The sequence below is a fragment of the Mus musculus genome, chromosome 10, assembly GCF_000001635.26.
Source record: "Mus musculus strain C57BL/6J chromosome 10, GRCm38.p6 C57BL/6J".
NCBI lineage: Eukaryota > Metazoa > Chordata > Mammalia > Rodentia > Muridae > Mus > Mus musculus.
The window spans coordinates 88649667-88721755 of record NC_000076.6 but is presented as its reverse complement, the minus strand read 5'-3'; the positions used below and the strand labels follow the sequence as shown (position 1 = coordinate 88721755).

The 72089-nt window shown below is 43.7% G+C and overlaps 1 protein-coding gene and 3 pseudogenes across 1 annotated transcript; 2 read left to right on the top strand and 2 right to left on the bottom strand.

Moving 5' to 3' along the window:
- Window positions 1–16649: 16649 nt before the first annotated feature.
- On the bottom strand, window positions 16650–30742 carry Gm46192 (annotated as a pseudogene).
- A 7990-nt stretch (window positions 30743–38732) lies between these two features.
- On the top strand, window positions 38733–46487 carry Spic (Spi-C transcription factor (Spi-1/PU.1 related)). Its single transcript, NM_011461.3, has 6 exons — window positions 38733–38781; window positions 41182–41277; window positions 41801–41897; window positions 43120–43232; window positions 44148–44256; window positions 45686–46487. The coding sequence occupies exons 2-6, from the start codon at window positions 41275–41277 to the stop codon at window positions 46090–46092; spliced, it is 729 nt and encodes a 242-aa protein (NP_035591.3). The 5' UTR covers window positions 38733–38781; window positions 41182–41274; the 3' UTR covers window positions 46093–46487.
- Window positions 46488–48362: 1875 nt separating this feature from the next.
- Gm29807 lies at window positions 48363–48734 on the bottom strand (annotated as a pseudogene).
- An 8782-nt stretch (window positions 48735–57516) lies between these two features.
- Gm48106 lies at window positions 57517–71446 on the top strand (annotated as a pseudogene).
- Window positions 71447–72089: the final 643 nt, after the last annotated feature.

The following is a 72089-nucleotide window of genomic DNA, read 5'->3' as shown; positions in this document are numbered from 1 at the left end:
TAAAAGAACCCAGAGATGAGAGCCAAGAAGAACCATGCATATATTTTTGCAATTGTGAAGATTCCAGGGGACGCTGGTGTTGGTCCCAAAATACCCTTCGATAACTGTGAGTTTCTCTGCTCCTTGACCTATTTACTATGTTTTATGCAGCTGGTAATGTAATGATCTGTGCAATGCTCCATGCTCTATGCTTCCTCCATGCTTCCCCCTTATATGGATCCCACCCATCTCTTCAAACTCTTTCCTATGCTACTCTGGTACCCAAGTCTTCATCTTCCTCTACTGTATTACAGTATTCATTAATGGTATTTGGAACTTGCATGCATTGTCTGCAAACAGTAACTATATTTGGTTATTGGGTTTATACAAATATCCAGTTATACACTGTTCTTTAAAAAAAAAACCTGTGAGTCCTAATTAGCATTAACTATGAACTTGACACAACCTACAATCACCTAGAAAGAGTCAACTGAGACAGAAACTGAGCTGCACAAGTAACCCCACACAAAACTAGAAAAAGAATTGTTCAACTGATCCATGTCATTTGGATAAGGAAGATGTCTTAGTTAGGGTCTCCATTGCTGTGAAGAGATACCATGACCAAGGCAACGCTTACAAAGGACTACATTTAATTGGGGCTGGCTTACAGGAGTGGAGGTGCACACCTTCAATCCCAGCACTCTAGAGACAGAGGCAAGTGGATGTTGAGAATATGAGGCCATCCATGGCTTCACAGAAAAATTCTGTCTAAGAAAGGGATGTGGAGGGTCCATATGTCCATACTGTCTTTATAAGGTAGATCTGTGGGCATGTCTGTGAAGGATTATGGATTATCCTGACATAATTGACAAGGGCCCAGCCCACTGTGGGCAGCACATTCCTACGGTTGACCTAGGCATACAAAAGGCAATTAGCATGAGTTCATGAGTGAGCCAGAGAAGGAACCAGGAAGCAGGATTCCTCCACAGTTCCTGCCTCCATGTTCTTGCTTTGAAAATCTGCCCTGACACCCTTTAGTGACAGATTTTGAACTGGAAGTGTAAGCCAAATAAACCCTTTTCACCCTAAGTTGCTATTTGAGTGCATTATTACAGCAACAGAAAGAAAACTAGAGTCCTGTGGTGCCATGGATGAAAACCAGTGTCTCACACCTGCCAGGCAAGAACTTTACCAAGGGAGCAATAACTCTAGCTCTGTAGCTTCTCCCTTCCTTCCTTCCTTCCTTCCTTCCTCTTTCTTCCTTTCTTTCTTGTTCTTTACTTATTTATTCCTCCCTCCCATTTGTCCCCTCCATCCCTCTTTCTTTTCCCTTCCTTCCTTCCTTCCTTCCTTCCTTCCTTCCTTCCTTCCTTCCTTTCTTTCTTTCTTTCTTTCTTTCTTTCTTTTGTCTCTCTCTTTCTTTCTTTCTTTCTTTCTTTCTTTCTTTCCTTCCTTCTTTCTCTTCCTTCCTTCCTTCCTTTCTTCTCTCTTCCTTCCTTTCTTTCTTTCTTTCTCTTCCTTCCTTCCTTCCTTTCTTCCTTTCTCTATTCCTCCCTCCCTTCCTCCTTTTTGTTCTGTTTTCCTGTTTTCTTTCTTTCTCTTCCTTCATTTCTTATGAAACCTAGTACAGTGCCTCACATATAATAAATACCCAAAAGAGTCATGCTTGAACATTTGAATGAATAAATGATTCATCATGGCATTATGTGTCAGAAAGAAATCAGATGTTTTAAAATACAGCATTGTTTTCTAGATTGTGGAGAAAACAGTCAATGTGGAATTCCCCTAATCTTGAGAGAAGCAGTCTAATGTAAACAGCAGTCTGCTCTGCTCTTCAGCTAACAGTATTAGGGCTATTGAAAGTAAGTTTATCTTGAGATTCAACTTTCTCCCTTCAGAGTCAAACACAAGGATATTTGCTATCACTGCTTCTGCCCCACAGTTCAAACACACAGAGCATATTTCTCATGTGATTTTTGGCATCACTTAAATAAAAACTAGCTCCATAGAGCATTGCTTGGTGGGATGATTTCAGCAGCCTCTTTAAACATTTGCTTTATTCCAATTACATGCCAAAAAATAGTGTGAACTCCCTGCCCGGAAAACAGCCAATGTTACTATCAATATAGAGAAGTTATTTCAAATTTTAAAGTTAAAAGAAGGAAGTGTTTTGAATGTTGCCTAAGTCAGTATTGTGGGAAAAAGTTAGAAAACTTTCAGAACATGCCACCCTACTTTGCATTTCTGTTGAATACTTGGTTGCTGTTGCTTTAACCAAACTTGAAGTATTTATCTCATAAATCAAATATTGATTTATTATGTTTGGCAGAGGAAAGAACTCTGTTGTACATGACCAAATTATTGATCCGGCAGAAGTTTAGTTGCGAGTTATTGAAGTTTACTGTAAAAACTGTAAAGTACTAATCCCACAGATCTGAAAGCATTTTTTAAAGATACATATTTAGTGTGTGTGTGTGTGTGTGTGTGTGTGTGTGTGTGTGTGTGTGTGTCTGTGCGCACACACGCGCCTGAGTGTGTTTATGGTACTCTCTGAAGAGAGAAAAGGTTAAATGCCCTGGAGCTGGAGTTATAGGCAGTTGTTAGATGAGGCATGGCTGCTGGGAACTGTAGTGGAGTCTCTGGAAGAACAGTGCTGTTAGCCCCCGAGCCATCTCTCCTGCCTCTCTGAAAACATCAAATCTTTATATCATCACCATGGTTTTTGAGATAGGGTTTTTTTTTTTGTGTGTGTGTGTGTGTGTAACATCCTTGGCTCTACTCTCTTTGAATTCTCTTTATAGGCCAGGCTGGCCTCAAACTCACAGAGATCTGCCTGCCTCTGCTTTCTATGTGTTGGGACTAAAAGCCAGCAGCACTGTTAGCATTTCTTCTAGGCTCCACCCCACAGTTACCTAGCAACAGCCAGATGTGTTTGACTCACTATAAAAGAGGCTGCTTGCCCCCTCCTCTTTTGCTCTTCTTCTTCTTCCTCTCTTCCCTCTCTGTCCTCTCTCTCCTTATTCCCCTCCCCCGTCTCCATGTGCTCATGGCCAGAGTCTCTCTCTGTCTCTATTCCCTCAACTTCCCTCCCATGCCCTAAATAAACTCTATTCTATACTATGGCTGGAGCCTCAGGAGGAAGGGATGGCTCAGCATGGGCCTACAGAGGCCCCCCTTCCCACTGCACCCCCCACCCCCACCCTGCACCATAGGGAGCATCTATCAAACACATCCCTGGCTTCTTTTTCTTTTTATAAAACACAACAAACATCACCACTCCTGGCCTCTAAAAACATTTTCAATCATGGTGAATCGTGTATAACACCACTACTTCAGCTAAATGAAATACCTAATAAAGGCAATGTCAGATTTGGGTAGAACATACATCACACACGAATCTTAGTCGTCTGTTTATTAACCATTTGAAACTGTTTTTAGACTCAGACTCCTATCCTCTAATCAAAATATTCAGCAAATAAATACAGTAGAAATAAAGAAAAAACTCCCAGAAAGTAAAGTGAAATGTTTTTGTTTTCTCTCTCTCTCTCTCTCTCTCTCTCTCTCTCTCTCTCTCTCTCTCTCTCTCTCCTGTGTGTGTGTGTGTGTGTGTGTGTGTGTGTGTGTGTGTGTGTGTGTGTGTGTATACGAACATGCACCTGCTGTTGTGATCATAAAATGAGAAAGAGCTGTAAGAATATGTTCTGATCCAGTGTGGGGGAAGGGGGTGCCTCAGTGGTCCCATGCCGAGGCATCCCCTCCCCCGGAGGGACCAGACACACACCCATATAGTATAGAATAGAGTTTATTTAGGGCATGGGGAGGGGAGTTAAGAAAGTAGTAGAGGCAGAGAAAGGCAGAGAGAAGGAGGGAGTAGATAAGTGGAGGCTGGCTATGACCACGTGGAAAGAGGGGGTAAGGGAATGGGGAAAGAGGTAGCACAAGTGTGTATGAGAGAGGAGGAGGGGCCAAGCATCCCCTTTTATAGTGGGCCAGGCCTACCTGACTGTTGCCAGGTAACTGTGGGGTGGAGCATACCTGACTGTTGCTAGGTAACTATGGGGCGGAGCATACCTGGCTGTTGCCAGGTAACTGTGGGGCGGAGCATACCTGACTGTTGCTGGGTAACTATGGGGTGGAGCATACCTGGCTGTTGCCAGGTAACTGTGGGGCGGAGCATACATGGCTGTTGCCAGGTAACTGTGGGGTGGAGCATACCTGGCTGCTGCCAGGAACTGTGGGGTGGAGCTTAGACAGAACGCGAACACCTGCTACCGCTCATGTATCACCTTCAGAGGACAACTTTGCAGAAGTCAGCTCTTTCATTGAACCTGGTTTGGAACTGAAATCTCTTGTTTCTGCCTTTGAGCTGCGTACTCCAGGCTGGCCAGCCAGCTTCTGGCCAGTCCTCCCTCTTTTCCGTCTCCCATCTTGACCCAGGAAGGTTTGGAGTACAGACATGCACCCGGCTTTTATCCACTGAGCCATCTCCTTTACCCTGACTATCTTTCGTTTCTGAGTTATGATGAACATTTCACAGGAATTTTGAGTTTGTCAAACTCTCCTTCAGCCGCTAGTCCAATGGTTCTCAACCTGTGGGTCACGACCCCTTTGGGGTTTAAATGACCTTTGTGCAGGATCTTACATCAGATTATCTTGCATTTAGGATATTTACACTACAATTCACAAGAGTAGCAAAATTACAGTTATGAGGTAGCAGTGAAATAATTTTATGGCTGGGGGTCACAGCAACATGAGGAACTGTATTAAAGGGTCGCAGCATCAGGAAGGTTGAGAACCATTGCTCTAACCTGAGCTCCGCAAAATGAAGCAACACGGGCTAATGACATGGCCAAGACCAGGAGGACAGAAGCAGCCCTGGGATTCTTACAGAGATATAGTAGCCCGATGAACCCAAGGCCTGTCTCTGTCTCTGTCTCTATTTTATAGGTGGGGACATTGTGGAACCAAGGCCACCTAATGCATACAGCACGGGGTCAGATTTCCTATTGTTCCTCAGGCTGGTTCCATCTATTCTTCTGAGATCCAGGAAAAGCCAGACATGTAAGAGCATCAGGAGGGCTGGAGAGATGGCTCAGCAGTTAAGAGCACTGACTGCTGTTTCAGAGGTCCTGAGTTAGTTCAATTCCCAACAACCACATGGTGACTCGCAACCATCTGTAATGGGATCTGATGCTCTCTTCTGGTGTGTCTGAAGATAGCTAAAATATATTTTCATGTAGATATATAAAAAGGGAAAGAAAGAGAGAGAGAGAGAGAGAGAGAGAGAGAGAGAGAGAGAGAAAGATAGGTAGGTAGGTAGGTAGGTAGGTGATGGGCACTTTCGCTGTACATAGTTTCTGGAAAAGAGATTGGCTATAGATATGCTGGTAAACACTCATCCACCACAGCCCTCCGGAGGCTAAGGCAGGAGGCTCATGGGCTAAAGTTCAGCCTGGACTATGACATGATTTCAAAGCCATCTTGGGCTACTTAGTGAGGCCCCATATCAAAAACAAAAACCCACCCCTGCTTGCTGCCTGCTGTGATTTGAACAGCCCTGCTTCTACATCCCTCCATCATGATGAATTCCCATCCTAATGAACTTCCCACCTCATGCTAAGACCAGAAAGATGAAACAATAGTGCCATGGACCAAAACCTCCGGAACTAATAACCCAAGGCAGATCTCTGCAGGGTCCTTTGCAAACGCTGCTGTTCTCTGGCGTATGTCTTTGAACAGGAAGTTGAAATCCAACCCTGGCAACCATGCCTACAATTAAATGGGACTTGATACCATCATAACCCAGGTTTTAGGAAAACAAAGGGGCAGCCCCTGTACACTCCAGCTGACAAGGAAAAGATCGCATCTCACCCGACTGTGGCTGTAACTCTGAAATGAGTTGATTGGGGTTTAGAAAGTCCAATATGCAAAGAAGTTTACACACACAGTGGAAGTAGGAAAGTTGTCCTGTAATCACCTCTCACAACAGCTGCATTGTGGTCACTGCCTGGCATGTGCCCCAAATGTAGGACATTTTTAAACAGTAAGGATACCTCTCAACAAACCCAGAGCCCCGAGGTCTCTGCGAGTAACAGAGTTAGCAGCGAAAGGTAGTTCCATGAATGATGGCTTTCTGAAACTAAAAACACCCCGGACCAAGCAGACGGAGGTACTTTTCTTATCGTAGCTTTAAATTAGATCAAATTTTTAAAAAATAAAAATATGGCAGGGCAGTGGTGGCACATGCCTTTAATCCCAGCACTTGGGAGGCAGAGGCAAGAGGATTTCTGAGTTCGAGTTCAGCCTGGTCTACAGAGTGAGTTCCAGGATAGTCAGGGCCACACAGAGAAACCCTGTCTCGAAAAAAAAACTAATAATAATAATAATAATAATATCTACTATATTCAAGATACTGGGATTGACGAATAATACAACAAAGTTATTTTTCAAACATATATATTAGATGGATTTAAGGTTCACATAAGAAACTCTAATCTAGCTGGACATGGTGGTGCACACCTTAATTCCAGCACTCAGAGAGACAGGTGGCTAGATTTCTAAGAGGCCAGCCTGGTCTATTGTAGTAAATTCTAGAACAGAACAGACAGAGTTACATAGAAAGACAGCAGAGTCTCAAATAAATAAAAAAATGGAGAAAGGAGGGGCTGGAGAGGGAGAGGGAGAGGGAGAGGGAGAGGGAGAGGGAGGGGGAGAGAGAGAGAGAGAGAGAGATTCTGTTCTCTAATTAAAGTTAATACCTCCAGACCTGCAGATGGAAAAGAAAATGTCTCTTGTTCCTTAAACCAGAGTGATAATTGCATAACCATGAAACTCAATTGCATTGATTTGCTTTCTCCAAACAGAGCATTTCTCTAAGGCCCTGCTCTACTGTACTGGTTTCTAATGGATGTTGGTTTCTATGCCCCTCTCCAGCCCCTGCTCCACGGTTACTCTGGTTTGCCTCACAGAGGATGTGGAGCTCTAAAAGCCCGGTTGATCTCATGATTGTACGCAAGGATCCCCCTTTGACGATTTTTTTTTTTAAAGACAGAGTCTCAGTATATGGCTCTAGCTGTCGTCCTGGCTGTCTTGCCGAGCTCACTATGGAGACTAGACTGGCCTCGAATTCACAGAGGTCGACCTGCCTCTGCCTCCTTAGTGCTGGGATTAAAGGCGGGCACCACTGTGAGCTTGGCTTCATGTTGCTCTCATCATTTTAGTTTTCCAAGACGACTTCTGGAAGTGCAGTTTCCCTGGAAACCAGCATGGCAGGTCTAGGGAGTCAGAGTTTCGTAGGATTCTTATTCTGATTCTTTATAGGAGGGCAGATGAAATACACAACTTAAATACACACAGAAAATGAATGTTTGAAATGCGTAGTTCTGAGATTCCTTTTTTATTGATCTCCAATTCATATCTACTATATCTTGTGCTAGACAGATAAAACAATTTCCTTCATAAAACTAGAATGATTTCATTATTGCTTTTATAGTCAGGTCTCTGGTTTTGGGGGATTTTTGTTTGTTTGTTGGTTGGTTGGTTGGTTTTTGTTGTTGTTTGTTTGTTTTGCTTGCTTGCTTGCTTGCAGGCTTGCTTGGGTAGTTTGCTTTAGGTTCATGTATGTAAGTTGTACGGGTGCTTGTGTGAGGGATTGGGTGGGTGAACATGCATGTGATGTGTTCATATGTATGGAGGTCAGAGGCCAACCTCAAAAGTCATTCCTCAGGAGCCATCTGCCTTGGTTTTTTAAGACCACTGGGACCTGGAGGTCACCTATTAGGCTAAACTAGCTATCCCATTAGCTCCAGGCGCTCTGTGACTCTTCAAAGCACTGAGATCACATGCTTGTGCCACCAGGGTGTGATGTTTAGGTACGAGCTTGCACAGAAAGTACTTTATTGGCTGACTCTTTCCCCCATCCTCTACCTTTCTCTTTGGTTATTTGTTTGTTGGTTGGTTGGTCTATGTAGCCCTGGCTGTTATGGAACGCACTATATAGACTAGGCTGCCCTTGAACTCATAAGAGATTCAACGGTCTCTGCTTCCCAAGGACTAGGATTAAAGAGGTGTGCCACAATGACTGGCGGTCTGGAGATATATATATATATATATATATATATATATATATATTTTTTTTAATCAGGGTCTCACGTGGCCCAGGCTGGCCTTGAACTCCTGATCTTGTTGTCTCCAATTCCAACATAGCATGCACCATCATACCTGGGCCAATTTGCTCTTTTGGATAAATTGTTGCTCTCTATGAATTGAAATTTTATATTGTTTTATTTTAATTTGGTTGAGAGTCTCATGTATCCCAAATTAGCCTTGAACTGGCAATGTAGCTAAGGATGGCATTACACTTGTGACTCTCCTGCTTTGCTCTCCTGGTTCTGGGACTTCAGGTGTGTAGCACCAAATCCATTTTAAATAGTATTCGGGACTGAACCCATGACTTCATGCATGCTATTCAGGCAGGTATTCTATTAAGTAAACTACGTGTGCATGCTTGGGTATGTATGTGGACCACATGGTGGGCCATATACAGAAAGCAGAAGGCGGCATCGGACCCCCGGAACTGGAATTATAGATGATTTTAAACCATCATGAAGGTGCTGATAATCGAACCCAGCCAGGTCTTCTGCCAGAGCAACAAATGCTCTTAAGTGCTGAGCCATCTCTCTAGCACATACGTGGAGGTCACTGGGCTTGGCGAATCATCTAACTGCCTCTCTAATATATAGTGGGTTTTGTTTTCTTTTAGGAGGCAGGGTCTCTCTCTCTCTCTCTCTCTCTCTCTCTCTCTCTCTCTCTGTCTCGTGTCTTAGCTGTTCTGGAACTCACTATGTAAACCAGGCTGGCCTGAAACACACAGCGAGTCACCTGTCTCTACCTCCTAAATGCTGGGGTTAAAGGTGTACTGGCATGGTGGTTTTACCCATGCTAAAGAAACACAAAGTCAAGTTTGAGTGCTTCAGGCAAGAGAAGAAAGGTTGCTTTTTTTTTTTTTTCTTTTTTTGCATAGTCTAGAAGTCTTTGCTACTAGTTTCATAACATCTGATGCCCCAGATAGGATAGGTGTCAAAGAGGAAAGGGGGAGCTAATTGAGCACAAGTTCACATTCATGTGACTTTCCCACGTCGATGCCAGAAAAAAAAAAAAAAAAGCCAACGCATAAGTACAAAATAGCTTTTGGAAAAAAAAAAAAAAAACCCATGACTAAGCAAAACTGGCAATGCCAGGCTAGTTCTTCTTTTTGTAAAGGACTTGAAACTTGCTAACTTACTAGGAGTGCGTTTCTCATGCCTGGGGACCATTTTCACATCCCTCCTTCGCCAGCTTGGTATTTCCTTCCCTATTACTTAAAAGTTTTCTAGATATTCTGAAAGGGGAAACGTTGATGAAGATAGATGCAGGTGACTTAAACATTTCTCAAAGGGTAAGGACAGGAATTTCTTCGTTGGATTTGCTTTGCAGAGAGCAAGGAACTTTGATTATTTACTTAATTTTGTTAATCATGGGGGGTGAAAGTGTTAAATCTGTATTAAAAGTAAATATGAGCTTAATGTTTGTTCAAGTGAATGAATTATCTTTAAGGTTCCTTCATTTTTATTTTATGTGTGTGTGTGTTGCTTGCATGTATATAATGTATATATGCATGTGCTCTCTACCACCCCTGAAGCCAGAAGAAGACATTCGAGCACCTGCAATTGGATTTACAGGTGGTTGTGAAACACCATGTGGGTGCTGGGAACCGAACCTGGGTCCTCACCCAGACCTACCTCTACAGAAGACCAGATGAAACAACTAGCCTCATGGGACTGAACAACTATGAGATTCCATCAATATAGAGAGACATTCCATAAGTTCTGTGACTCTAGAGAATCCTGACTAATCAATCTATCTATCTATCTATCTATCTATCTATCTATCTATCTATCTATCTATCTATCTCATTGGACAGTCTCACTATGGTCTAAAACTTGCTATATAGCCAGATAGTGAATGCCTGTCAGGTGCTGAGATTACAGCCTATACCACCATGACAAAAAAAGATTCAAACACTGTGTTTTAAAAATGTGATGTGGTCCCCAGGGTCTGGACTGTAGCTCAGTAGGAGACCACGTGCCTAGGGTAGGTAAGGTGTCCACTCCTGACACCGCCAAATAAAACACTCCTGGAGAAAGACAATTGTTTGTTTGTTTGTTTGTTTGTTTGTTTTAATCTGGATCTCTCTTGTCCAGGCTAGCCTTGAAAGTAGACATCAACCTGCCCCTGCTCCAGGCCCTGTCCCAGACCCTATCCCTGCCCCTGCCCCTGCCCCTGCCCCTGCCCCAGGCCCTGCCCCAGGCCCTGCCCCAGGCCCTGCCCCTGCCCCTGCCCCTGCCCCTGCCCCTGCCCCTGCCCCTGCCCCTGCCCCTGCCCCTGCCTTCTGAGTATGTAATTAAAGGTGTGCACCACCACAAAGAAAGACAGTTTTGAGTCTTGTGTGTTGTTCGTTTGTTACTCAAAGTTGAAGAGTTTGTGTGCCATGCCAAAATTAAGAGCTAGACAACTTGCTTTTGTGGGAGGTGATAGCAGATTAGGACACCTTGTCTCATTGCTCCACTCTATGGAACAGCTATGGTGTTGTTCTGAAGCCTCATGTGGTAGCATCAGTGCTGGCCCGAGCATCTTCTCCTTGCCTGGAGGCTGACAGATCATCCACATGGGCTTTGCTCGGGTGTTGGCAGAAGATGAATCCAGAGGTGCTACTCAGCACTGTCACTGCATTGCTACCTTTTCTTCAGTCTCCCCCCTATGGCAGCTGCTTGCAATGAGATAAATCTCCCTGAACCAATACAAAGTGTTTGCTTAAATATATTGTAAAGAATAAGAATCAAAACAGTATAGACATTGGGCTCTCATTTATAGTAAAGGAAATACCTACCTGTGAGCATGTTCATAAAATATACCTGAATGGATTCATTTGATTATTAGCAGGAATTAACTCTGAGATGGTGACCTAGCAAAGAAGTCAAAGAAGGACAAGCCCTCATTCTGAGGGTGTTGTTGTTGGAGTGGTTAAGTCACACATTCAAAATAAATAAATAAATAAATAAATAAATAAATTTTATCTCAATTTTTTCTTTATTGTTACATTGTGTGTGTTAGAGTGCATTGTGTCTGTGTATGTGCAGGTGCTGTGTTGTGCATGTGTGCATGCATGTTAATGTGTGTGTATGTGCATCTATGTGGGTGTACCACCTGCCCATATGAGGTCAGAGGACAACTTTTTTTTTTTTTTTTTTTTTGGTTTTTCGAGACAGGGTTTCTTTGTGTCGCCCTGGCTGTCCTGGACTCACTGTGTAGACCAGGCTGGCCTTGAACTCAGAAATCTGCCTGCCTTTGCCTCCCAAGTACTGGGATTACCGGCATGAGCCACCACTCCCCAGTGGTAGAGGACAACTTTTGGGAGGTGGGTTTCTCCTTCTATTTATGGTTTCCAACAATCTTTCTAGGCGATCAGGTTGCTAGGTACTCATTGACTTTAAATTTAGAAGAAAAGAGATAGTCACCCCATCTCTGTTATGTGCTAAGGTTTCTCACTAATCTATCCTATCTATTTATCTATCAAAGGTTTCAGTTCTGCAACATTAGCCACTTAGATGAGTCTACAGTCAAACCACCCTCAACACGCCTGATCTCCACTGGTCTCAGAAGCTAAATCGGGGTCAGGCCTGCTTGATGTTTAGATGCAACAGCACTTGGGAAGACCTGGTGCTGTAGTGAAAACCATAAAATAAAGAACCGACTTGCGGGGCATGGTGGCACATGCCTTTAACCCCAGCACTTGGGAGGCAGAGGCAGGTGGATTTCTGAGTTCGAGGCCAGCCTGGTCTACAGAGTGAATTCCAGGACAGCCAGGACTACACAGAGAAACCCTGTCTCGAAAAACCAAAAAAAAAAAAAAAAAAAAAAAAAACCAATTAACCCCCCCCCAAAAAAACCAAAAAACCAAATCCCCCCCCCCCAAAAAAAAGAAAAAGAAAAAGAACCAACTTAAATGAATATTGTTAGGCTTAAAAAGTAAGCCTGGCCAGGTGTGGTGGTGAATGCCTTTAATCTCAACACTGAAGAGGCAGAGCAATTGAGGATCTCTGTGGATTTGAGGCCAGCCTGGTCTAGAGAGTGAGTTCTAGGACAGCAGGGCTACACAGAGAGACCTCAATCTTAAGAGAAAAAAAAAAATGAATACAAAGAAACAAAAAGAGTAAGTGATGGTTGCCTATAAGAGTCAGAATGAGGCAGATCAGAAACGACAACTTTTGTTGTTGTTGTTGTTGTTGTTTTTTGTCTTTAGTTTTGGTTTTTGAGACAGGTTTTTGCCACCACGCCCAGCTGCTTTACAACTTTAATTGGCTGCTGGGTGTGCTCTGGATTGAGTGGTGGTGACCTTTGGTAACGAAATGGACTTTTTCTGTACGGGGGCAAGATGGCTTAGCAGTTATGTTTCCTCCGTGTTTCATGGTGTGGTCTCTGCCACCTAGCAGCCAGAATTTTGTGCCATGCCTCCCTCTGAACAACAGCTCAAGTCTGAAGTCTCTAACCAAGTTTCTCAATCTTCAGATTTTCCAACCTCTTTTTTTTTTTTTTTAATCATATCCTTCTAGTGAACATAAGACATTTACACTCTATTATCAGGGGAAAGCAGTGCTAAATGATGCCAAGTGGTGGGTTTCTAAAGAAAGATAAATAACATAGGGTTCCAGGAAAAGACTCTCAGCCCCAAGTCTGAGCTTTCAAATTCTACCCCCCAGAGAGCCAAACAAAGGGTCGCCATCTGTCTCCTTAGTCAGTGCAGTTTGCTTACTCATGGCTCGTGATGTTCCTCTGAGAACAATGAGTCAGCAAACTTGCAGAGCTTTAGCAAGAGTGCAGGAGGAGGCTGCCTGAGAACATCAGATTTAAGTGAGCAATATGGAAAGGAGTCACGTGACGTTATTCACTAGCCATTTGCTCAAGTAGGGGGTTTCCCACTCTAAAAAGTACGTGCACAGATAAAGAGAAAAAGAGAACTAAAATAATTAAGATATTTGAGCTAGAAGATACCTTGGTATCTTCAAATACACACCTTTTTTTTTTTTGAGGAAAATGTACATCTGCCTGTTATTTTCTGATGAAGCCCCGTCTACACCACCAAGCCATTGCTTTCCTGACTTCAGGAGCCTTGCCTGGTCTTGCTTGCTACTTACTAGAATAGCATCGAGCACGCAGCCAGTGAATAGTGAACATAGTATGCTATCAACAGAGAGTAAGTAAACACAGAGTCAACACCATATGAATAACTAACAACTGTGTTCCCCACATGTTAGACAGACAGGCTTTAATCAACCAAGGACATGTTAAATTCTACTGCAAGTATAGAGCTCTGAGAGGAAAGGCTTCCCAGTGGAGACTTCCCTAAAGGAAAGGTTACAGCTCTCTGCAGGGGAAGGTTTCCCCAGTGGGAATGTTAGAGGTCTGAGGGAGAAGGTTTCCCCAGTGGTGGGAGTGTTAGAGGTCTGAGGGAGAAGGTTTCCTGGCAGTTCAGAGCCAAAGAATACCACAAAGTTACACCACAGAACAAGAGACTTGTGGCTGTTCATGTTCGAGTGAGAAGCAGCAGAGAACTGAGCAGGAAACAGGTTTATATAGGGTTTCTTTTTCTTTTTAAGATTTATTTATTATCATACATAAGTACGATGTAGCTGTCTTCAGATGCACAAGAAGAGGGCATTAGATCTCATTACGAGTGGTTGTGAGCCACCACGTGGTTGCTGGGATTTGAACTCAGAACCTTCAGAAGAGCAGTCAGTGTCCTTACCCGCTGAGCCATCTTGCCAGCCCTATATAGGGTTTCTTAGGGGCGGAGCTTTCCAGGATTGAAATTTCCAGGGTGGAAATTGGTAGGATTTCAAGTCCTAAGCTTGGGGCAAGCCCAAGCATTGAGGTTGTTCTGAGCCAGGGATTGGTGGGAGTTTGATCTGAGCTCAGAGATTGAATTGGTGTTTGTTTGTTTGTTTGTTTGTTTGTTTGTTTTATAGCTCAGGCATTGGTGGGTTTTTTTAGCTCTGGGATTGGTGGGTTTGGGGTGGGTTTTCAAACCTGGAAGTGAGCTCAGAGCTTTTACCCTACATCTACTACGTACAGTGCATATACATTTCTAAATTTCCGTGACTGCATTAGTCACTTCTAGTGTTGCTGTGGCAAAATAACAGCTGATAGAAAACACCTCAGGAGGTGAAGGATTTCTGGTGGCTCACACTGTAGGAGTAGGAGTCCCTGGCTGCCTGAGCTCAGGAATATGGGCAGAAGCAAGTCAGTGGAGACTATGGGAGAGGTGGTTCCTCACCTCATGAAGGAGGAAGGAGTGGAGAACAGGCTTATAATATTCAATGGCGTACTCTAGTGATCTAGTCTTCCAACTAAAGATCCGTCTCCGTAAGTTTCTACAACTCCCTCAAATAATGTGATCATCTGGTGGTGGTCCAAGTCTCCCACACAAGAGCCTGCAGGGGACATTTCACCTTCAAACCATAATGTTCTGCCTCTGCCCTGCCCCGCAAAAGCTCCTAGGCATCTTGTAATGCAAAATGCACGCAGTCTGTCCCCAAAATTCCAGTGGTTCCAATACTATTTACAGTAGAGGTCCAGAGTCTCTAACTCAAGCTAATCCCTTTGCTGAGAGCCCATCTAAAATTAAAAGAAAAGAAAATGGGAAAGTTACATACTTCCATAATTAAAGGCCCAGAGTAAACATTCGCATGTTAGAAGGGGGAAATGGGGCATAGAAAGAAGGGGTAGGCCCAAGGCAGGAATGAAATCCAGCAGATCATGAGTTAACCGCTGTAGCTCCATGGTCAACAACTGGGCAAGCTGTAGTATGATGTGAGTCCCAACAGGCTTGGGCAACTCTGTCCCTAAGACCGTTCCGTTCGTAGTCTACTTGGTCTTCCTCTCACTTGGGTTGGCTCCAGTCATCGCTCAGATTTTGCTCAACCAATGTTCCATGTTCCTAGCATCTCCATTACCCTGGAGCCTCCATTACAGTCTGAGTGTCGCCTTCATAGATTCATGCATCACTCCCTTGGGAACTTCAGAGATTCTGCCTCTGCTGCACATGGTTTGGTACCTTCTGATATACAGAGTTGGACAGGAATGTAGGAAAGAAGACAGATGTATAGTGAAGGGTGAGGTGCCCAGTTCTAACCTGCTTTCGGTCACTCACTCGCGTTGTGGTTTCCTGTCTTCCAGGCATGATAGATCTACCGCCATCTTGACATTAGAGTAACTGATTATCCACATGTCGTGTAAGGAATTTCCTGAGAGATCCACTCCAGCCTGCAGGGAAGCTCCTGAAGTGGGAAGGTAAACAACTCAAAATAGCTTCCAGGAAGTCCCTGAAATCAATCACATCCACTAGGCTGGTGGTCCCTGACAGAGGAACCAGAGCTAACAGTAAAGAAGACTCAGACCAGTCCAGCTGCATTGATGAAACCAGCAGAAACCAGCCAAGCTGCCTGGAAGCAAGATCCTCCATTGGGAGCCATGAAGAAGGCCTTCCCCCTACAGAGCCACAGCCTAATCTCCAGTAGAAGGTCTTTCTGTGCTTCTGCCCACAACTGACAGCCTCTAAGCTTGCCACCACCAAGATGGAACAAGCTGAGGTGCTCCCCTTGTGTCCCCCCCCCCCCGACCCCTGACTAGTCATTGTCCCCATCCACGGGGGGGCCCAACTCCATTCTCTGCTGTTCTTCCATGACTCCCGGTGACAGCTGGATATCCAAGAGTCTGAGAACCAGCCTCATCGCAGGCCCGGGGGATCCGGGGGATCCGGGAACCAGCTCTGGCTTTCCCATGTCTCAGCCTGCGCTTTCCCATCCCCAAGTGGTGACCGACTCAGTGGCTCTTCCCCACAGCCCAGCACCCGCCCCCTGCCAGTAGCTGCAGCGGAGGTGGCTGCCTGCAGCAGGGGTGGTGGAGGAGGCAGAGGTGGCTTTGGCAGAGACTGAGGCGGCCGGAGGCAGCAAAGAGTAGGCAGCATGGGATAAGTGCAGTCAAATTCTACACATTCCACCTCCCCAAGTAAGTGTGCCCTGTGGCGGAGCAGGCCAACAACCCTACACCCACTGGCATGCCCCCATGGAATGAGTGAGAACACACTAGGCAATGCATGAAGCAGACCATGAGACACCTAGGCTCTCATTTCCAAAGCACGTGTAAATGTGTACGGCAGGTATAAATGACCTGGAAGACTGTGTCGGACAACAGCTTGGTTATTAAACCGGTGGAGCTAATTTAACAGCTTGTGTATTGAAATGTTGGAGCTAATGGTGGAGTGGGGGTGGGGAAGGGGAGGACAACGGAACAGGAGCCAGGGATTGCGTGTCACATGGTATTTGAAAAACCAGTTCTCTGGTGGAGAGACAAAAGTGTAACTGACTTTATCAGGAAAGGGCCTTTGTTTCTAGGGAGTCAAGTAGGCCTGGACCTGATTTGGATCGGGAGCTACCCCTCTACTGCCATGCTCTCGGAGAGAAGTCTGGGGTATAGGTCATGTTCTACCATCCCTCATCTGGCTTGGGAACCCACAGATATGTACCTTCCATCCCCTGACCCGCTGTCGTGTGTAGGCATTGCAAGGAAAGCCTCACTTAAGCTTCAGAGAGCCACGAGCACTTAAAACCCATGAGCCTTCAGCTGATCGTCCTTAGCCAGCCCAGTCTCTATCGGGAACTGGCATATGTTCTTATGCTGGTCACCCTGTAGCTGAATTACTTCTCCATATTCTGAATGCTCAAGTCTAGTACCATTACAGGTAAATTTCTTCTCAAACGCCTTCACTAGTTTCTTTTTATCCTAATCATCGGCGATCCCTTGGTAAGGGTCTTCCTTCCGTTTCTCTGTTGAATTTTTTTTTTTTTTTTTTTTTTAGTTTTTCGAGACAGGGTTTCTCTGTATAGCCCTGGCTGTCCTGGAACTCACTCTGTAGACCAGGCTGGCCTCGAAATCCGCCTGCCTCTGCCTGTGTGCTGGGATTAAAGGCATGCACTACCACGCCCAGCTTCTCTGTTGAATTCTTATATGGATATAACCCTCAGTGCCAGCAGGTTGTCACCCTTACTTACATCAGCAGAGGGGTCAAAAGTGGCAGTTCTGATGATACAATTCCTTTTCCTCAGTGGAAACGGCCTGCAGAAGATGACTAGGAAGGAGAGGCTGGGGGCGGGGGGTGGGGGGAGTCTGGAGAGGGTAAGTGACAGAAGTGGGGGGGGGCACAGAGCATCAGGAAGCAAAGTTGCTTGAGGGGAGGCAGCTGAGTCCTCCGTGGCAGCTGAGTGACTAGGGCCTCAACCTCTTCTCTAGCACACCACCCAGCAGGGGAAGTGGGAGAGAAAAGTTCTTAGGATATGGGGGAAGTGGACCTGTTTGCAATAGTTCTTTGGGGACAAGCTTTGATCTTTGGTAGCCGTTCAGGCCTGTAGCCAACACCAAATGTGATACAGCAGCTGCAGACCAGTCTTCTAGGCAGTCAGACACCACCCATGGATCAGCACAATTGTAGTTCAATCTGGACAAAACTGCCAGGCTGGCCAAGCAGCCTAAGGTGAGGCCACAGAAGCGGCAACTTGCCACAGGGAAACCTCAAGAGCAGCAGTTCTCAGGTGAATTTCTCTCAATGGCAGTGTTATCACAAGTGCGGTGTAAGGCGAACCAATACATGAGTGTAGTTAGTAAAGAATAACTCTGGGCGAAGCAAACCAATAGTCAGTGCTTGTTCCCCACTGTCTGTGGGGTCAGATTGATACTCCTTCTTGGAGTGTCCTTTCCCATGTCTACTATATCCAACCATCCTCTCACCTGTGTCTGCTTCGGGAAAACAGTCTTTCATGTGTTTGCTTTAGCAAGACGTCCTTTCACCTGTGTGCCCCGGGAAAGCATCATCTGACATAACAAACCTTCCAAAGATACTCGAAGTTTCTCTTCCGTATTGTATGTGTGCTGGTACGTGCCTTGTGATCCCATCGTCTGTACCTTCTGTATCCCAACTCAGAGCAATGCATCTTTTTTTTTTTTACGTGAACTATGATAATATTTTCTAAAACACAGGAACAGGACAAAAGTGACCTTATAAATGAATACCAACCATAAATGTTGGACACAACATACAGATATTGTTTGATATGCAACGATGTTTATAGTATTGTCTGTTGTCCAGGTCACTGCAAATTTTTTCTAAAGAGTTCTTTTAAAGTGAAGGCTCCCGATGGAGGAGTTGGAGAAGGGACTGAAGGAGCTCAAGGTGTTTGCAGCCCTGTGGGTAGGAGCAACAGTGTCAACCGGCCAGACCCTGGGAGCTCCCGGAGACTGGACTACCAACCAAAGAATACACATGGAGGGGCCCATGGTGCTGGCCACATATGTGGCAGAGGATGGCCTTGTTGGACATCAGTGGGAGGAGTGGCCTTTGGGCCTGAGGGAGTTTGATGCCCCAGTATAGGGGAATGCCAGGGTGGGAAGGTGGGAGTGGGGGGGAAACACCCTCATGGAGGCAGGAGGAGGGGGGAATGAGATAGGGAGATTCTGGAGGGGAGACCTGGAAAGGGGATAACATTTGAAATGTAAATATAGAAAATATCCAATAAAAGAAAAAAAATAAAGACAACACAGCATCAAAAAAAAAAAAAAGTACCCAGCATTCCTATATCGTGTGGTGCTTGCTGTGCTGGAAACCCCTTGTTAGGGACAGACACAGAGACACACAAATACGGGCAGACACAGACAGGAACAGACAGATTCACACTCATACAAAGGACAGACGGGATGAAAAGAGACACTGGCAGATTGAAGGAGAGACTGTGTTCACCAGAAACTTAGAAAAGACATTCATGCGTCAGGGGCCTCAATGCCAGAATGGTACCTTTACAGAATCCCTTAACAGGCCACGACATTCATGGCGTAGGAGAAGCTCTGGAAGTTCTGAGAAACTTAGACCTGTGTGTGAATTGGGTTTGTGAGCTGCTAAGCAATCAAGAAGGGACAAAAAGGGAAAGAAGGCGAGTACTGTGGGTGGTCTGTGTGTGAGTGCAAGTGCTGATGATGCCAGAGGTAGCTGAGTCCCCTGGGGCACGCATTAAGTTAGCTGTGAATAGCTCAGTGTAATAGGGCCCTAGACCTTAGCAGGACTGACTCCATGCTGGAAGTGCCATTTGGGCTGTAAAACTCATCCTGTAGACAGCATCACCCCCAAAAGTGAAAACAAAGCCCTACTCCATCAAAGTCCACAATTCTGGGGGTCTCTAAATGCATTAACCTTGCGGGTTTCTCTTTCTTTTCTTTTTTTCTTTTTTTTCTTTTTTTTTTTTTTTTTTTTTTTAGCTTTGGTAGCTCTGCTTGCTTCTGATTAGCTGTTCTTGTTAACAACATGGTTTTTGTGCTTAAAAGCTCATCCTGAGAAAGGTTTCAGTTCTACACTGGGATTCTGAATGCGAAGTGTAATTGCCGGCTGGCTAATGAAGACTTTCTATTGGCTCAGACCCATGTCTGAGCAGTCTTCTCTGGTGAATACCCAGAACGGATGTGAGCGCTGGGAACGGAACTCAGGTCTTTTGGCAACAGAGAACACACTTTACCACTGGGCCATCTCTCTAGCCCCTAATAGATTGTTTTTTAATTGATTAAATGAAAATGTATCCTAGCAGAATTGAGATTCCCACTTACAGTCGAGCTCTATGAGAGCCAGGTTATCCCATGATGGTGTTCGTCCAGGAAAAGGCAGGGACTTGAGGGTGTTTGTCCAGCCTGGGGGGGGGGGGAGCCTTTGGAACATTTTGGTTCTCAATAATGGCTCTGTTCTTGAGTTTCTGGGGTGTCCAAGATCCTGGCGCCCACAAAGCAGGCTTCAGGGAACGTTTTCCCAAAATGACTGGAAGGGTAAAGGCCTTGAATTCTCAGTTAAAGGGCAGTGTTTAATGTCACCACACCCCTGGGGACAGCCTTGAGAATCTCTGTGCCTGGATAATAATAGCATTTAGTGAAAGGCCCTTAGAACAGGGCACACCTGTTGGAGATAAGTTCTAGATAACTGGCCAGAACTGGCCTGATGCAAGTCCCTGAGAGGGTTTCTGTTGTTCAGTTTAATATCTCCCTCCCTCCCCCCTTCTCTCCTCTCTAACCCCTTCTCTCCCTCCCTCCCTCTTCTCCCGCCCCCATGTTGTTTCATTAGCTAGCCCTGGCTAACTTAAACACTTACAAAGAGTTTGGTTTAAACACAAGTACACCCATACCCTGGCCTTTACTATTTAAAATGTGAAAGAGCCATAGTTTGGGAGTCATTTCGGTTTTAAGTATCTGGGGACAGTCGATGCCCTTCAGTACACCAGGTCAACTTTGTGACTAGCTTTGGAAGAATAATTGCCAGTCCTTTGCCACATAATGAGAAGATTCTAGAAGACATGCTGTTCCTCTTGTGGTGAATGCTGTTTCTTTAGTCAGGTTGTGCCCAGATCATACAAAGAGACCACCAGGAACCACAACTCTGAGGCAAGCCCACTAGTCACATCTCTAAAGGCACTCAAAACAAAGGGGAGCCGCGAGGGTGGGGATGGCGCAAGTGAGAGAGGCTCTGAGCAGGGCCAGAGAGAGTCAAGAGGGGAGGGGGGGCGGAGCAAGCAGGTCCCAGAGCAAGAGGGGGCCAGGGCGAGCAGGCCAAAAGTGAGCAGGTCCGCAGCAAGAGGGAGAAATGGAATAGGGAAAAAATAAAAATAAAAACCAAGAAGCACAAACCTTGCCTTTGCACATGTCAATAGATAACCCTCAATTGAAGATGTGGTCTAAACTGGATTTTACTTTACAGATCATTAAAGAGGGTTGAGGGGAGGGATGGGTCAATTTGCCTCTGTATAGCATTTCAATAAAGGTGAAACTTTTCCCGGGGCTTTATTTACCTCAGGTTCTATAGTAAACAACCCCGAAGGCTGGAGAGACAGACAGCTCAGTGGATATGATTGCTGGCTGCTCTTCTAGAGGACCAGGTTCAAACCAACATCAAGTCTCAACAACCATTTGAAACTCCAGTTCCAGGAGATCCAATACCTTCTGACTTCTTTGAGCACCAGGCACACGTAGTGCCCAGACATACACGCAGGCAACATATGCATGTACATAGAAGGACATGAAAAGTTTTAGAATCAAATTATTGGCTTTTATTATTCCCATACTTCATAGGAAAGGGGATGTAGTTAATACGGTCAAGTTATATGAGAACAACCGGATGCTGAACATGGCTCCGTGTCCTCACAGGAGGGATAAGAGGTGCATTGGTCAGAAGTCCCCTTTGCCAGTCCCAGACACAACCTTGGGCATCCATGGAGCAACTAGCCACTTACAGCCTGCTGTCCCCCGAGGCTTTCCCCGCTACGGAGCTGATCGCTATGGCCTGATCCAGAATCTAAGGCAAACTGAGTCTTACGGAATACAGTGATCCCCGTTTGCATTCTTTCCTTAACGTGACATTTTGAGATTTATCTGTGTGGAATGTATCATGTGTCCATGGTTCCATTTTAAAGTGAGAGTCTAACGATAATGCACAGACACACCACAATGTGTTCATTCAGGCAAGAGTTGGTAGAAATCCATGAGATGATGATCCAGCCGTAATCCATTATGAATATGGCCGCTGGGGCTGTTTTCCGAGAAGTCGTCCTACTGACCGAAGTCTTCATTGCTCTTGAGTAAATAGGAATAGGGCGGCTGTTTCAGAATTTTTCCTAAATTTAATGTCCATATCTGAGCATTATAATCATTTCTGTAATCCCAGCACTTGGGAGGCCAAGGCACAAGAACTGTGAATTTGAGATTATCCTATGAAGACTCTGTCTTGAAAAGAAGAGGTAGTGGGGGTCTAGGGGAAAGGCTCAGCAGCAAAGCTATTGCCTGGTGTGTTTGAGGTCCTGAGTTCCATCCCCAGCATCAGAGAAACAAATTTAAAGTCATCATCAGTATTCAAAAATAGTTTCTAGGGATTACATCTGAAAAGCCAACCAAAACTACTTTTCTCTTACACCATCCAGAATAGCTAAGACCAATAAGACAAATGGCAGATCATGCTGGTGAGGATATGGAAGAAGAGCAACACTCATCCTTTGCTGATGGGAGTGAAACTTGTACAGCCACTATGGAAATCCGTCTAGCAATTCCTCAGGAACTTGGGAATAGATCTACCTCAAGATTACAATACCAAGATCATTACATTACTCCTGGCCATAAGTCCATAAGATTCTACATCCTACTGCAGAAACATTTGTTCAATTATCCTACTGCTTCTTCATTTATAATAGCCAGAAACTGGAAGCAGCTTAGCTGTCTGCCAATGAACGAATGGATGGATAAAGAAAATACGGCACATTTACGCAATGGAGTATTACTCAGCCATTTGGGGGAAAAAATGTAATCATAAAATTCACAGGAAAATGGATGGAGCCATAAAAAAATTATCCTGAGTGAAGTAACCCAGACTAAAAAGAAGACAAATATGTTATCTATTTCTTCATATGTGGATGTTAGCTGTTAAGTCTTTGATAACCGCAGAGTTTGAGTATAGATAGAGTAAGGGACTTGGTGGAGGGCTCTCCCTAGAAAGGGGAAAGATAATAGGAAGTTATGGCTGCAATGGGCGTCAAGGTGGCCTTGAATGAGAGGGTCAAACAGGAAAAGGGAAGGAAGGAAGGAAGGAAGGAAGGAAGGAAGGAAGGAAGGAAGGAAGGAAGGAAGGAAAGAGAAGGAAAGCCAAAACTAAAGGCCATTTGGGGGATCATATGGAAATCTAATGCAGTAGACTCTTCCTATAAAATATACATATATGAGAGAAATCTAAAGTCAGAAAATAACCCAGAAGACAGCCCTAATTAGACATCTCTCGCCACTAACTGAGTCAGGAATGCCTTACATCTGATTGATTGAGTTGTTGGACAAAGAGGTACCATGGAAATCACCAAACAGCCTAGGCTATTGCTAAGACTGTTGGTAGCTCTCCACAAGCTACACAAGGAAACCCTGTCTCAAAAAAAAATAAAATAAATAAAATAAAAAATAAAAAAAATAAATAAGCAAAGAAAGAGGATTTTAAAAGAAAGAAAGAAAGAAAGGAAGGAAGGAAGGAAGGAAGGAAGGAAGGAAGGAAGAAAGAAAAAGCATTTAAAACATCTAATTTCATTTTTTTGTAGGCCCTACTGTTGAAGACAACACCTGTATAACTCATTGAACAAAAAGAAGTTGAGTTGTTGCCTACACAGAGCCTTCAGTCTTCCTTACTAGTGTTCATGGCATTGGAAAGTATTCTGCACACTAAAGAGGAGAAAGATTAACATCAGCTCTGCTACCAAACCCTTTGATCCACAATGGTGACCTGCCTGCAAGATATGCTGGTGCACTGGTGGCATAAAGATTGTGGGAGCAACCAATGACTATCCGATTAGACGTAAGGTCCACTCCATGAGGTGGAACCCTGAATGCCTGACATTGCTCAGTGGCCACAAGCCTGAAACTAGCTAGGCCAGGGGCTTAGGGGAAAACCAAGTAATGAAGAAACATAGCAATACAATGAGTGACTCTTAACTGCATTCTGTTTTACTTATATGTGGTCTTGCTCAACCACCGTCAGAGAAGCGTCCTCCTTCAGAAGATGGGAACAAACAAATACAGAGACCCACAACTGGACAACGTGTAGAGTGAGAGACTTTAGAGTACTCAATCCTGAAAAGGATGTCTCTATCAAATCCCTCCACTTAGGTTTAGGGAATTCTGGAAGAGGAGGCAGAAACATGAAAAGAGCCAGGGGGATGGAAAACAAAGCCTTTTAGACACAGCTCAACGGGAGCAATACACTAAGGAACTCACAGACTATGACAGCATGAAAGGCTCTAAGCCAGAGTCCTAGCTCCGAGAGAGCAAGTAAATGCAGGCTCCCATCCCTAACCCAGAAGCTTTCTCCAGTCGATAACCACTCACAAAGGAAAATTAGCTTTTCTAACATAGTCTTATGGGGTACACAAACCATTCTTAAGGGCCGGCCCTGACCCAGCAGTAATGATCAACGCAAAATGAATTCAAAGGTTATTTTGGAAGGGGTTTTGTCTCACTGTCACAAGTCTTTTACCTATATGTTCTGGTTTCCAATTTTGCATTTTTATGGGATTTCTGCTTTCTCTCTGTGTGAATGTATGTGTCAGTGCCTATATTGTTTCTTATGCTTCTTCTTTGGCTCTTTTCTTTTTTTTTCTCCCATTTGTTTGTTTGTTGCTATTCTAGTGTGGATTTGGTTGGGTAAGGAGGAGCTGGGGGGAGGAGAAACCATAATCTGATGATATTAGAAAGAAAAAAAAATCTACTATCCGTCAGGTGTGGTGGTGAACGCCTTTAATTCCAGCACTCAGAAGGCAGAGGCAGGTGGGTCTCTGAGTTCCAGGCCAGCCTAGTCTACAAAGGGAGTTCAAGGAGACAAGGCTACACAGAGAAATCCTGTCTCAAAATAAAAACAAAAACAAACCCACAAATAAATAACTAAATAAGCAAAGAAAGAGTTGGCAAAAAAAAAAGAAGAAAGAAAAAGCATTTAAAACATCTAATTTCATTTTTTAAAAACTAATCCTTTTTATTGAAAGATAGTGTTACCCAGACACTATTGCATATGCCAGAAAGATTTTGCTGAAGGGACCCTGTTATACCTGTGTCGTATGAGGCTATGCCAGTGCCTGGAAAATACAGAAGTGGATGATCACAGTCAGCTATTGGATGAAACACTGGGCCCCCAATGGAGAAGCTAGAGAAAGCACTCAAGGAGCTGAAGGGGTCTGCAACCGTATAGGAGGAACAACAATATGAACTAACCAGTACCCCCAGAGCTCATGTCTCTAGCTGCATATGTAGCAGAAGATGGCCTAGTCGGGCATCACTGGGAAGAGAGGCCCCTTGGTATTGCAAATTTTATATGCCCCTGTACAGGGGAACGCCAGGGCCAAGAAGCGGGAGTGGGTGGGTAGGGGAGCAGGGCAGAGGTAGGGTATAGGGAACTTTCAGGATAGCATTTAAAATGTATATAAAGAAAATATCTAATAAGAAAGAAAGAAAGAAAGAAAGAAAGAAAGAAAGAAGTAAAGAAAGAAACATAGAAAGAGAGGAAGAAACAAGCTACAAACAACTCACAAGGCAGGCACATTGCCCAGCAGTAAATGGCCAACCCTAAATGAATTCAACGGTTATTTTAGAAGCGGTTTTGTGGCTTTAACTTATATTTGTATTGGTTTCCAATTTTGCCGCCTTCTTCTTCTTCTTCTTCTTCTTCTTCTTCTTCTTCTTCTTCTTCTTCTTCTTCTTCTTCTTCTTCTTCTTCTTCTTCTTCTTCTTCTTCTTCTCCTTCTTCTTCTTCTTCTTCTTCTTCTTCTTCTTCTTCTTCTTCTTCTTCTTCTTCTTCTTCTTTTGATTTCTGCATTCTCTCTTGTGGATGTATGTGTCAGTACCTCGTTGTTTCTTCTTCATCATCTCTTTTTTTCTCCCACTTGTATGTTTGTTGCTATTCTAGTGTGGATTTGGTTGGGTAAGGAGGAGCTGGGGGGAGGAGAAACCATAATCTGATGATATTAGAAAGAAAAAAAATCTACTATCCGCCAGGTGTGGTGGTGAACGCCTTTAATACCAGCACTCAGAAGGCAGAGGCAGGTGGGTCTCTGAGTTCTAGGCCAGCCTAGTCTACAAAGGGAGTTCAAGGAAAGACCAGGCTACACAGAGAAACCCTGTCTCAAAAAACCAAATAAATAACTAAACACATAAATAAAGAAAGAGGATCAAAAAAAGGGAGAAAGAATAAGCATTTAAAACATCTAATTTCATTTTTTTTTGAAAACGAATCCTTTTTATTGAAAGGTAGTGTTGCCATTCACACATCACTGAACATTGTTTTCCTTTGGGTAGGTGAGACAGCAAGTAAAGGCTCTCACCACCAAGCCAACAACCTGAGTTTGATCCCTGGGACCCATGAGGTAGAAGAGAACCAACTCTTCTACGTTTTCTTCACAAGCACACACATTAAAGTAACCAACATTAAAGTAACTCTGACATTAAAGTAGAAGTAATCTATTTAAGGGGTCAGAAAAGTCTAACTGGAGGAGGGAGGCTTGAAAACAAAGGATGAGGGTGTCTGGGGGTTCAGCATCAACAAGTGAGAATATAGTAGTGGTTTCATTGTTAAATATTGTTTTTTTTTTAATGGTCTTTTTTTTGGGGGGGGGGGAGTTCGAGACAGGGTTTCTCTGTATAGCCCTTGGCTGTCCTAAAACTCACTTTGTAGACCAGGCTGGCCTCGAAATCAGAAATCTACCTGCCTCTGCCTCCCAAGTGCTGGGATTAAAGGCATGCACCACCATGCCCGGCTTTATGGTCTTTTTAAAAAAATTATTTACCTTTATTTTATGTGCATTGGTATTTTGCCTGAATACGTCTGTGTGAGAGTGTCAGATGCTGGAGTTACAAAGAGTTGTGAGCTGCCATGTGGGTGGGATTTGAACCTGGCTTCTCCAGGAGAGCAGTCCATCAATGGCCTTCACCATACTCTGTGCGTGAGTGTGTGGGGGTGAGTGCGGGTGTTCTTGGAGGCCAGAGACATCAGATCAGAAGCTGGCCTTGAACTCAGAGATTCACCTGCCTCTGCCTCCTGAGTGCTGAAATTAAAGGCATACAGAGCACATAGCAAGTTCCAGGGCAGCCAGGGCTACATAGAAAAATCTCATCTCAAACAAAACAAAACAAAACAAAACAAAACACAACACAACAACAAAGCCAAAAATAAACAAACAAGTGCTGGTTCTTAATTTTGGCAAATCCCTGAAAACATAATAAGCCAATAGTGATTGTTAGCAGACTAGGAGGACAGCATTAGAACTCACTCACATCAGAGTCTCATGTTAGAGAATTCACAGAACTGTAGAAGAAAATAACTAAGCTGGGCTGTGGTGGTGCACGCCTTTAATCCTAGCACTCGGGAGACAGACACAGGAGGATTTCTGAGTTCCAGGACAGCCAGGGCTATACAGAGAAACCCTGTCTCCAAAAAATCAAAAAACCAAAAAACCCAAAAACCAAAAACCAAAAACCAAACAACAAAACAAAACAAAACCAAAAAACAAAACAAAAACAAAAAAAGAAAATAACTAGTCTCCACATCATTTTAATAATTGTCTCATCTTAATAACCAATCACTGCATTTTAATAATGATTTGTCATAGATTATTCTTTGACTTTTGTTTTGAGTTTTTTTTTCTATTTTTTTTTTTACAATATCTTTGTTTTTTTTTTACAGTCCATTCATTATCCCTCTCCCTTCCTACTATCTGACAGTTCCTTATCCCATTCCTCGTCTCCTCCCACCCCCATCTCCAAGAGGATGCCCCCAGACCTCCACACACACACTCCACACCCGGCTAGGCCTCCCCACTCCCTGGATCCTCAAGTTTCTCAGGGGTTAGGTGCATCTTCTCTCACTGAAGCCAGACCAGGCAGTCCTCGGCTGTATATAATGATGATTGATAGCTGAAATAAAGGCTAATTCAAGAATTTCTTTCTGGCCTAGGGAGATGGCTTAGTGTTAAGCATACTGTCTGTTCTTCCAGAGGAATTAGATTCAATTCCCAGCACCTACCAAGTGGATCACTCATATGTAAACAAGTCTAAGGGATCCAACAACTTCTTCATGCACGCATAAACATACCAGTAGGCAAAAACCTATACATATAAAATTAAAACAATAAAAAATAAAAACAAATAAATAAAAAAAAAGGATTTAAACTTTTTCTTTTCAGGCTGTCTTGAAACTTACTCTACAGAGCAGGTTAGGCTTTAAAACCACAGGGTGCTGCCTACCTGCCTCTGTCTCTTAACTGCTGGGATTAAAGGTGTGAGCAGTTTTTGGTTTTTGCTTCTAGTTTGTTTTCTCTACATGCATGCTTGTGTGCCACCTACAGAGGTCAGAGGAAGATATCAAATCTGACAGAACTGGACTTGGGGATGATCGTGAGCCACATGGAGGAGCTCGGTGCCATACCTGGGTCCTCTGCAAGAACAAGTGCTAAGCAGTCTCTTTAGTCATTACATATACATATATACATATATACATGTATACTTGTATATGTGTATAGTATATATGTATATACGTATATACACATACACACATACACACGTATACACATATACATATATATATACACATACACATAAACACACATACACATATATATACATATATACATACATACATATATACAAGCTATGAAGATACATATACATATACATATACATATACATATACATATACATATATTCACTCTGTAGCCCAGGCTGACCCAGAACTTACTCCATAGCTCAGGCTAGCCTCAAGCGGGTGTCCATTCTCCTAGGATTGCAGTGCTAGGATTGCAGATGTGAGCCAGCATCTCTGTCTATAACAGACTTCTTTTCCTTAATGACTGTGCATTTTTAGTCTCATCCTGTCCAACTTACCCAGTCTTGTTATTACACATATACGTGAATGTATATATTATACTAATGTGAATATATGTATGCTTGTATGGATACATGTACACATATCTATATCCATGCACATGTACGCATCTACACACTGTGCTAGGACTTTGTTTTCCTGGACTGAACATCCAGGGCCTCACACCTGCTTTGCCAGTGATCTCTGCCTCCACCAGCGCAACCTTACACTTATTGTGCATCATTAATCGATTAAATCATTTTACAGTACTTTGGTTGAGTGCAGGCCTGAGTGTGCCTGGCACACACTGCACCATTGAACTACACTCCCAGTCCCCACGCTCCGCATTCATTTTGTTTTTGTTTTTTTATTTGTTTGTTTGTTTGTTTGTTTGTTTCAGGCAGGGTTTCTCTGTGTAGTGAGTTCTAGGACAGCCTGTAGAGGGGAGATTCACTGGCCTCTACCTCCAGAGTTCTGGGATTAAAGGCAAATGCCATCACCGCCCAACAAGGCCCGAGATCTTAATCTATAAAACTCTGGAGTTACTGTTCTATTGGTGATACTCAGCAGTAACCCTTGGTATTAGGTAATTACATCTACACCTTCTCCCATTGTTGTGGTGCTCTGGTCTCGCACTTACTTCATCACAAGGGGTCATCTAAAGCTAAAGATAATTCTGTGGGGTGGTGGTTGCTCCTTGGGTCCTCCGTAGCTTCATAGCTTGTAGCTGTTACTTGAACAAGTATCTTGGTCCTTATTTTTTCCTTTGTGAGCCTTCAGTTCCTCATAGTGTTGCTGTGGTGTTTACTCTCCAGAATCTGGTCAGTGGACTTGCGATCATCTTGGCAAATATTCACCAAATGCTTAGGTTTTTGCTTTATTATTTTATTTTTTTCTTTTCCATTATTACCATTTTGCAAGTAAGGAAACAGAGGCTCAGGAGATGGAGCCACACGCTGAAGGTCAGCCTACTAGACATAAGAGATTTTCAAACCAGTTCTAGCTCCTCCTAAACAGGCTTTTCTGCAAGTCACCTGACACTGAGTCTTTCTCTATAGGATGAGAAAGGCTGTAAATGGCGGCCTGTGTCGTAGAGCTTTTGAGATGACTGAGATAGCACAGAAAGTCAACCATTAGGACTTGAGAGCTGATAGCGCTTCAAGTCTTGCTCTGTGTGCATTGCACGAGGCATGCAGCATGCAGCAAGCAGCAGACAGCAAACCAAATCCCCATCTTCGTTTACCACAGCTAGCTTTTCTGCAGCACTCAGACGGGCTTTGCATTCTCTGTAGGGTCTATGTATTTATTGATATTACTATACAAGCTCCAAACAACAGGAACATCCTACACAAGGATAGCTGAAAGCCACCCAAGCTTCCCACAGAAGCAAGCCGTACAATCATGGTCCTGTGAAGGTTCCAGAAGGGAGGAGATTTCCTGTGATCTCAGCATCTTCTTCCTGAAGCAGCCAAGCTCAGACACCTACTGGGCCAACTGGGATACAGCTGACGGCTATCTAGGCACACAGAGGAGCATTCAGATGTTTTCTTTAAACTGGCAAATGACAGGACTGGACTGGAGAGATAGCTCACCTGTTAGGAATGCTTGCTGCTCTTCAGAGGGCCAGAATTTGGTTCTTAGAGTTCTAATCAAGGAAGGAACAGCCTTCTGTAAACACAGCTTCTGATCTCAAAGAAAGAACCAGCTCTTTAATCCCCTAAATATTTACTTAACTAGAAATGAGGGCTTGAACTTAGTGTTCCTTTTGCCAGCTTTTGTGGTTCCCTATTCTCAGAAAATGCAGTCTTCCACCTGAAGCTGGGCACCATCTGATTTAGACACCAGCACATCTGTTGCTTAAGATTTTCCAGAATATTACTGTTGCTACTGCGGAGAGTGAACTTCTGCAAAAGAAAGTCTGTCCCTCATGAGCCTCTCTGTGGAGCCATTGGCAGTCTACTCAGCTTGCTTCTGAACCTCAGGGCAATATTGTCCTGTCCCAGGCTCCTTCTAAAGAAAACCCCTGTTTTGTGTGTACTAGGCGGCCTTGTCTCAGAGGCAGCCGTCCCTCAGATCTCCAGTGTTATGCACAGCGTGGCTAGGTTTGCTCTTTCATTTTGGTGTTGAGACAAGGTCTTTCTAACCTAGGAAGGATTCTAGGTATACCTTTGAAGGTGGGCCAAGTTCCATCATGGTAGCCAACACCTCCAGCGGCATATGCGGCAACTCATTTTGTTTACTCTTCAACCACACAGGAACCAGAGGAGGAAAGATCCTAAGTTCAAAGACAACTGGATCACATGGCAAGTCCTCGACTTAAAAACAAGGGAAAGACAGGAAAGGAACCAGTATGTAGCTGGCATTTTCCTGGGGAAAGACCTCCATGCGTCCATCAGACTCTGGAAGAATAGATGGGGTTTCTCTGTGTAGCCCTGGTTGTCTGGGACTCACTCTATTCTGGTTGGCCTCAAACTCAGAGATTTCCCTGCCTCTGCCTTCCAGGGTTGGGATTAAAGGTGTGAGCCACCACTGCCTGACCTTGATAGTAAGAGCCTTCACCTCTCTCCTAAAAGGATCCTTACAACGCCTTTTCTGGTTGTCTAAAACGTTCTGCGCTTTAGCCTCACAGAGTACTTTTGAGGCACTACTCTTTGTTTTTCTTTCTTTCCAAAGATCTAAAAAGTATTTATGTAGCTGAGTATTGGTGGCACATGCCTTTAATACTAGCACTTGGGAGGCAGAGGCAAGCGGATTTCTGAGTTCGAGGCCAGTCTGATCTACAGAGTGAGTTCCAGGACAGCCAGGGCTACACAGAAAACTTGTCTCAAAAAAAAAAAAAAAAGTCTTTATATAACTCATTATTTTAAATTGAAATTAGTTTTTGTTTTCATACAATATATTCTAACTACAGATTCTCCTCTCCCCAAAGATTCTCCCCACTTCGAAAATCTACACCCTTTCTTTCTTTTTCTTTTTTTCCAGAGCTGAGGACCGAACCCAGGGCCTTGCACTTGCTAGGCAAGCGCTCTACCACTGAGCTAAATCCCCAACCCCATACCTTTTGATTAGAAAGCAGGCATCTGGAAAAAGAAAAAAGAAAACTAAGGAAAAGCATAAGAATATATATAACCTAGAGACACGCATTCACACACAGAGAGATCTCATAAAGAAACAAGATCAGAAACCATAATGTAATAAAATAAAAGCCTAGACCAAACATTATGAGACTTAAAAAGAGGGGCTGGTGAGATGGCTCAATGGGTAAGAGCACCGGACTGCTCTTCCGAAGGTCCTGAGTTTAAATCCCAGCAACCACATGGTGGCTCACAACCATCTGTAACGAGATCTGACACCCTCTTCTGGTGTGTCTGAAGACAGCTTCAACTCACGTATGAGAAATAAATAAATCTTAAAAACAAAAACAAAGACAAAAAAAGAAAAAAGAACCAACTATTAACCGCTGGGCAAGGGTAGTTTATATATCCTTAAGAGTGGTTTGTATACTCAGGGAAATTCTGGAGAAAACGAATTCCTTTGAGAATGGTTATCAGTTGGATAAATAGCTTCTGGGTTAGGAGCTTGAGAGCAATTCCCCTGCTCATCACTTTATGTGGTTTAGACCTGTGCAGACCCAGTTGCATGCTCCCATAGTCTCTGTGAGTTCACATATGTTAATCCTACCACACACACAAGATCTTGTTTCCTTGGTGCCTTTTGTACCCACTGGCTCTTAGGAAAGAAAGATTGCATTTCTCTTTTCTAATCTGGAATACAATGTTGCATCTGAACACAGCAAGCCTATTCAATAGCTTCAGTCAGGAGGCTTCAGCACTTTTTATAGGTTGATCATAATGAATCGTTCCTCTGAGACCAGGTCATTTATTGCCCAGTCTGTCCCATGATTTACTATGTACCTAACTATAACATCCATGACTTCTGATTCTCTTGTCTCCATCTCCCATGCTTAGATTACAGACTAGTAACACCATGCCCAGTTTTATGCAGTGCTGGGAATTGAACCCAGGACTTTCATGCTTGTTGAGCACTCTATCGACCAAACTACTTCTCCGGTCTGTCCTCAACATCTATGCTAGTTTAGTTATGTATTTTCGCTTTTATTTATATTTTATTTATTTATTGTTTGTTTGTTTGTTTGTTTGAGGCTATCACTAAAGCAATTCTCTGTGTCAGCCTCCAGAGTGCTAGGAATCTATGAGTGTATCATCACACTCTGTTGAAGCCCTATTGCTCTTACATTAATTTAAAATGCTGCCGGATGGGAGGAGTCACCAGGGACCATGAAGGACAGAAGCAAGGGAGCTGAGCAGAGGTCCTAGAGTGTTGAACTCAGGTCAACAGGCTTGGAGGCAAGCGTTCTACTGGCTAAGCCATCTCACAAGTGGATACAGTTTAAACAAAACAAAAGGAAATGAGAAGGCCAAAGGAGCAAGAGAGGAAACTGTGTTCCCATCAGTTGTTTTTACTTCAGGGATCACTGGTCATGTCTTTGTCTTCTCAAGTAGATTTTCTGGCTACAATTTGTGTCTTCTATTTCTCCAGCCATGGAGTCTGTGCTTCAGAAGAGATGTTCCTACAGGGAAGTCCACTGTCTTAGTCTCAAATCTGTATTAAATTTTTAGATGGGGCTGGAGAGCTGGCCCAGTGGTTAAGAGCACCGACTGTTCTTCCAGAGGTCCTGAGTTCAATTCCCAACAACCACGTGGTGGCTCACAACTAGCCGGGCAGTGGTTGTGCACACCTTTAATCCCAGCACGTGGGAGGCAGAGGCAGGCAGATTTCTGAGTTCGAGGCCAGCCTGGTCTATAGAGTGAGTTCCAGGACAGCCAGGATTTCATAGAGAAACCCCACCTCGAAAAAACCAAAACAATAAACATAAAAAAACAAAACCGGGCTGGTGAGATGGCTCAGCGGTTAAGAGTGCTGACTGCTCTTCCAAAGGTCCTGAGTTCAAATCCCAGCAACCACATGGTGGCTCACAACCATCCGTAACGAAATCTGATGCCCTCTTCTGGAGTGTCTGAAGACAGCTACAGTGTAATTATATATAGTAAACAAATAAATATTAAAAACAAAAAACAAAAAAACCCCAAAAACCCTTTTACATGAGGGTTTCAAATGTCCGCCATTTGATGGTGGCCAAGGTTGGCAGGGAGCAGAAGAGGCAGTAATGAGAAGAGAAAGTACAGGAATTGATTTTGGGTTGCAAGCAAGAAGAGGCTGAGACCTGCCCTGCCAACCATTCACTTTCAAAGGGACAATGAGCAAGGACTGTTCCTTCTCCATCCTGAAGTCATGAGAATCGCTGACTCTAATACACTGATGAAACACTGGCTGAGGTCTTTAACAATTACACACATGAGATGTGAAGTTTCTACAGACAGTGAATAATACTAATAATAGCTTCCTTTTTGTTTTTGTTGTGTTTTGTTTTGTTTTTTTCAAGACAGGGTTTCTCTGTCCTTCAACTCTTGCTTAGACTAAAAGTTGCATCTAGGACCAGGGATGGGTTTTAGTGGTGCTCACCTTGTTTGCATATTTCTGTAGATTTATGAGATTAAACCATTTTCCCTTAAAAATTAATTAATTAGTTAATTAATTAATTAAAATGCTGCCAAGTCTGAGACAAAAGATCAGCTTCTGTGGAACCCTTGGGACTGGGCTAGCTCCTGCCTCCTTATCCTCTACCAACTTTGTTTCTTATTCACCTTTCCTTCCCACCCCCGACCCATTCTCTAGCCTTTGTTCTGTACCTTGAGTATGCTAGATCTCCATCCTGCTCACTGTCCCTTCCCCACTTTGCACCCCTCTCTCTGTGTTTTGCAAGACAGGGTCTTGCAATGTTACCCAGACAAGCCTGAAACTCATTATGTAGCTCAGACTAGCCTCGAAGACAAAGGCAAGCTATTCCTCAGTTGCACAAATTGTGGGGATGAGAGTTGTGAGGCTTCATGTGCAGAGAATCTTAGCTTTGAAGATTAAACTGCTTTGAATTTGAAGTCAGTTGTTCTGTTATCCAAACATGGGATTATAGGCATGTGCACCAGGTCCGAAGGCTACAATATGTTGTTTATTTGAAATTCACTCCCTAGACCAGGATAGCCTCCAACTCACAGGAAAATCTTCCTGTAATCCTTTAATCCTGGGATCAAATGCATGTGCTACCAAGCCCACTTTTTAAAATACCTTATTTATTCTCCCGATTAGAGAATATTTATTCTTTCCTAATTAGAATTCATCCTGAGATTTGGCTCTTAGACCCAAGACAATGCCTACAGAGTAAAGATCTCCAAAATATATATTTATATTGATAAATGGAAAAATAAAAACTGTATGTCAGCCAGGCAGTGGTGGTGCATGCCTTTAATCCTAGCACTTGGGAGGCAGAGCCAGGTGGATTTCTGAGTTCGAGGCCAGTCTGATCTACAGAGTAAGTTCCAGGACAGCCAGGACTATACAGAGAAACCCTGTCTCAAAAAAAAAAAAGTCTTTATATAACTAATTATTTTTAATTGAAATTAGTTTTTGTTTTCATACAATATATTCTGATTACAGGTTCTCCTCTCCCCAAAGATTCTCCCCACTTCGAAAATCTACACCCTTTCATTAGAAAGCAGGCACCTGAAAAAAAAAAAAAAAGAAAACAAAGGAAAAGCATAAGAATATATATAACCTAGAGACACGCATTCACACACAGAGAGACCTCATAAAGAAACAAGATCAGAAACCATAATGTAATAAAATAAAAGCCTAGACCAAACATTATGAGACTTGAAAAGAAAAAAGAGGGGCTGGTGAGATGGCTCAGTGGGTAAGAGCGCCCGACTGCTTCTCCGGTCTGTCCTCAACGTCTATGCTAGTTTAGTTATGTATTTTCCCTTTTATTTATTTTTTGTTTGTTTGTTTGTTTGTTTGTTTGAGGCTATCACTAAAGCAATTCTCTGTGTCAGCCTCCAGAGTGCTGGGAATCACTCTGAGTGTATCACCACACTCTGTTGAAGCCCTAGTGCTCTTACATTAATTTAAAATGCTGCCGGATGGGAGGAGTCACCAGGGACCATGAAGGACAGAAGCAAGGGAGCTGAGCAGAGGTCCTAGAGTGTTGAACTCAGGTCATCAGGCTTGGAGGCAAGCGTTCTACTGGCTAAGCCATCTCACAAGTGGATACAGTTTAAACAAAACAAAAGGAAATGAGAAGGCCAGAGGAGCAAGAGAGGAAACTGTGTTCCCATCAGTTGTTTTTACTGCAGGGATCACTGGTCATGTCTTTGTCTTCTCAAGTAGATTTTCTGGCTACAATTTGTGTCTTCTATTTCTCCAGCCATGGAGTCTGTGCTTCAGAAGAGATGTTCCTACAGGGAAGTCCACTGTCCTAGTCTCAAATCTGTATTAAAATTTTTAGATGGGGCTGGAGAGCTGGCCCAGTGGTTAAGAGCACCGACTGTTCTTCCAGAGGTCCTGAGTTCAATTCCCAACAACCACATGGTGGCTCACAACTAGGTGGGCAGTGGTTGTGCACACCTTTAATCCCAGCACTTGGGAGGCAGAGGCAGGCAGATTTCTGAGTTCGAGGCCAGCCTGGTCTATAGAGTGAGTTCCAGGACAGCCAGGATTACACAGAGAAACCCCACCTCGAAAAAACCAAAACAATCAACAACAACAACAAAAAAAACAAAACCAAAAAGAAAAAAACCCTTTTACATGAGGGTTTCAAATGTCCACCATCTGATGGTGGCCAAGGTTGGGAGGAATCAGAAGAGGCAATAATGAGAAGAGAAAGTACAGGCCAAGGCTACACAGAGAAACCCTTTCTCGAAAAACAAAACAAAACAAAACAAAAAAACAAAAACAAAAAAACAAACCAAAAAACAAAAAACTGTATGTCTCCAACATGGGGGAAGACTTGGTGGGGCTTGGGATCCAATAAAAATAAACCAACGTGAGAGATTCGGGTTCTACTTTGTTACTTTAAAGTCTACATTTGATAAGAGGAGCTGTTCACTGTATTTGCATGACAGACAGTCTCAGGCAGGAAACTTGTTCCATCTCAAAGGTGAGCACACGCCCTTCTTGACCTTCCCACCCACAAGATTTACTGATTCTTTTGTTTACTTGCTTGTTTGGATGTCCCCCGGCCAAATGGGAAAGTGCTTAAAAGTAGGTCCAAGTCAAGTCTGTGTCAGTCAAACCAGAGGATGCCAGAGGAGTTTGTCCCCATCTTGCACTGGCGGACACAGTGTTGGACAGGTAAGTGAACTGGATGCATGGGAAGGGTGTGTACCTAACCTTAGAGCTAAGTAAGCTTTGCTGCTCTTCATCCATGCCTGCAGTATCTGAGAAACATCAGCTATCCAGAGAGTGGATCATTTAGGTGCCCTTCTGTGTAAAGCAATCTCAATGCCAAGGAAAGAGAATAGTCTAGATTTCTAGGTCTTTCTCCTTCTCCTTTTCTTGCTTCTCTTATCCTCCCCCCATCTCTCTCTCTATCACACACACAGACACACACTTTGTGTGTTTAGACCAGGAGATGCAGGGTGGGCTGGGCATCGCCATGTAGCTGTACAGATGGCAGATGGTTGTGATGGGCACACTGTGGCTGATGTCACACTGTGACTGATGGCATACTGGATGATGGCACACTGTGGATGATGGCGCACTGTGACTGATGGCACACTGGATGATGGCACACTGTGGGTGATGGCACACTGTGGATGATGGCACAGTGGATGATGGCACAGTGGATGATGGCACACTGTGGATGATGGCACAGTGGATGATGGCACACTGTGGATGATGGCACAGTGGATGATGGCACACTGTGGATGATGGCACACTGTGGATGATGGCACACTGGATGATGGCACACTGTGAATGATGGCACACTAGATGATGGCACACTGTGGATGATGGCACACTGTGGATGATGGCACACTGTGGATGATGGCACACTGCGGATGATGGCACACTGTGGATGATGGCACACTGTGGATGATGGCACACTGTGGATGATGGCACACTGGATGATGGCACACTGTGAATGATGGCACACTAGATGATGGCACACTGTGGATGATGGCACACTGCGGATGATGGCACACTGTGGATGATGGCACACTGTGTAGCTGATGAGCACACTATAGCTGAAGAGCTCACTGTAGCTGATGGTTGTGAGCCATCATATGGTTGATGGGAATTGAGCTCCAGCCCTGCTTGCTCCAGCCCAAAGATTTATTTATTATATGTAAATGCACTGTAGCTGTCACCAGAAAAGGATGTCAGATCTCATTATGGATGGTTGTGAGCCACCTTGTAGTTTGCTGGGACTTGAACTCAGGACCTTCGGTAGAGCAGTCAGTGCTCTTAACGGCTGGGCCATCTCTCCAGTCTGCAGCCAGTGTTCTTAACTTCTGAGTCATCTCCCCTTTTCTTTTCCTTTCTTTTCTTGAGTTGTAGCCCTTTCCTTCTTGTGATGTGATGTAGCCCAGGCTGTTCTTAAACGTACAGTGGTCCTCCCGCCTCTCCTGAGTAGTACGTAAGCCTGATACTGAGTGTGATACTACAATTAGTCTTTTGAAGGAGTCAGTTCTCTCTTCCACTCTGTAAGTTTGGGAGCTGAACGTAGCTCATCAGGTTTGAACGTAAGAGTCTTGACTTTGTCTCAGGTCTCCTTTAAACTCCCTCTTGAGTCAACTGTGAGAACTAAGCTTTAGGTTGGTCACACCAAATGCTGTCATGTGGGGGCTGGGGCTCTAAGTCTCAAAGGAAGGGTTACAATCAAGTGCTGGTTTATTGTGGGGAGCCTGATCTAAAGGGCTCGTAGGCAGGCTGTTGAGAAGAAGTCCATAGTCTAGAGTGTGAAGTCCAAAACTGGGAGAGATGATATAAGTGAGAAAAGAGGGGTGGCTAAGGTCAGAGGTTTCTGGATGGAGTTAGCAGCTCAGAGGAGTGAGTGGAGTGTTGGGGGGGGGGGGAGAATGTTGTGGGGACTGGGTGCTGAGCCTTGAGTTTGATTCTAATGCCCCAGAGAATGCTAACTATTACATGTCCTTTCAAAATAATAGCCCCTGGTGTCTTACTTGGTCACATCAAGAAGTAGAATTATGCAGGCACTGTGCCTTTTAAAAAAAATCCCCTTTGCAGCACTTCCTTAAAAAATAGCTATTTAATGCGACTCTGCCAGGGTGTTGTTGATAGCGTCCTTGACATTTCAGTACAGATATCGCCACTTGGTTTTCCTGGTAAGTGTTCAGTTTATGTCTTCCCTGAACCTTTGTATTAAGTGTTCCATTTTCTCCTTGGGATGAATGTTTCTTGGGCTATTGTTTTACTGTCTGTTCCGCTGCGAGAAATAGTAAGCCATTGATAAGCTAAAGCTGAATCATCAGTTGAAATACTGCTTGGAATGGAAAGGCAGGCTTGAGGCTGTAGAGGCTGTGGGTCTTTATAACACAAACTCTAATTAAACTGATTAAGCTCCTTTATTTACAGTTCATAGAAACCTTGTTTTCGGGAGCTAGTAAAAAGAGTTTGCTTCTATTCTCATACTCTAGGCGCTGTTAAAGAGTGAGTTCAAAATACAATAACCTTCAGCACTACAGGGTGAGGTCATAGTTTAAAAGTCATGAATGGCTTTTTAAAAAATACCTAACACTGATAGTATTCATTTGATGGGTGGGCTAGCGCACGACGACAATCTCAGCATTTGGGAGGCTGATACAAGAAGATTGGCAAGTTTAAGACCAGTTTGGACTACAGAATGAGTGTGTGATCTTAGACCAGGCTACACTGTCATTGTGTGAAAAGAGTAAAGAGATCACCCCCCACCCCACCCCCAAAAAAAGAACATAGCCTAAACTATAATTTATACATTTTCTTTTCTTTTTTTCTTTCTTTTTTTTTTTTTTTTTTCGAGACAGGGTTTCTCTCTATAGCCCTGGCTGTCCTGGAACTCACTCTGTAGATCAGGCTGGCCTCGAACTCAGAAATCCGCCTGCCTCTGCCTTCCAAGTGCTGGGATTAAAGGTGTGCGCCACCAACGCCTGGCTTCTTATGTTTTCTTTTAAGTGATCTAGTGCAAAGATGATGTATTGTCATCTCACTGTATTAATCAGTATTAAATGTTGAATATTAAGTAATACTAAAGAGTATCAGCTAGGATTACAGGGTAAGAACTTGAGCCTATGTTTAATGATGAAGTAATCTGTGTTAAAGTCCCACACTTTCTTATGTGGCTTTTCTTTGTTACACCATTCAGCAAGTCACATGAGGATGGAGAACTTAAGGTCATCTCTGACAACCGGTGTCTTAGAGAAAATACAAATCTCAAGAAGGGATAATAATAGCGTGAATCTTTCTTCCTTGAGAAAAAAAGAAAAAGTCACACACAGCCTCTAACTCACAGAAACCCAGTGTTTACTGGAACTCTACACCACCATGCCCCGTGTATAAAATAAGTCGTTGGAATTCTTAAATATGTTCCAGTTATTTCTGTGTCATCAATTACGCAGCGACAGTGATTAACATCAGCTGTCTTCACATTTAAGAAGTTAGAGGAGCCGAGTCAATGGCTCTGCAGGCAAATGTGCTTCTGCTGTGAACTTGAAGACCAGAGTTTAAATTTCCAGAACTCCCACTAGTTAGGTTTTTGCTGCCTGAGTACAAAGTCATCTGGGAAGAAGAAACTTAATTGAGGAAATGTCTCAATTAAGCTGGCTTATGGGTCAGCCTGTAGATCTTTTTATTAATTAATGATTTTATGTGAGAGGGGCTTTGACCACTGCAGGTGATGCTACCCCCCTCGGCAGGTGGTCCTGAGTTAGGTAAGAAAGCGAGCAAGCTGAACAAGTACATCCTCTGTGGTGTATGTCCTGACAACCCTGGATGATGTCAAAGGAAGGTTAGATGAAATAAAGCCTTGTCTCTCAAGTTGCTTTGGTCAGGGTGTTTTATCCTAGTACCAGAGACCAAACGAGTATAGTTTGTCAGGGTGTGGTAGCCTCCTGTAACCTCGAGACATGAGACAGGCGGCACCAGCTGGTTAACTAGACCCAATCAGCAAGCTCTGGGGCACATGAGAGATCCTGCTTCCTTATGTAAGGAAGAGAGTGGCGGAGGAAGACACTGGGCATCAACTTCTGCTCTCTATACATAAGCATGCAAGAGCAGCTTCATGTGCATGCCTGCTCTCTCTCTCTCTCTCTCTCTCCCTCTCTCTCTCTCTCTCTCACACACACACACACACACACACACACACACACACACACACACACACAGTGATAGAAAAGTGAAATATTCAGATTGTGGCATCTTGCATTCATAACATTTTCAAAAAAACAAAAACAAAAACAAAAACAAAAAAAAAAAACCCAAAAACCAAACTAAACCAAAACATTTCCTGGGCCAGGTGTTCATTTAGAATCAAATTAAAAACTACTTTTCTTTTAAGGCCATATCAGTAATCCCAGCACCCAAGAGGCTGAGGCAGGAGAATTGGAGGTCATTCTAGGTTACAGGCTGAGACCTTGTCTCGCAAAACAAAAACAAAAATAAAAACAAAAACAAAGCAAAAGGCAAATAATAAATGTTAGCCTATCTGGAACTGTTTTATTTAATTGGTCTTTCTCTCCTGCCTTCCCCAGAACGTGTATTGAACTCAGAGCCTGCTGCAAGCCAGTGTGCACGCGCTTACTCGCTGACATTTCCGCAACCCAAGACTCTTCAATTCATGAATAATGGTCAGTCGGCATTTTTTTAAAAAAATTCTTAATTTTTGAAACTAATGACTTTTCTTTTTGAGACAGGGTAAATGTATCACATGTTGACCCTGTACTTGCCCTGTTACCAGGACCGAACTTGACCGAACACAGATCATTCTGCCTCCACTTGGCTTACAAGACACAAGCTATCAGGCTCCTGTTTATGCAGTGCTGGGGGGATTGAACCCATAATTGTTAATTATGCCATATAAAAGTTCATACTATATAAAATTAATATGATTTCTATAGACTAAAAGATCAATACTTAAAAAACCAAACTAGGAAAATGGCTCTCACATTTGACAACCCCTGAGCCACTTTTGATTGTCACGACTATAGCTATAGCTTCTTCTTGGGAGAGCCCACGAAACTGGCGAGCATTGTAGGGAAAAGCAGGGCATCCTGCAATGGCAACTTAGCCAGTCTACGATGTCCATGGTGCTGAAGTTGAAACTCCTAACAATCATCTCAGAACGCCTGCATTTGCCATTTGTTTCCACAGACTTGTTGTATTGATCAAGACAGTTTGGGGCAAACATTTCAAGACGCCATTGACATATTGATCCAACAATCAGCTGGAGAAAGTCAATACTCCTCAGGTAAAAATAAGTCATTTACTCTCATCTCCTGGCACACATGTGACAGACATGTACACATACATATGTAAGAGTAATAGGAAGCCTACTAAACTCGCAAAGCTGGGGAAGGGTGGTTTTCCCCTGGCTTCTGAGCTAACCAACATACCTTTATTGATGAGTTCTAGGCCAATGAGACCCTATCTCAAAAAACAGGGCTATTGAAGGATGGTGGATATCTGGAAGTTAACTTAGGCTCACACACATGTGTACTCACACATGTAAACCTGCATGTAGTACACACACATGCAGGCCAAACACTCATATCCATAAAATAACTGTAAAAGGTACTAAGACAAGGGGGTCGTTACTTGAGACCAGCCTGAGATATGTAGCTAGATTGTCTCAATCAGACAGAGTAAACATAAAGTCTGCCTACATGATTACTCATTAAATCATCCTGACTTTCCAGGAATAGCTTCCTGTAAAACAATATATATGTATGTGTGCATATGTGTATATATGTATATTATCTGTGCCATAATTGTGGAGGTCAGAGGACAATATTGGGTGTCATTCTTGCCTCCCACTGTGTTTGGATGAGATTCTCAAAACAGTTGCATATACCAGGCTAGCTGACCCAAGAACTTCTGGAGAGTCTCCTAACTCTACCCCCTATCTTGCCACAGAAAGAGGGATACAGACATGTTTGATGCACTTCACTTAGGTTCTGGGGTTCTGAACTCATCCTTACACTTCTGTGCCAAGTGCTTTCACCAGTATATCATCTCCCCAGCCCAGAAAAAACAACAAACACTTTTGTTCTATATTTCAGGCTTTCCACTCACCCAAGACTTAGTCTGCATGGAAAGATTTTTATCCTAACTCATTCTACAGATTATAACTTCTATTCTACCGACTCTTTGATCTTGATGAAATGCAATATATTGTCTAATGAGTTTTACAGACAGTAGTATTTCAGGGAGTTCCAGCCTGACACTTAGGTACTATAGATAGGTACATAGAATGGAATATTTTTTTTCCGTAGAGGGAATGGGTTATGAAGAACAGTGTCCATAATACAAAATTCCTGGGATAAATGTCATGGTAGAAATACAAAGTGGTAAGAAAGCTTAAAAGGCAGTAGTCAATAGAATAGATGTCACCTTGGGTTGCTTACAGATGTGTTCATATATAAACGCATGTGTAAAGTTACTAAATGTCTTTCTGTTCTGTCTTTATTTAGAAAATAGAAATTACATGGCTATCATTAACCCTTATCCTCACGTCAGAGGCAACGCTAACTACTATGGAATGTCACCCACAGAGAACCCCCTCTATGACTGGAGAGGTGTAACAGTGAGTAGCTTTTACCGAGATCAACTGCCCTGCATGGGAAGACCCATGACAGCCATGCTTTTGCTGTAGAATGAGTGAGTTTATTAAGTTTAGAGCGAAGAGGAGTAAAAGAAGGAAATAGCAGCAGAGAGAGGAAGCTGGGAAGGGTCTGAACAATAACCTGGAGCCCCTGACAGACAGAGGGCCCCAAACAAGTACAACATTCTCCTCGGTGAAACTTCCAAGGAGTCCTTCCCACTATAGACATTATTTTTGTTTTGAGTCAGGGTTTCTCTATGTAACCCTGGCTATCCCAGAACTAACTCTGTAAACTGAGCCAGCCTCAACTTTCAGATCCACCTACCTGTTCCTCATTCCTGAATGTTGGGATTAAAGGCACCACCACCCAGCTATAAACCATTTCTTTAGAAAAGGGATTTGGGGTCCAACTTTAACCTCTTCTCAGGTTGCCAGGTAAAATATGGGCTGCCTGGTCCATTGAATCTGGAGATCTTGTTTACCTTCATAACACTGTAGGCTTCTTGCTGCTGGGGTACAGTTAGTTGTGAGCTGCCATCCCTCATCCTCATATTCTCTTTCTTCTCATTGAGCATCTTTAGAAGAATAATCACCACTGCCTTTTATCCCAGCACTCCAGAAGCAAGAAGAGGCAGGCAGCTCTCTTACGTTTGAGGCCAGCCTGCCTACAGAATGAATTTCAGGACAACCAAAGCAAAACAAAGAAAGAACAATCATCTTTCACAAGGGAGAGAAGCCAAACTTTAGCCTCTACCCCCTGACCTTCTCTTGGTTTGATGCTCATCCTGGAATGCTATATGACTTTAGCACTTTTGAGAATGGAGCATTGGTCTTCAGTCACTGATTGGGGGGCCAAAGGACAAATTCCTACTTAACACATCGCTGTCTTGTATATAGAATGGTTCTGCAGACCTGTATTTGGAAGGAGGCTTCCACCAATCCGTACAGAACATAGCTGAAAGCCAGCTGGTACAACCCCCCTTCTTCCAGCAAAAGGGAGGAAGAGGTATGGTGCTATGACACTCCTGATACTCATGGGCTCAAGGGGATGTCATATATGTATTTTCCGGGTTTTTTCCTCTTTCATTGTGTAGCCCAGGCTGGCTACTCTCTGTGTAGACCAAGCTGTCTTCAAACCTGCAATCCTGCCTCAGCATACTGAGTGCTGAGATTCCAGGCATACAGTGCCATGCCAGATGGAATAAAGAATATTCAGAAATACATTTGTACATATTAATCTGTAGCTGAGCACGGCGGTACATGCTTATAGGTCCAGCACTGAGGCAGAAGGATTGCAAGTTTGAAGCAAACCTGGGCTACATGCTAGACTTTATCTCAAGAAAAATCTGTTAAAACAACATGAATTGAACCACTCCAAGGGTGTTTGGTATTTATTCAACCATAGGCAACCTACTAATGGTTACACTCTTGAAGAAAGTGACACACACACACACACACACACACACACACACACACACACACCACCCTGGCAGCCAGTAGAAATGACTGCCACTTTAATTTCCTGGGTTTCCCTTCCTAGTCATTTTCAGACACCAATGATTACATGATGAAAGACACTGACATTAGCACCCGATTTCATAACTGAAATGGACAATGTTGCTTATGAACAATGGTATGAAAACTTTTGGGGCATTTCTACTCCAGGGCATTTTATGACTCCTCCAGAGCCACTTAATCTAAGTCATGACTACCAATCCCCTTCTTACTACCTTTAGGGCTGAAGAGATGACAGCATTATATAGCACTGGATCTGGAGTTAAAGACAGTAATGAGCTGCTCTGTGGGTGCTGGGAATGGAACCTAAGTCTTTTTTTTTTTTTTTTAAAGATTTATTTATTTAAGTATTTTATGAATATGGGTACACTGTTGCAGTCTTCAGACACACCAGAAGAGGGCATCGGATTCCATTACAGATGGTTGTGAGCCACCATGTGGTTGCTGGGAATTGAACTCTGGACCTCTGGAAGAGCAGTCAGTGCTCTTAACCACTGAGCCATCTCTCCAACCCGGAACCTAAGTCTTAAGCACAGCAAGGGTCATAAGTCAACCCTCCAGTCCCTTGTATGTTTCATGATGTGAAACTATGGTCTGGTCGAACTTTAACTGACTGATGACTGCCTGCCTTCAAATGGATCTCCAGATGAGGAAATCCAGGCTTCCTTCTTTTCCCCAGAGAACAGTTAAAAAAAAAAAAAAAAAAAAAAAAAAAAAACAATTTCCATATCATTTAGGTCCAATGTAAACTATAAGAGGCCCATGGATCTTTCAGGCCCGCCAATGACTGTTCTTAAGTCATCGAGTAAGCAGGCTCATTGCAGCTTTCCATTTCTGGGGTTCAGGAAGTCCTTCCAGGGGACCTTCCAGGAAATCTACAAAGAAGTTGATGTCTCTTTTTTTTCTCCCCACCATTGCAGGCAGGAGAAAGCTTCGGCTGTTTGAATACCTTTTCGAATCCCTGTGCAATTCAGAGATGGTGTCTTGTATTCAGTGGGTTGACAAAGCCAGAGGCATCTTTCAGTTTATATCAAAAAACAAAGAAACACTCGCTGAACTCTGGGGGCAGAGAAAAGGCAACCGGAAACCCATGACTTACCAGAAGATGGCCAGAGCCCTGAGGAATTATGCCAGAACTGGGGAGATCATAAAAATCCGGAGAAAGCTGACCTACCAGTTCAGCGAGGCTGTTCTCCAAAGACTTGCTCCAGCTAACTACCTGGGAAAAGACCTCTTCTACCCTCAGTATGGCCAACCTGATCAGGGCTACCTCAGTTTAAACCACTGGAATGCAAATCACTATGCTCACGGCAGTTACCAGAGCTGACCCCAGCTTCTTGCCTCGCTAGTGTCTGTCAGAAAAGCCAAGCTCTAGAATGTCTCCAAAGCACTTTTCAGGTTCCACACTAAGAAGGCAAAAACAAACAACAAACAACAAAACAGAAAAATATGCAGAGAGACACAGAACATGTTTGAACTTCTGAGAACCTTCCAGGCAGTGTTTACATATTGGTGTTAAAAGAAACCTAGATGTTTCAGAAGGGTACTTACAATTCCGGCAGACACTTTGCTATTTCTAATAAAGTCTTAGTGTCCATGGATTGGGTATCCAAGAACATCCTGGAGCCAGAATGTCTTCAGAAAAATGTGGGGGAGACCAGCATAGGGCCACTTAGTAATTTTATAAATTGAAATAAACAATTGCATTTGAAGCAACTGAAAGCATTTGTAGACTGTCTCTTGCTATGCAAACACTTTATGTCTAGAGTATGTCAGCGCTCATGATTTTGTGGATGCTTGCTTGCCCTGAGAAGGTTTGCCAAGTAGCCTAGACTGTCCTTCAGTTGATGAAATAACAGGCATGTGCCACCATACCAGGTGTACTGGCTAGTTTTGTGTCAACTTGACCCAGCTGGAGTTATCACAGAGAAAGGAGCTTCAGTTGAGGAAATGCCTCCATGAGATACAACTGTAAGGCATTTTCTCAATTAGTGATCAAGGGGGAAAGGCCCCTTGTGGGTGAGACCATCTGGGCTGGTAGTCTTGGTTCTATAAGAGAGCAGGCTGAGCAAGCCAGGGGAAGCAAGCCAGTAAAGAACATCCCTCCATGGCCTCTGTATCAGCTCCTGTTTCCTGACCTGTTTGAGTTCCAGTCCTGACTTCCTTGGTGATAAACAGCAGTATGGAATTGTAAGCTGAATAAACCCTTTCCTCCCCAACTTGCTTCTTGGTCATGATGTTTGTGCAGGAATAGAAACCCTGACTAAGACACCAGGTTTACACTGATTCACAATGAAGCACTTTCTTGTCGTGTACTCAGAGGAAAGTTCACTCAACATGTGCTGCAATACAGAGGGTGTGCCAAAATTTATGTTCCAGGCTTAAAATCACAGTGAAATGTCTTTTTATAATCTAATCCAATCTAATAATGTTAGGTGATCACTGTGGCTTTAGTTTGCAATTTTCTGATTCTAGACATGAGTATTTTGTTTTGGAGATAGGATCTTACTTTGTAGCCCTGGCTGGCTTAGATGGAACTCACAGTTCTTCTTCACACACTGGTATCAAAGGCACGCACTTGTGTTTTGGGGTCATATTGAGGAAATTAATGTTCAACCCACTGTCAGGAAACTTTTCCTGTTCTAGTAGGTTTGGAGGAGGTTTTTTTTTTTTTTATCTATTTTTGTTTGTTTTTCTGAGATTGAGTTTCTCTGTAGAACACAAGGACAGGCTTTGAATAAAGTGATCTACCTGCCTCTGTCTCTTGAGTCACCAGGACTGGTTAGTTTTAGGTTTTATATATAATCTATTTTGAGTTGATTCTTAGATACAAGATAAGGATCCTTTTTCTGTACTGGGAACAGATTTGTCTTAATTTGCCAACTAGATCAAATTAAGGAATTCCTAGGGAGCTGAGATTGACCTAGGCCTACAATTCATTCAAGCTCTTTAGGAAACTGAGGCAGGAAGGTAAGGTTTAATTTAAACATTAACTTTACACAACCTAGAATCATCTGGGAAGAGAGTCTCAGTTGAGGAATTTTGTACATCAAGTTAGCTTGTGAGCATTTCAGTGTGGGAGTTGTCTGGATTGTAACTTGATCCAGCCCACTGTGGGTGGCACCATTCCCTAGGCTGGACCCTGAACTGTGTAAAAGTAAGCTATTAAGTAAGGGTGACTCAAAGGTAGCTGCATCACTGGAAAGGGTGATTCCTTCTGAGAGCTGTATCCATGGAGCTCTCTATATGACTGGCAGGCAGCTTATTGCCTCTTCTAGCAACTGTTTCCCTTTCAGAGTGGTCTTGTGACTCTGGTAAGCTTGAAGCTTTTGCTTACTTCTTGAGACTTCTAAGTACCTTTTACTTTTGAGTCCTAATAAGCCTCCAACCTGAAGGGAATATTTCAATACAGAGAAAGTTGAGAGACAACAGAGATCTTTCTATTTATCTATATAATCTTATGCTAGTAATGCTTTCAATTGTTAATTGTGTGAGATTTCATCTTAATTTCTTTTTCAGATAGTAACACACTGTGTGTGTGTGTGTGTGTGTGCACTTGAGGACCCAACATTTATTTATCTATATATTTAATTCTACTTACTTCTGGGGTATGTTCAGCTTCTGCATGCCCCGAATCTAGTCTAGCAGGCCAGAGATGAAGGCCTCAGTGGGTTTGTAACAGTCAACTAACAGCTCCTTGACTCTAGCAGCCGCAAGTCCAAGAGTTCATTCACATCTATCTCAAACTCTGGGATCTCCTCCTGGCAGACTTAGATTCAACTATTCTAAAATCCACTCCTCCAGATTGAGGCGCTTCCATAGCTGCTTGGGGTCCTCCTTGATGGTGATCTTCCCTTGACTTCTCATCCATACCCCCTGGACTGTTCCGTGCAGGCCACAGGGGGGACTCTGGAAGTAGACTCCAGGCCCCATGCTACCACTGCCTGGCCCAGGGTCCAGGGCAGCCATGCTGGGCCAGTACAGTATGGTACGTCAAGGTGGCCTCCAAGGTCAGGTGAGTGCTTGGGCCCTGTAGTATGCACAGGCCCCGGGTCCTGGACGCCCAGCTGGCTGGCTCCAGGCAACTGGGTCCAGTTACCCAGCAGGCTCCTCTCTGTGCAACTCTGCAGCAAGGCTGAGAGCATGGGCGCCGAGGGGCTGCAGCATGTGGAACCCGGCCCCAAAATTTATTTTGTATTAGTTTTAACTAGTCTTGAAGAACAGGGAACTTAGATGCTGTTGACACTAATTAGTACAGACATGGAAAAAAGTAGGAATTTTCCTCAAAACTAAAAAATAGACCACTATAGATGATCCAGCAATCCTGCTCTTGGGTATGTTTCCAAAGGAGCTGAAATCCATATGCCAAAGAGATGTCTGCCTTCCCATTTGCGATGGCATATACATGTATAAACATGCACACATAGTAGAATACTAGTCAGCGTTAAGACAGAACAGACATGCATGCAGAGAAGGAACTGTTAGGGTAGAGAAGGAGCAAGAGTAGGCAGGAGGAGAAACGGAAGGCTATGGTAAGTATAACCAGTAATAACCAATTGTTTTGTTGAGACAGGGTCTCTCTACGTAACCTGGTTGTCCCTGCACTCACTAGACAGACCGGAATCCTCCTGCCTTTGCCTTCCAAAAAGCTGGGATTTAGGGCGTGCACCACCACACCCAAAAGTAATGGTTAATGTTGTCATGTTGATTTAATCTGGAATCCACTAGGTATGCCCAGAGGGTATTTCTAGTGGGGGTGGGGGGGGTGAATTAACTGGGTGGGGCAGGGCGGGGCAGGTAGGTGTGAAGATCCTCACCCAGATGGATATCTGAAGAGACAGCAGTGCTTCTTTGCTTGGCGTACTTGATGGAGCATAGGCATCCTCCCCTGTCTCCACGACCACTGCAGCCATTGCCCAGATCCCAGTATCTCAATGTGGGCTGGAGACAAGGCTCTTGGACTGGAAAGCTGCTGCTTCTTAGCCTCTGGGCCGCATGCAGACAGCCACTCTTGAGCTACTCAATTCATATCAGGTAAGCCAGTCTAATAAATTGCTTTAGAAGGTGTACTTATCAGGTCTGCTTTTCTACAATGCTTAATACTCTTGTCTGTAAAAATGCAGTAATGAAGCCCATGGTTTTGTGCAATTAATGCATGCCAATAAAATATTGCAACATGGGCAAACCTTAGAAAACTGTTTGGTTTAAGTTTGGGTTTTTTGTTTGATTGTTTTTCAAGACAGATTTTTTTTTTTTTTCTGTGTAGCCTTGGCTGTCCTGGATTTTAAAAAAAAAATCTGTTTTTGAGGCGATGTCAGTTCTAGGCCAGGGGGAGGCCTAGAACTGTGTAGACCTGGCTGTCTTCAAGCACACAGGAAAGAACATGCTTGTGCCTTCCCAGTGCCTGGAGTAAAGGCATGGGACACCATGTGAGTCAAATGTTAGGCTCAGGAAGTAGATGAAATATGTCACTTTAATAAAACCTAAAACATTGAATCCTAGCAGTAGAGGAGAATGGGGTCCCCAGGGGCCTTAAATACGGTTTGGCTAGGTGCAGGCTAACAAGTGGAGTTGCAATTAGACAAGTCCTGATGTTCTAGTCCACAGTAAGGTGACAGTTAATGGTGACATTTTATATGTCAGATGGCTCAGCTCTTCCTGAGGAACCAAGAGTTTGTTTCTCATTTGGCCGTGGTAGCCATCTTCCAGTAACTCACCAAAATGACCTACACAAAGGGAAAAAGGAGAGGCACTCAGTATACGTTCTCTAGGCCTTTTAGGAACCATGACGTTGTTCCTTTGGTTACTTGCAAATCTACAAGAAGGGTGATCTCACAGACATCAAGGGAATGCACACTGTTCAAAAAAAAAAAAGAATGCCCCAAAGTGTCACCGCAGCAAAACCGGAAGAGTCTACAGTGTCACCCAGCATGCTGTGTGATGTGTTAGAATGGCAGGTCTCGTCTCAACAGCACACTAGGCCAAGACAGTTCCACGTAGAAGAGGTTTTATTGGGAGAGAAAGACAAGGTGGCGGCAGAAAGAGAACAACGGGGAAAGAGAGGGAGGGAGAGGCTCTCCCATTATTTTAATGGAAAAGGAAGTAAGGCAGGTAAAGGTGGGAGGTGAGCCCGATGGATTCTGGGAATATGGCGGCCGTTGTCTGGACAACCGGTCTGTAGGTCGCGCTGTCGCTTATGTGATGTCACAGGTTTGGGAGGTCCTGATGCCAACACTGTGAGCATCACTGTGAACAATCAAGTTAAGGGCAAGATTCTGGCCAAGGGACCAATGTGCGGACTGAGCGCATCAAGCTCTGGAAGAGCAGAGGCAGCTTCCTGAAGCTGGTGAAGGAGAAAGATCAGAAGAACAAGGAAGCCAAGGGCACCTGGGTACAGCTGAGGCGCCAGGCTGCACCACCCAGAGAAGCACACTTTGTGAGGACTAACGGAAAAGAGCCTGAGCTGTTGGAGCCCATTCCATACGAATTCATGGCCTAATGTTTAAAAAAAAGAAATAAAGGACCCGGACTGAAAAAAAAAGAATGCACCCACACATCTCACACCTGCCTGTAACTTCATCTGCAGGGGATTAGACACTCTCTTCTGGCTTCCGTCGACATGCACACACAGGGCATACACTCACAAAGACATACGTGCACATACACAAACATAATAATAAACCTTGAAAATAGAAATACTTTGTCTGTTTCAGAATAGATATTTTAAACGTTCTTAAAACAAAGGACGGTACTTGACACAATGGGAATATGATAATTACCCCCAAACTGGCCACTCCAAGATGGTTAGACACATCAAACATAAATCTCACAGACAGGCAATAATTAAGTGTGCATGCACCCACGTTATCCTGGCTGTCCTTTGCCTGTGTTTTCTCTATGCTTCCAATCATGGGCTGTGATGCCAGGAAATAGTGATCTAAGGAAAATGGCACTGTGATAATAACCTTCTGAAGACCCCAACTACCATAAATCATTTTGCAGTTCAATCTCCCAGGTTTAAGTGTGTAGTGAGGGGTCATTGTTTCCTATACTACAACTCAGCCACATGGAGGCACTGCTGCCCCACTCTCTCTCTTTAGCCCACTGCTAATGAAGTCTTGTTTTATGTTTTAATCTCTCGAGCTGATAAAAGATTAGAGATCAGCAAACAATACATTGAGGGAGGAATCTGAATATGGGCAATTAGAAAAGAAAGCTATGACTTATTTTCCACATGGTCTAAGGAACCCTGGAAGGAAATGATGTACCTCTTACCACCATTTGGCTTCATAATTCATCTGTGTTATCACAAAGAAGGGATGTTTTCTAACCTGCCTGAACCATCTTCAGATAGGGTTATAGAGCAGTGGTCTTCACTCTTCCTAATGCTTCAACCCTTTAATACAGTTGTGATGACCCCAACCATAAAATTATGTCCTTGCTACTTCATCACTGTTATGGATTGAAATGTAGACATTAGATATGCAGGATATCTGATATGTGACTGCAAGGGTCATGACCCAAAGATTGAGAATCATTGTTACAGTGCACCTAAGGTGTGTGTGTGTGTGTGTGTGTGTGTGTGTATGTGTGTTTGTGCCCATGTGACCATAAGAACAGTTTCCAGAATCTCCTAGAATATCTCAAGCCTCAGAGTACAAACACGATAGGAACTCCTTCTGAAGAAGGGAAAGGTCACTCTCCCAGAAAGGAGCAGGAAAGAACACCTGCTTAAAACAGATATTGCCCGAAAGGAGAAAGTGCAGATGTCAGGGAGGAATCAGAACACCATGGTCCAGCCTTTGTCTGTCTGATATATTCACATGCATTTCAAAACTGTTCATGCTTATGTGGAAGTTAGTCACACAACCCAAGGGGCAGCACTTGAAACTCCCACTGAGCTACTATATCCAATCACCGGGAGTTCCGGAACGATCATTGGTCTCCTTTGTTCATTGCTGCATTTGCTCATGACTGCCCTGTGATGGACCACGATATAGAGTCTAATTTGGAAAAGACAAGAGCCACAAATAAGCTCTAGTCCCTTGAGTGTAGCATCTGTCTAAATGTAGGAATGGTGAGATTCCTGCCTGGGAGAGGACTGAGCCCTTGGCTGGCCATGTTTATTGTCTTTCCTCAATATCCTCTGTTGTTATTGTTGAGATGGTGTGATGGTTTGTATATGCTTGGCCCAGGGAGTGGCACTACTAGAAGGTGTGGCCCTGTTCAAGTAGGTGTGACCTTTTTGAAGTAGGCGTGGCGCTGTGGGTGTGGATTTTGAGACCCTTATCCTAGCTGCCTGGAGACCAGTATTCTTCTAGCAGTCTTCAAATGAAAATGTAGAATTCTCAGCTCCTCCTGCACCATGCCTGCCTGGATGCTGCCATGTTCCTTGATGATAGTGGACTGAATCTCTGACCCTGTAAGCCAACCCCAATTAAATGTTGCCCTTTATAAGACTTGCCTTGGTCATGGTGTCTGTTCACCGCAGTAAAACCCTAACTAAGACAAAAGGGTTCTCATTGAACCCAGGTTAGGCTCAAACTCCCTGTGTAGTAGAGATTGGTCTTGACCTCCTGATCTTGCCTCCACCTCCCAAATACTGGGATCATAGGCCTTTTCCATTATACAGGTAGTTTGAATAAAAATGACCCCCATGGACTCATAGATAGTGGAAGTATGACCTCGATGGAGGAAGTGTGTCACTGGGGGGTGGGCTTTGATGTTTCAAGTGCTCAAGCCAGGCCTATGTCACTCCCTCTTGTTGCTGCCTGCCAATCCAGATGTAGAACTCTCAGCTACCTCTCCAGCACCAAGTCTGCCTGCATGCCACCCTGCTTCCCACCATGATGACAATGGACTAAACTCTGAACCTGTAAGCCAGGCCCAATTAAATGTTTTCCTTTATAAGAATTACTGTGGTCATGGTATCTCTTCACAGCAATATAAATCCTAACTGAGATACCTTCCCACTTTGACTTGAACTCTTCTTCCTAGCAAGGCCTGCTACGTTTATTTTTAATGACCCACTGAGCTTAGTTTGGGTTGCTTGCATAAACATGGGTCTGGGTTATTTCCTGGACAATGGACAACTTATGAATGGCTGCAATACTGAAGAAAAATGGCAGTCTCCACAAAACATGAACTACCAAATAGCTCCTCATCAAGGGGACGCAGCCTCATCAGCCCCTTCTCCATCCAAGCTGGAATGCTGAAGGACTCAGCCTTGTACAGATTGTCTCCACTGCCATGACCACATGGGTAACAACATCCATGTCATCTCCAAACGATGGAATTTCACAGAACACTTCCTCATCCTCTGGTGTGAGAGAGAGAGAGAGAGAGACTGAGAGAGACTGAGAGAGACTGAGAGAGAGACTTATAAACAGACATTCTGCTTAGGGATGTTCACTCAAGGGTCACTTAACTCTCAGCACTTTGCTCACTCTTTTTTTTTTTCTCTGTATAACCCTGGCTGTCCTGGAACTCACTCTGTAGACCAGGCTGGCCTCAAACTTAGAAATCTGCCTGCCTCTGCCTCCCAAGTGCTGTCTTAAGTCTCTGCAGTAACTGCTGTTTGTAGTGGGTTTGACCTAGTGCTGCTGGTATTATAATGTTAATTTTGGTTCCCCCAATCTACTTATATGAGTGTCTGCATGTAAGACTCTGAGGGAGCCTGCCTCAGTTCTGATTGGTAAATAAAGATGCCATAAAGGCAGCTAATGGTTGGACATGGCAGACAGAGGCCAGACTTTTAGGATTCCACGGCTTGGAACAGAAAGGAAGGAGGAAGAGGAGGCCAGCCATGCCAGGGAAGGTAGAGGAGAGGAGAGATGCTGTCCCAACCCTGGGGACAGTCTAACAGGGACTTGAGGGGCACCTGGAAGAGAATGGGGGAAAAAGAAACACAAAGAATGGACAGCAAGACAAGAGGTTCTGTTCAAGCTGACAAATTTTTATTTTTCCCACACAGGCCATATACTCATAGGAGCAGGAAGCGGGGGTAGAGGGGGGGGGTCGCTTTGTCTCCGGGTTATGCACCTGTTCCTAGGAACAGGATATTGACTGGGTAAACAGATCAGCAGGAAGATCAGAACAGGTTGGGTTATTAGGCACCTATCCACAGTTTTATAACTATTAGTTCTCCGCTGACTTCAAGATCTATGTAAAGTAGCCAGGAGAGTGTGGCCCAGTTAGCCAGCCCTCTCAGTCCAGGGCAGCCAAGGTAGAATATAGAATTTAGTAAGTAATAACTTGGGATTAACCACGTGGAGGTTAGGAAATGGCCTAGCTGTTGCACTGTTTAAGGAATATCAAAATATAAAGGTTGTGTGGGTGTCTTTCATTTGGGAACATTAAGCATTGAGGTAGCAAATCTACCACTGGGATTTGTATATAAAAATTATTACTACAGCTGTTCACTGCGAGAAGAAGCTTTACCGAAATAAGGTTGAGAGCAGCACTAATCTATAGGTATAAAAATAATTAGTGCCATGTATGGTGGCACATGCCTTTAATCTCAGCATTCAGGAGGCAGAGGTAGGAAAGTGCAGATACATAGCAAGTTCTGGGTCACACACTTTTGATTCCACCATTTGGGAGGCAGAGGCAAGAGGAACTCTAAGTTTGAGGCCAGTCTGATCTACATATTGAATCCCAGGACTACACAGAGAAACCCTGTCTCTAAAAATCATAAAAATGAACAAAACAGAACAAAAATTTAGAGGGTGGTATGGCATGTCCACTTAGCAAAACAACAATAGTAGGTTTTCTATTGGTAAATAAGAAACCTATTTCCTATGGCCTGTTAACTTCCCAAGCCATGGACTTTTGATCAGGTTTACAGTATCAGGCATGAATCTCTTCTTGTGGAATAGAACTCAAATTTACTCAGAAAGCAGTTGGTTGTCTCTAGGGCAGCCATGCCACTATTGAACCAGTGTCTGAAAAGTCAGTATTTTAGAATGGAGGGTCCAGTTAGGGTAAGACAGTTACTGATTTTTCTCTCCTAGCAATCTGCACGGTACTTTTGGCACTATGAAAGTTAACCAGCTGTGAAGACATTCCCAGCTCAGTTCTAGCATGATTTCTCTGTCCTGCACCCACCTGCAACTGTAGCATCTTCAGTAGTAGTCTTATCATTCTGGTAAGCACCCAAGAGCAATGGCACGAGCCTATATTGATTGGGTGTGGGGGTGAGCTTCTTTACCAACAACTCATAGTATGATAGCCTAGATTTGATACTGGGATCTTTGTCTAATAACCTATGGCTTCTGTGAGCAGCACAATCTTAACCAAGGATTCTTCTGTTCAAGAGGCTTTCTGGGTCTAGATTATGTCACTCAGTATAATATTTTCCAGTTCCATTCATTTTCCTAATTTCACTTTTTTTTTTTTTTTTTTTTTTTTTTTTTTTTTTTTTTTGGTTTTTCGAGACAGGGTTTCTCTGTATAGCCCTGGCTGTCCTGGAACTCACTTTGTAGACCAGACTGGCCTTGAACTCAGAAATCTGCCTGCTGCAGCTTCCCAAGGGCTGGGATTAAAGGTGTGTGCCACCACGCCCTGCCTAATTTCACTTTTTTGTTGGTTAGTTATTTGCTTTTTCATGACAGGTTTCTCTGTGTAACAGCCCTGGATGCCTGGAACTTGATCTGTAGACTAGGCTGATCTTGAAGCTCAGAGATCCTCCTGTCTCAGCCGCTCAAGTGTGGGAATTAAAGGTGTGAGCCACCCTGGGACCCTCTTAATCTCATTTTCATTTTGCTTATGGATAAATAAAACCCCATGTCTAGTACTGAATTTTGAAACAGTAAATTTTTTTGGTTATCACTAATGGAAACCATCAGCTTTGGCTTGATTTAGTATAGAAGAAAAAAGTTTGAAAGATTGCTTAAAGAATTTCCAAGAAGACTGGAGCCAGGCAAAGTCTCAAAGCATATCAAAGATATGGTCAACTTAAGACATTATATTTTTACCTCTATATGACTCTTGTCTCTTTATATGTCACTGAACAGAGTAGCATCATTGCTGCTCCTCTGGAGGCACCCAGGGATGGTTTGCTGCAGTCACTGCTTGGAATGTATCCCAGGTTTCCTATTCAAATTTTAGGAAGAGAGATTCTGATTGGATGAGACAAAGTCATGTGCCCCTGTTTGGCATTAAAAAGTAGAAAATTGGGCTGGTGAGATGGCTCAGTGAGTAAGAGCACCCGACTGCTCTTCCAAAGGTCCCGAGTTCAAATCCCAGCAACCACATGGTGGCTCACAACCATCTGTAACGAGATCTGACTCCCTCTTCTGGAGTGTCTGAAAACAGCTACAGTGTACTTACATATAATAAATAAATAAATCTTAAAAAAAAAAATAAAAGTAGAAAATTTACACTTGGAGCCATTTTTTTTTGGTCTGCTACTCAAACACAAAATCAAAATTCCCCTAAATGTAGGAAATCTGAAGATGTTGGGAATCCAAAAGAATGATGTAAGTTCAATGAAATTTTAACTACAGGGGATCAGGGTGTGATGGTTTGTATATTCTTGGACCAGGGAGTGGCACCATCTGGAGGTGTGGCCTTGCTGCAATAGGTGTGACCTGGTTGGAATAGGTGTGTCACCTGGGTGTGGCCTTAAGACCTTCACCCTAGTTGCCTGGAAATCAGTCTTCCACTAGCAGCCTTTGGATGAAGACATAGAACTCTCAGCTCTGCCTGTGCCATGCCTGCCTGGATACTGCCATGTTCCCACCTTGATGATAATGGACTGAACCTCTGAACCTGTAAGCCAGCCCCAATTAAATCTTGGTTTTTTTATATAAGACTTGCCTTGGTCATGCTGTCTGTTCATAGTAGTAAAACACTAACTAGGACAGAAGTTGGTACCAGGGACTGGGATATTGCTGTGATAGGCCTGACCATGTTTTTATTTGAAAGAATGTGGATTTTTGGACTTTGGATTTGGAATGCAGTGGAATGCTTTAAATGGGGCTTAATGGGTCATCCTAGTAGGAATATGGAAGACTTTGTTGCTGGTAGTACTTTGAACTGTGTTGACTTAAATTAAATGTGTGCTTATAAGAGTTGCCTTGGTCATGGTGTCTGTTCACAGCAGTAAATCCCTAACTGAGACAGAAGTTGGTGCTAGAAACTAGGGTATTGCTGTGATAGGCCTGACCATGCTTTTGTTTGGAGGAATGTAGATTTTGGGACTTTGGGAAGCAGTGGAATACTTTAAGTGAGGCTTAATGGGCTATCCTAGTAAGAATATGGAAGACTTTGTCCCTGAGTATGATGTGAACTGTGCATACCTGCCCCAAGAGGTTTCAGTGGGGAAGAATTTCAGTATGTGGCCAAGAGATTGTTTTTGTGATATTTTGGTGAAGAATATGGCTATATTTTGCTCTTGTCTGAAGAGTCTACACAAGGCTAAACTAAAGAAATTTATATGATTTGCATTGACAGAGGAAGTCTCAAAAAAGCCCAGCAGTGACTTTGTTCTCTGGTTAAGTCTCATGAAGAGTGCTTTGAACAAGCAAAGCAAGCTTAGGAAGGAAAATATAAAATGTATGGTTCAAGTAATAAAGGGGCACCAGGAGGTGAAATGGAGCTGAATCCTGTGTTCACAGATTTAGACTGAATTAAGGAAGTGGTGACCTTGAGGCAAGAACCTACCCAGCTAAGTGTAGGACCAGGCATGGGAGTGCAAGCCTTTAATCCCTGGAGGCAAAGGCAAGCAGATCGCAGAGTTCAAGGTCAACCTGGGACAGAGCAGGTTCTAGATGAAAAAAAAAAAAGCTTAAATCCAGGCATGAAGGTACATGACTTTAATCCCAGCATTACAGGAGACAAATTCAAGCTTAATCTATAGAGCAACTCCCAGGACAGTCAAACTTAGGCAGTGAGGGAGTGTGGAAAACAGAAAACTGGCAATAAAACAAGGGGGTCTATGTTCCAGTCCCAGCAAGCAGCAGAACTCAGCAGCTTCAGCCATGTGGCTCTGGCTTTAGAGTTCTGAATAGAAGGGATTACTGATACAATTGATGGTAGGTTAGCTGGAGCTAAGAAGTTAGCGGTAACTAAGAAGAAAAGACAAGTATTACTGAAGTGAAATCTTCGGGGAAGTGTTTTCTGAGAGCACAAAGAAGTTGTGTTCCAGAGATGGCCAAGATTGTACCTTGTAGACTTAGTGATGTGTAAGAATCACCCAGGTAGTGCTGGTTTTGAAGGCATGAAGCTTGGAGAACAGCTGAGCCTTGCTACTGTTCAACTTCATTGGTGAAGGTGCAGCCTCAGTTGCAGTTGATGGCCCAGGACTGAAGGGGTCACTCAAAGAAGTTGAGGCTTGGCACCATGAAGAGAGACTATAAGAGACTACTGGTGAAGCCTAGTTGCTGCAGAAGACCCCAAGTATTTTAAATGCCAGTGCCATGGAATGATCACCAAGAACAGCAGCGGCAGTGGAGTGGATCAGCCTGAGCTTTTAGGGCTACAGAGGGCAGAGCTCTAGGTGTGATTAAAGTCCTTTGGAGGAGCCCAGAAGATCATGTGTGGATCCTAGGGATTTGAACAAGAAGCTGTAACATTGAAGTTGCCTTGGAGACCTCAAGATGGTTGAGATGCCAGAGCTGCGATGCAGAGTTTGGAGTTTGCCTAGCTGATTTCTCTTGCTTTGGGGATTACATTTAAGTGATTGGATGAATCTCAAATCAGACTTATACTTTGAACTTTTAACACGGTTGAAACTGCTATAGACTATGGAAGTTGGACTAATTCTATTTTTTATTATGTTATGGCCAGCCCCAATTAAATGTGTGCTTATAGAGTTGCCTTGGTGATGGTGTCTGTTCACAGCAGTAAAACCCTAACTAAGTCACCTAGTATTGAAAATTTACTCTTGGGGATGGGGCGAACATCAATGCCTGGGGAAGGCTCTTTTTTTAGAAGGATACTCCAGAATCCAGATTTGAAGTTCCCATGTCTGGCTCCTACATTCTCAGAGCAGGTTAAATTAGTGCTAAGGGATCCCTCTTTCCTAAGAAGCTGCTCACAATGTTCGTGTTCAGGCTTGGCTTCCTCTGTCCTCCACTCTGCACTAGAGTCTTTTTTTTTTTTTTTTTTTTTGGTTTTTCGAGACAGGGTTTCTCTGTGTAGCCTTGGCTGTCCTGGAACTCACTCTGTAGACCAGGCCTCGAACTCAGAAATCTGCCTGCCTCTGCCTCCCGAGTGCTGGGATTAAAGGTGTGCGCCACCACCGCCTGGCTGCACTAGAGTCTTAATCCAGCTTTCCCTATCACATGGAATCTGTGATCAAAGAATAGTTACCTCTCAAGACAGGGCCTACGGATGCAACAGCTCCATTTAGAAGTTGTTAGACAGTCACCTTGTTTTCAAGCCTATGTTGACCCACGATTTCTGTAACACTTGTGCCTCAAAATTTTGAATTTCTCAAGAGATGAAAACTGACCTGGCTCTTGAGTTTTCCTTTTTGTGGACACACTTGTTTAAGTTTTCTCTTCTAGGCCAAGATAATCATTGTTCTTCTATTGAGCATTTGTGTTTCTGTTTCTAATGTCTGTTTTCCCTCTTGACCTCATTTCTTGATATATCTAGTAATTTTAAATGTTTATATCAGTCAGGCATTGCATATGGAAAATAGCAATTCTATATGGTAGAATTTCCTTCAAAAAGGATTTATCTTCACTTCCATTAAAGAATAAATTAGGAACAGCTCATTTTAATCCAACCAGAGTTAATTCAAGACTGGGGTTCAGTCTTTCTAAGGTATGACCTATGTCTTTGTTAAACTGTCTCATAATCTACATGCATATGTATTTATTTTAACACTTCATTTAAAAGTCATGAGTTAGCCGGGCGTGGTGGCGCACGCCTTTAATCCCAGCACTTGGGAGGTAGAGGCAGGCGGATTTCTGAGTTCGAGGCCAGCCTGGTCTACAAAGTGAGTTCCAGGACAGCCAGAGCTATACAGAGAAACCCTGTCTCGAAAAACCAAAAAAAAAAAAAAAAAAAAAAAAAAAGTCATGAGTTAAACATTGAATCAAGCTATTTGGGTGGGCACATCCCTGTTCTCTCAAATCTTAAAGCAGGACATTGTGAGGTTAAGGTTAACTATACAACAATACCCTGCCTTTAAAAAGAGAAAGGAAGGAAGGAAGGAAAGAAAGGAAGGAGGGAGGGAGGGAGGGAGGGAGAGAGAAAGGAAAAGACACTCCAAAGGGAGAGAGGAGGGATAGAGGAAGAATTATCAGATGGGGACTTTATAAATTTATACATTTTAAACCATGTTATTAAGCTATAGAATTAATATAGCACTTGATTCTTAAAATCAGATTTTACAGAGTACAGGCAAAACATTAAGGTGTTTGTTTTCGGCATTGAGGACTGAACCTAGGGCCTCGTTGCATTTGTCTCTTTTACTTCTGAGCTAGGCCATTAGATCCCCGTGTATTACTAATGGAAGGCAAAATAAGTAAATTCTCATTTTTATTTTTTTGTGAGATGTTTCCCAGGATTCATCGTCTTTGTTCCTTAGGAGAACATTTTGGAAGCAACAACTATATACAATGTTGACTTTTTTTTTTCTTTCATTCTATATTGCTCCTTTTCCAGAAACTTCAGAACATCACATGACAGACATTTAGAACTAGTTCGAGTGCTTTCTAAATTTGAGTCAGGGCCTCTTGTTACTGAGGCTTCCCTTGAACTCTTTATACACCCAGAATTGCTCTTGCCCCTCTGATCTTCCTGCTTCTACCTTCCAAGTGCTGGGATTATGGAGATAGGCATGGCCCAGCACTCCTAGGAGCCCCACTAATTTATTTAAATACTGGTTTAGGATTTATCAGTTTATTGTTTCTAAATTGTCCATGTTTTACCTCTGGCATTTTCTATCTATCAAACACACTTTATGTGCATTCATTCTTTGCCTCTTTGCAGTTCCTTCTAGTTAGGGACATAAACTGCATCTATGTCAATCTCTCTTGTCTATCAAACAGTAATTTATTTTCCTTAGCCTGCTTTTGTAAACTGACTAGTTTGCTCAAAGCCAGGGACATGATTTACTAATTTCCTGTGGCCCTTCTTTTTAAAATATTTTTATGTGACACTTATTAAATCACTAGGAGATCAGTCTGATCTACAAGAAGAGCATGTGATGGATACAAGAGACGTTAGTGTCTTACAGACTTTTGGAAAGACATGGTATTGCAGTACTTCTAGTCCAAAAGACAGTTGAAAATATAACAAAGAGCCAGGAGGTGGTGAGGCAGAGTTAGACAGATTTCTGTGAGTTTTGAGGCCAGCCTGATCTATAGACAAGTTCCATGACAGCCAGGGCTACACAGAGAAACTTTGTCTCAACAAAAACAAAAAAGAAAAGAGAAGAGGATACAACAAAGACTACTGCTTCTGTGCCGCTGTTCATAGGAAACAGTTTTACTTTTTTAAACTTCCATATGTAATTTTTTTCAAAGGCAAAACCCAACTCAATATTTATTATGAGTATTTTTAGAAGCATTTATATGGAAAGATTGCATGATAGAAGGATGATGTAAAGACATTTTTGCAGAGCAAGAACGTCCTATCATGTCCCCTGAGTGACAGTTGGGACGGGATGTGCCAATCCACCTCATAAAAATATTTTTGCTATCTTATTTCCTCCAACCCGAATAACTTATTCAGCTTATTTGACTTTGGTAGGGTGAGTATGAAGATGCTTATTCCACTTGGAATAAAGGAGAGAACTTTAAAATTTGTCTCTCAGATTTGCCTGCGGTTCCTGATGAAATAGATACGCTTATCTGGGGGTCATTTGTGGGAGCTGTAGGAGGAGGCAATCCTGAGTGAATGAAGCAGCTGAGAGGGTGTTATATAAAGGCTATGGCATGGCAAATGTTCCTGACATAACAGAATTTGATGTAGTGTGTGTCCGTGTGTGTGTGTGTGTGTGTGTGTGTGTGTGTGTGCATGTGTTGCTGAGGATTAGATATAAGATGTCACATGTACTAGACCAGTGTCCTGCACAACTACATACTCATCCCATCTTTCTTTTTCTTTTTCTTTTTTTTTAAAAGGGATTTCCCATATTACCCAGACTGCCTCCATCTTTGTGGGCTCAAGTGAGCCTCCTGTCTCAGCATCCCAAGTAGGTGAGGCTACAGTTATACAGCAGTGTCACCAGTTTTAGGCTTCAAATGTCTGTAGCTGGGCCTGGTGGTAGGCTGCAATTTTTTAGAAGAGTGGGGCAGAGGATTACAAGTTCAAAGCCTGCCTGGGGTGCACACACACACACATACACACACACACATACAATTTTTTTTTTCGGTTTTTCAAGACAGGGTTTCTCCGTATAGCTCTGGCTGTCCTGGAACTCACTTTGTAGACCAGGCTGGCCTCGAACTCAGAAATCCGCCTGCCTCTGCCTCCCAAGTGCTGGGATTAAAGGCGTGCGCCACCACGCCCGGCTCAATTTTTAACTATATAAAATAGTTACTATATATTTGTACACAATGTATATAAGTATCCTCCTAACAAATTATATTTTATATATAGTTAAAAATTGTATGTGTGTGTATATGAGAGAGAAAGAGAGAGACTGTGTGCTGTGTAATTAGAGAGTATTAAGTTTCTTTTCTGAATGTATATCAAACTTAAAGTAAAAGTAACTTTGAGGTCTCTGCTCCTCCCCTCTTTCCTGTTCCAGAGACAGCCACATCTTCTCATGCAGTACCAGCCTCGTCTCGTAGACATGATGGTGAAAGTTGTTATGAACAGATTTGGCTGTATTGGGCTGCCGTCTGCTCTCCACTTGACAAAGTGGAGATTATTGCCATCAACGACCCCTTCATTGACCTCATGGTCTACGTGTTCCAGTCTGACTCCACCCATGGCAAATTCAATGGCATAGTCTCTTAATAGCGTTCTCACGACCGGCCAGGAAAGAACACAACAAACCAGAATCTTCTGCGGCAAAACTTTATTGCTTACATCTTCAGGAGCCAGGAGCGCAAACCCCCAGCCCCAAAAGCGAAAGCCACCCCAATTACGAAACCGAAACCCCTTCCCTATTTAGGAGAGTTATATTTCGCCTAGGACGCATCACTCCCTGATTGGCTGCAGCCCATGGCCGAGCTGACGTTCACGGGAAAGGCAGAGTACAAGTAGTCGTAAAATACCCTTGGCACATGCGCAGATTATTTGTTTACCACTTAGAACACAGGATGTCAGCGCCATCTTGTGACGGCGAATGTGGGGGCGGCTCCCAACATCTCCCCCTTTTCTTTTAATAAGAGCAAATAGGCCACCCATATTAATGAGAGTGGAGATAGAGGTCAAATCCCCAGTGTGTAGGTAAAGGAGCCGTACACATAACCTCCTCCCAGGCTCATCACCCAGAGGGGTCCTGGTCTGGTCCCGTGTTGTTTTTCCTGGGGGAAGGACACTTGAACACTCAACCTTCTTGAAAGATGACATGTCTCCCTAGAATAGGCTCATTTTATGCCGCAGAGCCCTTCTATTGCAGTGCTTAGCCGTGCAACTCTCTCGGGCTGCTGAAGCACACTCACTCTATCCCGTGCAATGAGACTAGCCTCATGGGATATAAGAGCTGAGTGGCCAGCGACCTATTGCCTAAGCATAGATATATCAGGGGAAGCTCCATGTTCTAGTCCTGCAAGCGCCTGGGCAATAACCACCTTGTCTCTCCTAGTTTGGGCCTTAAGCTTACAGACCAATCAAAGAAGCAACACTAATCCACAGCAAAGTGTATCTCCAAATAATATCAATCCCACCCATTCTTTAAAGAAGGAAAATGCTGAGGAGATCCAATTGGGTAATCCTTTGGTCAGGGACAGGTCCAAGCGCGTGGAGTTGACCTGAAGTCTCAATTCCCGAAGGATCTGTTCAAATTCAGCCGTCCAATTCTGTAACATATACTGAAAAAGACTTTTTGACAAATTAGCTGCCCTAGTAAATTTCTCATACTGAATGGAAGTAACACACAATCCCGGAAACTTTTGTTTACACCCCAGCTGAGCTATTTGCCATAATACATCTAGTTGTATCTGGACAAGATCTATGAGTTAATTAACCAGCATGAGACCTCCCTGTATCTTGACATTAGCTGAGGCCTGTTTATCTATGACTGTAGTCACTGAGGCTGACAAAGTGTTAATGGTGTCAGTCGTCTGGACCTGTCCAGACAGAGCCAAGGCTGTCTGAATCAAGGCTAAACCCAGTTCCTAGTTAGTGGTAAAAAAGCAGGGGAATACTTGAGCATTATACATCACCGTCATTGGGAGTGGAAATGTCGACATTATCCCCCAACGCTGCTCTCTCTTTATTATTGACGCCCTGGACATCACCAAGACGAGGGACATCAGTATTCCCTTGGTCAGTCTGGATTTTTCGGGTGAGTCTTTCTGGTATCCAAAATGGGTTGTCTTCATTCTGTGGGAAAACACAAACCGCTCCCCTGGATCTTATCAAAATAGGATCCGGGCCATACCATTTATTATCAAGGACATTTTTCCATTTAACCATCTCATTGGGCCTATCTGGCTCTGAACAATGACGTTCAGCCGCAGTATGGCCATGAACATCAATATTTAAAAAATTGAGTGTAAAGAGTGCCATAGACACAGACACTCTTGGTGCTCGGGGTAAAGTCTCCTCAAAAGTTCCCCTCTTCTGTTTTATAAGATAGGCTTTGAGGGTGCGATGCGCACGCTCAACAATACCCTGTCCTTGAGGGTTGTATGGAAGTCCATCTGACGGCAGAACTGTTGGAATTTTTGAGACGTATAAGCTGGTCCATTATCAGTCTTAAGGAGTTTGGGTTTCCCCCAAGCACTCCATGCCTCAAGACAATGTTGAATCACATGTGAGGCTTTTTCTCCGGTTAACGGAGAAGCAAACATGATGCCAGAACATGTGTCAATGGACACATGGAGATATTGAAGTTTTCCAAAGGAAGAAACATGTGTAACATCCATTTGCCAGACCTGTAGAGGTCGAATACCGCGTGGGTTAATTCCCACATGAGGAACTGGCAAGAACTCACAGCAGCTTTGACATTGAGTAACAATGTCACGGGCTTCTTTTCTTGTCAAGGAGAAACGACTGCGTAATGTTTCAGCCGTCACATGAAAATTGTTATGAAAATTTCTTGCAGCCTCTACCGGGGATGATAGGGCAGCAGCCACCACTTTAGTGGCCTTATCTGCCAAATCATTTCCCAGAGCCATGGGGCCAGGTAGGCCTGAATGGGCTCTAACATGAGTAATATAAACAGGAAATCTTCTAGATAACAAAACTAATTGTATCTGCTGAAAAATATTGGCAACTCTACTGGAAGGCTTAATCACTCCAGCCACTTCTAAAAGATTTACTGCATTAACCACATAACAGGAATCTGACACAATATTAAGGGGTTCTAAAAAGGTTTTTAAAACTTCTAAAACCACTAAACATTCTACCACTTGAGGTGAATTTTCATTATATTGTTTGGATACCACTTTACCATTAGCCACATAGGCACCTATGCCAGTTTTTGATCCATCAGTATATACCACAATCCCATTTTTAAGTGGGTTTCTTACTGTTATTTGTGGAAACACAACAGATTGATTTTGGGCAAACTGTAAAATTGGATGTTTTGGATAATGGTTATCTATTTGTCCTGAAAAGGAAGTAACTAAAACTGCCCAATCATTAGATGTGGCTGCCAAGGTTTGAACCTGTGCAGCGGTATAAGGTACAATTAAAAGATATGGACTTTGCCCAAAGTGGGTGATTGCTGCTTTTAGGCCTTTAAGGGCAAGCTGTGCAATTGCATCAGGATACCAATCTATTATTTTAGCTGGGGATACGTTTGGATGGATCCACAACAATGGCCCATTCTGCCACAAAACTGCGGTTGGCAATTGTGCTGTCTTAAAGACACACAAACTGAAAGGCTGCGAATCCTCAATACGTTGTAATTGTGCATTCTGTAAGGCTTTTTCCACCTTTTGTAAGGCCTGGTTAGCAGCTAGAGTAAGAGTCCTAGGGGAGGAGATATGAGGATCTCCTTCTAAAATACCAAACAAAGGCCTTAACTCAGCGGAAGGAATCTTTAAAAAAGGCCTGAGCCAATTAATATCTCCCAACAGCTTTTGAAAATCATTTAAGGTATGGAGGTGATCTCTTCTTATCTCTACCTTTTGGGGCACAATCTTATCTGGGGACACCACAGAGCCCAAGAATTGTCCTGTATCAGAAATTTGGACTTTTTCTGTGGCTATCTGTAAACCCCACTGACTTAAAGTTTTAAGTAGAAAAGGATATGCCTTTTGTAGCATGGTAAGGTCTTTATGGCACAGGAGGATGTCATCCATGTAAAGGAGCAAAATTAAAGAGGGGAATTGTTCCCTCACTGGCAAAAGAGCTTCTTGCACATAAAGTTGACACATAGTAGGACTATTGGACATTCCCTGTGGTAAGACCTTCCATTGATACCTCTTATCAGGTTCCATGTGATTAATAGAGGGGATGGTAAAGGCAAATCTGGGCCTATCCCTTGGACACAAAGGTATAGAAAAGAAACAATCTTTAATATCTATAATAATTAAATTCCAGCCACGTGGTAAGGCGGAAAGTACAGGGAGACCCCTCTGTACTGGGCCAAATAAGTTCATTTGCTCATTAATGGCTCTGAGGTCATGGAGCAGTCTCCACTTTCCTGACTTTTTCTTAATTACAAAAATTGGAGTATTCCAAGGTGAGGTAGAGGGTTCAATATGGCCTAGTTTTAATTGTTCCTCTACCAGTTGAATCACAGCTTCTAGTTTTTCAGAGGATAGGGGCCATTGAGGAACCCACACTGGGTCCCCTGTTTTCCATGGTATGGGTCGTGCTGCCCCAATGGCCACTAAGGAAAACCCAGACCCTGTCTGTCTTGGTTTCCATTAGGTGAGATGGGCTCTATCCTTCCCTGTTCTTGATGTCCTAACCCTTTTCCTTCTTTATAACCCATCGTTGCCATGATATTTTTTGCTTTAGCTGAATACCCTCCCGATGGGGCGTTTTCATTGGACAAAATAAGGCCCAAATGCTGCATAATATCCCTTCCTCAGAGGTTAACCGGGAGTGGGAGCACATAAGGTATGAATTTCCCTTGCTGCCCTTCAGAGGATTCCCACGTCAAGGCAATGGAGCTTATAGTGGGACATGATTGATAACCTAGGCCCTGTAATGAATGAGATGACTCTGTGGTGGGCCATGCTTTGGGCCACCAATGTGTAGAAATTATACTTTTATCTGCTCCGGTATCAAGGATGCCTTCAAACTCTTTTCCGTTGATCTTAAGGCGGAGCTTAGGTCTATCATTCAAAGATACAACCAAATAGGCAGAATCATTTCCTGAGGAGCCCATTTTCTTTATCTCAGGTCCTGCAAATTTCTCCCTGGTATTATCAGGGAGGAGCAGCAGCTGAGCTATCCTATCTCCTTTACTAATAGAAAAAACGCCTTTAGGGCTTGAGCACAGGACCTGTATTTCAGGGGAATGTTGACAATCCATAACTCCAGGGTGGACTACTAAGCCCTGTAAGGTGAGTGAACCCCGGCCGAGAATAAGGCCCATGGTTCCCGGGGGCAAGGATGGTATAGGCTCCACTGGCACCGGCTGAATACTCATTTGAGGCATTAATAGGAAGTCGGAGGCGGCACGCAGGTCCACCCTTGTGGGTCTTCCTGGGTCGCCTCTCTGACTGCTTCCTGGGTCCTGACAAACTGGTTCCCATATCTTTGAGGGCCCTGGGACCGAGGGCCCGATGACCCGTTTTTTGGCACATAAGCTGATTGACTATCAGGTGGGGGAAGGATTCTGCCCTTTATATCCCTCACAGAGCGACACTGGTCGGCTCTATGATAACCCTTGCCACACTTAGAGCAAAGAGTGAGAGTCCCTCCCTGTTTATCTGGAGCTCTGCAATCTTTCTTAAAATGCCCAGGCTTTCCGCAGTTAAAACATGTCCTCTGATTATTTCTGCCCATGGAGCGGTTTTGGGATTGAAGGATGGCAGCCGCTAAACCTGCATTGCTGAGAGGTCCCCCAAGCTCTCGACAAACCCTGAGCCAGTCTTGTAAGCCTTTGTTCTTTCTTGGGGCTATGGCCGCTCGGCACTCCTTTGTGGCTTGCTCATAGATGAGCTGTTCTATCAGAGGCGCGGCTTGCTCTGACTCTCCAAAAATACGCTCTGCTGCCTCTGTCATTCTGGCCACAAAATCTGAGAAGGACTCCTGAGGTCCCTGGATTATCTTTGTTAACTGCCCAGTGGCTTCACCTGCTCGGGAGAGCGCCTTCCAGGCCCTAATAGCCGTGGAGGAAATTTGGGCATAAGCTCCCCAATGGTAGTTTGTCTGATCAGCAGAATAAGCTCCCTGACCCGTTAACAAGTCAAAAGTCCAATCTCTCTGCTCTGGAGTCAAAGCAGCTGCGTTTGTTCGGGCCTGCGCTTGTGCAGCTTCGTGCCAAAGAGCTCTCCATTCCATATATTTGCCCATACTAGGGAGAGCGGCTTTTACAATCGTTTGCCAGTCAGCAGGAGTTAGTGCCATGCCGGCGAGCCTGTCTAACTGCACCAAGGTAAAATTAGCATTGGTTCCGTATTTACGGACCGACTCGGCGAGTTCTTTAATCTGTACGTATTCTACCGGAGCGTGGACACGCCCACCCTCGGCTCCTTCAAAGACTGGAAATGCCTGTTGTATTTTCCTTTGTTCCTCTCTGGGAATGAATGAGTCTGCGCACTGCCTCTCTGCGCACTGCCTCTCTGCGCACTGCCTCTCTGCGCATTGCCTCTCTGCGCACTGCCTCTCTGCGCATTGCTGACGCACTACGCAGGGCGGGGGCTCCGCATAGGGCGGACCTTGAAACCGACTGCCCGGAGGTTGAACAGTACGCTGGCTTTCGCCAGCCGCTTTTGGCTTTTTTCTTGACCAATTAGCTGGCTGGTAATGGGCTGCTTCTTCCTCCCAGTCTGTTTCCTCAGAGGAGAATTCTTCATCTGCTTCAGAGCTACTAAGAGCTGGCTTCCTGAGCTCATCTAGTGACGAGTATCTCCTAGAGACCTCCGCTAATCGATCTTTTTTCTTTTCTTTTTTCTTTTCCTTCCTTCTAATCTCTCCCCAGGTATTCTTACCTGACCTAAACTTTTCCTCGGGTTCAAGACCCTTGGAAAGGCCTGTATACTTATTTTGTGTACCATATTTTCTCTTTGCTCCTACTCTCTCTCCCCGCTTTACTTCTGATAGATTGCCCTGAATTTCATCCAGAATTTTCAGCCCTATCTTAATCACCTGATAACATGTGAAAAGGAACAAAAGGGCTCCTAACACTAGAAAAAATTCAAGGCCAAACATACCTTGTAAAGCCATTTTCCACTTTACTTCTGATAGACTGTCTTGAATTTCCTTAGAAAGTTCAAGACCAGACTTACCTTGTAAAGCTGTACTCACTGGTACTCTGTTCCCCCAGCTGAAAAGTTCTGAATTCATGCAGTTGAATCCTTCTTAACAGTCTGCTTTACGGGAACCTTTATTACCGCGACCCGCAGTTCTGGTTCTGGAATGAGGGATCTTCCTTGCGCCGGTCCCGAGTTTTCTTGTATTTTTTCGTCCCGGATTTTTTTTCGTCCCGGATTTTCTCGTCCCGGAATTCGGCACCAATTCTTAATAGCGTTCTCACGACCGGCCAGGAAAGAACACAACAAACCAGAATCTTCTGCGGCAAAACTTTATTGCTTACATCTTCAGGAGCCAGGAGCGCAAACCCCCAGCCCCAAAAGCGAAAGCCACCCCAATTACGAAACCGAAACCCCTTCCCTATTTAGGAGAGTTATATTTCGCCTAGGACGCATCACTCCCTGATTGGCTGCAGCCCATGGCCGAGCTGACGTTCACGGGAAAGGCAGAGTACAAGTAGTCGTAAAATACCCTTGGCACATGCGCAGATTATTTGTTTACCACTTAGAACACAGGATGTCAGCGCCATCTTGTGACGGCGAATGTGGGGGCGGCTCCCAACAATAGTCAAGGCTGAGAATGGGAAGCTTATCATCAACAGGAAGCCCATCACCATCTTCCAGGATTGAGATCCCACTAACATCAAATGTGGTGATGTTGGTGCTGAGTATGTCATGGAGTCTACTGGTGCCTTCACCACCATGGAGAAGGCTGGGGCCTACTTTCAGGGTGGGGGCAAAAGAGTCATCTCCACCCCTTCTGCCAATGCCCCCATGTTTGTGATGGGTGTGAACCATGAGAAATATGACAACTTGTTCAAGATTGTCAGCAATGCATCCTGTACCACTAATTGTTCAGCCTTCTTGGCCAAGGTCATCCATGACAACTTTGGCATCGTGGAAGGGCTCATGACCATGGTCCATGCCATCACTGCCACTTAGAAGACTGTGGATTACCCCTCTGGAAAGCTGTGGCGTGATGGCCGTGGGGCTGCCCAGAACATCATCCCTGCATCTACTGGTGCTGCCAACACTGTGAGCAAAGTCATCCCAGAGGTGAACAGGAAGTTCACTGGCATGGTCTTCCCTGTTTCTACCTCCAATGGATTTGAGATGTTGCCTGGAGAAACCTATCAAGTATGAAGACATCAAGAAGGTGGTGAAGCAGGCACCCGAGAGCCCACTCCTGTGCTACAATGAGGACCAGGTTGTCTCCTGTGACTTTAACAGTGACTCCCACTCATTCACCTTTGATGCTGGGCTGTCATTGCTCTCAATGACAACTTTGTAAAGCTCATTTCCTGGTACAACAATGAATACGGCTACAGTAAAAGGGTGGTGGACCTCATGGCCTACATGGACTCCCAAGGAGTAAGAAACCCTGGACCACCCACCCTAGCAAGGACACTGAGAGCAAGAGAGAGGCCCTCAGTTGCTAAGGGATCCCTGTCCCAACTCAACCCCCAACACTGAGAATCTCCCTCACAATTTCCATCCCAGACCCCCATAGTAATAGGAGGGGCTTAGGGAAGACCTACTCTCTTGAATGCCATCAATAAAATTCACTGTATACACACACACACACACACACACACACACACACACACACACACACACACACACAAAGTAACTTTGAGCTTGAGCCTTTAATCTTGAATCTTGAATTCTCCAAGACACAATGTATTTTTTATCTTGTTCAAAACAAAATAATTGCCAGAATATTGCATAGTAAAATCTTTCACGAAGACAAGGAAGAAGAAACCATGCAACAGCATGAACCTTGAATGTCTACAGCTTGTCCTGTCTGGAC

Excerpts from the sequence above, each read along its gene's own strand:
- Spic (NM_011461.3), top strand. Across the intron at positions 43,233-44,147 it reads ATGACTGGAGAGGTGTAACA|AATGGTTCTGCAGACCTGTA; the intron begins GTGAGTAGCTTT and ends TCTTGTATATAG. Across the intron at positions 44,257-45,685 it reads CCAGCAAAAGGGAGGAAGAG|GCAGGAGAAAGCTTCGGCTG; the intron begins GTATGGTGCTAT and ends CCACCATTGCAG.